Source organism: Oncorhynchus keta, chromosome 22 (genome assembly GCF_023373465.1).
Source record: "Oncorhynchus keta strain PuntledgeMale-10-30-2019 chromosome 22, Oket_V2, whole genome shotgun sequence".
Lineage (NCBI taxonomy): Eukaryota > Metazoa > Chordata > Actinopteri > Salmoniformes > Salmonidae > Oncorhynchus > Oncorhynchus keta.
This window is the reverse complement of record NC_068442.1, coordinates 18,771,783-18,832,730: the sequence shown is the minus strand read 5'-3', so window position 1 is coordinate 18,832,730 and position 60,948 is coordinate 18,771,783. Positions and strand designations below refer to the sequence as shown.

At 42.9% G+C, this 60,948-nt stretch overlaps 3 protein-coding genes across 4 annotated transcripts; 2 read left to right on the top strand and 1 right to left on the bottom strand.

Annotated features, from left to right (window-relative positions):
- The first annotated feature begins 2,388 nt into the window (after positions 1-2,388).
- Positions 2,389-22,809, top strand: LOC118370931 (PHD and RING finger domain-containing protein 1-like). 2 transcript variants are annotated; one of them, XM_035756161.2, is made up of 19 exons: positions 2,389-2,549; positions 3,529-3,701; positions 3,823-3,927; positions 4,067-4,263; positions 4,548-4,631; positions 4,902-5,035; positions 5,242-5,333; positions 5,482-5,639; positions 6,141-6,276; positions 6,362-6,477; positions 6,590-6,783; positions 7,010-7,138; positions 7,238-7,383; positions 11,785-13,495; positions 13,631-14,931; positions 15,224-15,300; positions 17,775-17,963; positions 18,368-18,496; positions 20,417-22,809. In XM_035756161.2, the coding sequence occupies exons 2-19, from the start codon at positions 3,614-3,616 to the stop codon at positions 20,564-20,566; spliced, it is 5,136 nt and encodes a 1,711-aa protein (XP_035612054.1). In that variant the 5' UTR covers positions 2,389-2,549; positions 3,529-3,613; the 3' UTR covers positions 20,567-22,809. The 2 variants fall into 2 exon arrangements, with proteins under 2 accessions (XP_035612054.1, XP_035612053.1); XM_035756160.2 differs by having other exon boundaries at positions 5,482-5,654.
- Positions 22,810-24,188: 1,379 nt separating this feature from the next.
- Positions 24,189-34,481, bottom strand: LOC118370930 (interferon regulatory factor 7-like). Its single transcript, XM_035756158.2, has 10 exons — positions 34,170-34,481; positions 33,677-33,827; positions 33,346-33,514; positions 33,088-33,185; positions 32,887-32,947; positions 32,690-32,758; positions 32,324-32,529; positions 26,914-27,115; positions 25,432-25,547; positions 24,189-25,086 (listed from the first exon to the last, which is right to left on the bottom strand). Exons 1-10 carry the CDS (start codon positions 34,175-34,177, stop codon positions 24,916-24,918), a joined length of 1,251 nt encoding a protein of 416 aa, XP_035612051.1. The 5' UTR covers positions 34,178-34,481; the 3' UTR covers positions 24,189-24,915.
- Positions 34,482-42,901: 8,420 nt separating this feature from the next.
- On the top strand, positions 42,902-45,213 carry LOC118370929 (achaete-scute homolog 1b-like). The gene has a single exon (XM_035756157.2). It carries the CDS (start codon positions 43,642-43,644, stop codon positions 44,251-44,253), a length of 612 nt encoding a protein of 203 aa, XP_035612050.1. The 5' UTR covers positions 42,902-43,641; the 3' UTR covers positions 44,254-45,213.
- The last annotated feature ends 15,735 nt before the right edge of the window (positions 45,214-60,948 follow it).

Here is a 60,948-nt window from a genome sequence, read left to right as displayed (position 1 = left end):
ACAATATAGCCTACTCACCAATCTCCCAAGTTTTATTTTTGAACAGGTCATTTGTAACAGAAAATAACTCCAATAGCTCTGATGAGTGCTACACTTTAATGCATGCAAACACTGTAACTGTTTTCTGAAAAAGAAGGTAGAATATTTCATTAAAGTGAAGTGCATTTAAAGAATAGCAGTGTGGCCTAGACAAACGCAGAAGTTCAGTCCACTTGCGCCACCCCAACCATGCCATCTCCCCTGCATCTGCAACCTGAACTGCATATGCAAATCAAACAGATACTGGCGTCTCGTAAAGCCAGTGGGCAGTCATATTCCCACTGTACAGGCCGTCCAATAGACAACCATCGAATTACAGCTCCAAGGGGTGTGCTTAACACCACCAATGGGTTTGGTGGATTTCCTGAGTTATAGTTGGGTTGCGGCGCGTTCATTTCTGCACGTCTTACATTAGGAATGAACCATTTCCACGACATACATGTCCTGCAATCGGCAACATTAATCAGAAAGGCTTTCACGACTAGATTCCCCCAGTGAAAAAAATCGGGCGAACTGTGATGCAACATTGGTCACTTGAGTCAAGGGAGGTGTATTTAACCAGTTTTGAGAAAGAGAGCTCTACCCGTTCTACTACTGAAAGTGGTTGAACTCTGTTCGCTTGTGATCGGTGTTGCCATGAGGAGAGTGTGGTTGTGCACGTACCAAGGATGCTGCTGCATTACAGTAGTGGAGGCCAGAACGAGAGAGCGCGAATGGCACAGACTGTATGATATATTCTAGACTAATGTGGTAATGCAATCATGAAGTATTCAAGGCGCGTTACGGAGCATCTTAAATTATTTAGATGCCCTGCAAGACGCAAAGTGCCATGTCAGATACAATTGCCCGACACTCAATACACGTTTTAAACAGATTGATACTCACATTTTTCTGATATATTATATTACCGTTTTCTTAGTACTTCCCTCCCCTGTTGACAATTCTCTTCATAATCGCAATAATTGTACACATATTTCTAGCTTGAATATTCCCACATTTCCTCTAACTACTGTACTGTCTGGTCCGACCAGATCACAGTGGTCTGGTCAGTGGGGTAGTGAGAGGCAACTCAGGCGGGTTAATCAGAATACATTTCATTCACACAATTTTCTCTTAATCGTGACACTATTTGCATTATTCATTCAACCATATAATTCGGTGTATATAAAAACATATTTAAATAGTGCTGTGTGTGTCTGAAGCTTTATTGATACTGGCGCGCGGGTTCAATAACATTACCAAGTGACCTGTTTGAAGTCGAAGCCAAAGCTATCAACATCAAAGGAACATAATATTGTCTGGTCGAAAATGCCAGACCGTACCATTTACTTGATTGGATACAATCGGATACAGGGACAAATTATTACACGATACAAAGCAACAATTAAGCAGGAATGTCTTACGCTTTTAGCCTATTATGTAACAGGCCCGTCCAGGTAATACGTCATTTTTACTTCAACCAGCAGAGAGCGGCAGAGCCACACAGTACGTAGGGAACCGGAATGCCCATTATTAGTCTTATTATCAGTCCGGCTACACACAGCCTACAGTACAGTTGTACGATTGGATGACTTTGCATGGGTAACCGAAAACTAGCTAGCCTAATAGGCAGCATAATGGTTAGCATAGGTAGTGGCATAGCGCAGTTTCTCAGGGCCCCGGAAGGTACGAGCAAGACGCCCCCCCCAACTATTTTTTTTTTTATAAAGCATTTTTTCTATGCGGCAGAGATAATAAAAAAAAAATGGCAGTTTTAGAGCTAATCTCCTGCTATTCTACACATTTTGCCATGAGGTTGTGAGAAAAAAATCAGTTTAAAGCGAATTTCCTGTCATTAAAAAAAATGGTTAATGACATTAAGAGTTCTGTGAGGAGAGAGGGGGTAGATATTCAGGTCCACCTGGTACGCAGGGAACTCAAGTCCTTGAGCTGGGCAAAAGGGCTCGATCTTTGGCAAAGGGAGTGGGATGCAAGTAGTCAAAGGAGGCAATTGTATTGCATGCACCGGCCAATAAAGGAAGAAGTGGGGAGAATGTGATGTAGCAGTGAGGACGTTGTGTGGAATAGACTAGGGTTTGGCCACACAGGTTTGAATGCCACGTTTTGGATGGTAGGGAGACATGAAACAAGTCTGTGTGATGGGTGTTTATCAGAGGAAAAGGTGGAGCATGTGTTGACATTTTGTGAACTGTGTGATAGGGAGAGATTATGTGAAAGGGTTAGGGGTTTGGGTGGTGTAGTGAGGGGAGGAAAGGGGAGGGAAGTGTTGTCTAGGGCTCTATTTCACTTCCTTAGAGGAACAGAAATAATGAAGATAATTTAATGTAGGTAGGCTGTGATTGGCCTCACACTCCAGTACAGTAGGTGGTGGGGTATGCGATCCACCAGCTCAATCCCAAAGACGAAGAAGAGTGCGTTCGGCCATTTCCGTCTCTCCAGCCAGCGATGTCACTCAAGAAAAATCGTGGACTGAGAAATTACGCCAAACATGTCAATCACAACTGTTTAGGGTAGGTGTAAACACACTTTGCATGTTCGAAGTATTTTTTATTTTTTTATTTAACTAGGCAAGTCCGTTAAGAACTAAAACTTATTTACAATGACGGCCTAGGAACAGTGGGTTAACTGACTTGTTCAGCTATAGAACAACACATGTTTATCTTGTCAGTTAGGGGATTCGATCAAAGCAACCTTCATGTTACTGGCCCACGCTCTAACCACTAGGCTACCTGCCGCCCCAGTATACCTAAATAATGAGAAATTGTTAATGTACCAACATTATAATATAAGAATGTCACATGCACCGAAGATAACGAGCTTGCAAGTTATATTTAGACTCAAGCTAATAATGGTAACGTTAGCTAGCTAGCAGGCTAACGTTAGCAGGTTATTCTCCAAAACAATGCAGATATCTAGCTAACATGCATTGCTAGCTAGTGTTGCATAGCTAGCTAAGAATATTCCATAAATTGCACGTTTTATTTGCAAGAAGGTAAGTAGTTAGGTAACGAAGCGTATTTAAGTTTACCTATTAACAACAGGCAACTCTTTTAGCCAGCATGTATGCACAGCAGCGCACCACCACAGTCGCGCAGCGTGTTTGTTGTTGAGGAAACTGAAGCAGCAACAGTTGTTAGCTAGTTAAGCTAAACAGTTACTATAATCTTGAAAACGAGAACTTGGTATACATTTTTACCTCGTTTGTCAGTCTGCTTGTTATTTATGTCTGGCAGACTTTAACCTTTGTGTTAAATCTCTTATCAATGGACTAACTAGCTGTCCACTTCAAGTAGCACTTGACTTGTGACATGCTAGCTGATTTTCATATACCTCCTTCACATACCGCTATTTAAATGAAGTGCTAGTCTGATATTTCTACAAGCGTCCTTGTTTGTAGCAGGTGTCAATACTGAGTACACAGGAAAGCTTTGTTTGCGGTGGACCAGGTGAAGAGCTGTGGCACTCATTTAAATGTCATGTATTTTCCAGCTACTGACAATTCATAAGTCTCACTTAAGCAGAGCCTTTGGGATTTAGCAAGATATTGGTGCTGGAGGCTCTCTGATGTTCAGCCATGGACGAAGAGGACAGCCAGGATGAGCTGATCAACCGGAATGCTACCCACGGAAAAGGGAAAAGGCCAGCATTGTGGGCAATCTCAGGTATGGGCTCGTTTCCCCACATTTTATGAATAGCCTAATGAGTGAATCTTAGTACTATTGGAAATAATATGAGAGCTAACTTTGTAAGGCTGTACATCCACTTTTCTTTATCAACATCCAGATGAAGACTCAGATGATGATGGGGAGGAATCTGAGGAGGTAGCTTCTGACAGTGGTGAGGAAGAACACCTCGATGGAGAAGAAGATGAGGAGGATGATAGTGATGGTGAGAGGTTATGGAGATGTAGGCCATTGTATTCATAGGAAAAAATCGGTAATGGTTCATGATACACTTTTAGTATCTTTTTATAAACGTACCACTTCAGTTTCATAACCTCTGATCATACAACATACTTGTTTCTCAGATGATGAAGAGGAGGATGCTGTGAAGGAGGTGGAGGGTGCAGTGGGGGGAGTGTCTGCTGACTTGGCAGGCCTGAGCTCAGACGAGGACACAGAGAAATGTCCCATCTGCCTCAATTCTTTCCACAGCCAGCCTGTGGCCACACCAGAGAGCTGCAAACACTACTTCTGCCTCGACTGCATCCTTGAGTGGTCCAAGGTAGGTGGGTGACATCAGAGGGGGCAAGAAGACGGGTCAAGGGGTCAAAGCCTTTTACCCACTTCAGTCTTCGTACAGACTCAAAATTATGATATTGTTGTAAGAACTAAAAGACATTAACCTGTCAAATTGATGATCATCACTGAAACTATGGACAAGAGTCACCACACCTCAGCTTTCACTTTCAAACCTATAAACTGAGGTTTTGTTAAGTCAGACAATCATGATATGTTAAAGTGTGTCCAAATGTTGTGCTTCCAAGCGTGTTTTTGTTCTTCCCTCAGAATGCAAACTCCTGTCCTGTGGATAGAATAGTTTTCAATAACATCTACCTGAGAAAATGTTATGGTGGGAAAGTGCAGAAAATGGTGAGTTATAAAAGTTCAGACTTTCTGTAGTTTAATATAAGTCTTATATTTGCCTTTGATCATGATTTCATGTTGGGGTGGGGATGTTTTTGAGCTACTACAGATGGCATGTGCATTTCTCATGAAGGGTATTTGATTTATTTTGTGGCAAAGAACATTATGGTCCAAACATTGTGTATCCAAATATGGATCCTGCATGGGAGCTGCAGACAGTCACTTTCCTCTCATTGCTCTATGTGTGTGTGTGTGTGTGGTGATGGTTGAGTGCAGATCACAGTGCAGAAGCCAGTGAAGGAGGGCCAGGAGGAGGTGATAGACCTGGAGCTGGAACAGACCAGCTGTGAGGTGTGTGGGGGGAGCGACCGTGAAGACCGACTGCTGCTCTGTGACGGCTGTGATGCAGGGTGAGACACAAGCTACACACACCACCTGATCTTTCTTGGATTTTTCATGATGAATTCCTGATTGTACGACATCGGCAAATCAGAATACATCCTTCTGGTCATTAAAATGAACCCTTTTGCCTTTTTCCCCTGTTTTTTTATGATGATCTGATCATGTCCATGTTAACCCCTAATCTCTAACCCATCATGTCTGTGCTCCATGGAAGGTACCACATGGAGTGCCTGACCCCCCCGCTAGACGCTGTCCCTGTGGAGGAATGGTTCTGCCCAGAGTGTCAAGCCAACAACCGCCATCCAAGTAATCAGTACTATTGAGTCATTACGTCTTCCTCTGAGGAAAAAAAGTTGACAATACTCTTTGTATAAAGCCTGAGAACAGGTATTGTGCAGTACAGGTCAGTCCTTTTACCAAGATCACAGAGCTCATCAATGTTCCTGCTCCTCAGGGGGTTCAGAGGAGCAGAGCGACGTGGAGAGTCTGAGCAGCGCCCGTCCCACAACCAGTCGCTCCCGCCCCCGCACAACGGGCCCCACCCGGGCCATCGCCCGCACCCAGCAAAGCGAGAGGGTCCGCGCCAGTGTCAACCGCCACCGCATCACCCAGGCACGCACTGCACAGGTTTGGCATGAGGCGTGTTGCTTCCTACTGGCTTCTTTGTTCTCCCTCACTCTGCTACTCACCACTAGTGTCAGCATCCCGTACTCTGTAGTACTGATATGCAGTATTGATATGAACGCTGTAAGCAAAGATTGTTTATTGAGCAGCATGATAATGTACATACAGAATGAAAAATGATGTTTTCCCTCATGGGTTGAAACGTGTATGGTGGGTATTTCTATGTAGTATTGTATTACATAACATTTGATGAATGACAACTGTTATTTTGTCTCGTTTGAATGCGCTACTTGCACCAAGTAACATTTGACATGCAGGAATAGAATAGAGAGTCAGAGAGAGAGAGAGAGAGAGAGGTGGCTCTTCATAGTGACGCTGCAGGCTGCCTCTCATCAGACTGCTGTGAAGTTCATGTCAAGTAAAGCCTGTCTATAGACAAAATAGACAACCGAGAATCAGTAGAGTGATGCAGTGTACCTCTGGTCTCAGATTGCCCCCAGTTTTCTGATGCCACAGTCCACCTGGCTGGATGACACAATCAACGCAGTAGTGGCAGGACTCAACACAGCCGTGTACATACGGGACCTCACACCCCGTGCTCCATCCAGCCGACGACGCAGGACAGGTGAACACACGCACTCTCACACACACCCACACATACACAGCCTATCTGGGTTGTTAAAATAGATGCATTTGCTCTGTGCCCACAGTGAAGCGCAGGAAAGGCAGTAGTAAGAGGTCATCGGGTGAGAAGGGCAAAGCTGCAGGCACTGGGGGGAAGAGGAGGAAACGGAGAGTGAGGAGGTCCAAGTCCAGAAGGAAAATGGTGAGACTTTACATTTTTAACACGTATAGCAGGAAACGTATAGTACCTAAAACAGATTGATAGGAGTGCTCATGTTCAATCTGGCTGTGTGTATTTGCGTGTGTGTTTCTAGGTGGTGAAGAAGGAGCCTACGTCTCGTGGTCGTATAGCCCATAACCTGGGGATAGGGAAGCCCAAATGGGGCTCATCCCTTCCCTCTGTGTATCGGCCTACAGAAACCACTCTGGGCAGTATGAGAGCTGACATAGGAGCTGCTTCGCTCTCTGTCTATGGAGACCCCTTTGACTTGGACCCCTTCACTGACAGGTCTGTCTCAGGCACAACTCACAACCATAAGATAACATAGTACTTTATTCAACCAGGAAGTGGAAATCCCCAGCTAATGTCAGAACAACACTGAACATATATACAACAATCATTTTTAACAAAACCATGAATTAAAAAAGAAAAAGAAACTCGGAAAATAACAAGCAATTGTGGAATGCACTCCAACCCTGTTCTGAATGTTGATTGGTTGTTGATCCCACCCCAGGAATGAAGAGGAGGAAGAGCATGCCTCGGCCATGACATCACTGCTGGAGGCTAAGAGGCATGGCTTATCTCGCTCTGCCCTCCGCTCGCACCAGCCTGTGGCCCGACCAATCACTGCTGGCCTCTCTAGGTACCCCTTCTCATCTCCTCCCACGTTATGTTGTCACATTATGTTGTTACGTCCTTCAATATGGTATATGTGTGACCTGTGGTTGCCATGGTATTGTAGGCGGGGCCCGAGCCTGCCCCAGGTGGCGGCGTTGGCCCCAGTGCCTGACCTTCTGGGCAGCATCCTATCAGGACAGAGCATGCTGCTGATGGACAGCTCAGACGTGGTCATCAACAGAGACGGATCCCTCAAGGCTACCAAACCAGGTGGGCTGCTAGGGTTTCTTCCTTTCTTCAGTTCAATCCCTTGTCCTTTCTCTTTTTTCAGCTATTTTTTTTGTTGTTTTCCGTATCTAATACCTGGCTATTCAAGAACTAGTGAACATCTTATTTAGGTCTGACCTCATTTAGTTGACTGGTCGATGGTTTGGTCGATAGGCTGTTGGTCGACCAAGATTTCTTTAGTCGAGCAGTCGCACTCAGATTCGTGCCTGTCTCAATGGACTAATCCATTGCGGAGGCCACGTGGATGGTATAGTCCATCACTCTAAGACATGACACTGAAATTCAATATTATGTAATATAACCATTATTTTATGGATATGGTCACTGTCCACAGTACTGAAACATCATCTTCAGGGTGCCGTAGAACTGGCACCTTTCCCTATGTTGCTCTGTGCATTACAGCAAAATGAACCAGCATATTGGGATTGAGAACAATGCGGGGGAGGCAGCAGCAGCAGAGACGAGGAAACCGCCCTTGTCTTAAACCCTATTCAGACAGGATTAGTTTTACTTGGGCTGGTCGGGTAATGTAATTATGTGCACAAGCACAACACCACATCTGTCATTTTAGTCCTGTCTGAATCTGCCATGTCAGTAATTTGTATATGGCAGGAGAGTAACAATTCCAGACAGAATAATCGACATCTAGTTTGACAGGTGTTGCTCACGGTTTGAGCAAGAAAACAATAACTGATTCGATAAATTGAACGAAGTGCTGCGCATAGCATGTGTGTATATATATATATATATGCATCAACTTTCACAGTGATTGCTTTTGTTCATATGTTTTGTGCATATGAATAACATATTGCCAAATGCACCAGTAAAAAATATTACACCTATTCAATGTAACCCTTGCTGTTAATAGATCTCAAAGCAGCGTACAACTGACCTAAACGTGACCTAAAAGTTAACTTTCGCATCCATAGCCTTAAAATGCATCTCAAGTGCAAGTGCACTGTTTAGCTCACGTCTGAAGGCTGTGGGGCATTTAGGACGTCTACTGCAGATCGCTAAAATATCCTACGATCACACTTCCTCAATTAAAATATTATGGAAACACTATACCAAAGATGGTTTGGTATGGTTTAGCAACTTAGGAGCCAAGCTGGAGTTATCAGTGTAACCTGTTATCGTCTCGACTTGTTGAAATATCTTCACGTTTAGAAAAACACGTCCAGGCTTCCGTCATAACTGTCATTTTATTGGAAAAAATAATTACATGGGGCAGTTTAGAAAGAACAAATCCCATCTGAATCGTCCTCTGGAATAATGGATATTCTGGGGTAATAATTTCATAACCAACGTTCTCTATTAATACTAGTCCCATTGCGAATAGGGCTTAGCCTGATTGTATAAGCAAATTGAGGAGAGGGAAAACCAACTTAATTAGGTCTATAATCAATAATCTAACAGTTAAATGTGCCTGGCTTTATAAATCATCCATATATACACTACATGACCAAAGGTATGTTGACACCTGCTCATTCCAAAATCATGGGCATGAATATGGAGTTGGTCCCCCTTTGCTGCTATAACAGCCTCCACTCTTCTGGGAGGGCTTTCCACTAGATGGTGGAACATTGCTGCAGGGACTTGCTTCCATTCAGCCACGAGCATTAGTGAGGTCGGCACTGATGTTCGGCAATTAGCAGTAGGCATTCCAATTCATCCCAAAGGTGTTCGATGGGGTTTAGGTCAGGGCTCTGTGCAGGCCACTCAACTTCTTCCACACCGATCTCACAAACCCTTTCTGTATGAGCCTTACTTTGTGCACGGTAACATTGTCATGCTGAAACAGAAAAAGGGCCTTCCCTTCACTGGAACTAAGGGGCCTAACCCGAACCATGGAAAAACAGCCCCAGACCATTATTCTTCCTCTACCAAACTCTACAGTTATGACTATGCATTGGGGCAGGTAGCGTTCTCTTAACATCTGCCAAACCCAGATTAGTCCTTTGGACTGCCAGATGGTGAAGCATTCATCACTCCAAAGAACGCGTTTCCACTGCTCCAGATCTTAGGCTGATGTGCGGCTGATCGGCCATGGAAACCCATTTCATGAACCTCCCGACCAACAGTTCTTGTGATGACGTTGCTTCCAGAGGCATTTTGGAACTCTGTAGTGAGTGTTGCAACCGAGGACAGACGATTTTTAGATGCTTCAGCACTCGTGGTCCCGTTCTGCGAGATTGTGTGGCCTACCACTTCGTTGCTGAGGTTTTTTTAATACATTTTTTTAGTGTGTGGATCAAATTTAATGTTGCGGATAGATTGTTGCTTCCATCAATGTAATTGTCTGCATCATTTTCAATCCCCCATATATGTTTTTGTATGTATACAGTTGAAGACGGAAGTTTACATACACCTTAGCCAAATACATTTAAACTCATATTCACAATTCCTGACATTTAATCCATTAAGAATTCCCTGTTTTAGGTCAGTTAGGATCACCACTTTATTTAGAAAATGTGAAATGTCAGAATAATAGAAGAGAGAATGATTTATTTCATCTTTTATTTCTTTCATCACATTCCCAGTGGGTCAGAAGTTTACATACACTCAATTAGTATTTGGTAGCATTGCCTTTAAATTGTTTAACTTGGGTCAAATGTTTTGGGTAGCCTTCCACAAGCTTCCCACAATAAGTTTTGGCCCATTCCTCCTGACAGAGCTGGTGTAACTGAGTCAGGCTTGTAGCCTCCTTGCTCACACACGCTTTTTCAGTTCTGCCCACAAGTTTTCTATAGGATTGAGGTCAGGGCTTTGTGATGGCCACTCTAATACCTTGACTTTATTGTGCTTAAGCCATTTTGCCACAACTTTGGAATTATGCTTGGGGTCATTGTCCATTTGGAAGACCCGTTTGCGACCAAGCTTTAACTTACTGACTGACGTCATGTAGATATATTGAAGCAACATCTCATCATTTTTCTGCCTCATGATGCCATCTATTTTGTGAAGTGCACAAGTCCCTCCCGCAGCAAAGCACCCCCACAACATGATGCTGCCACCCCGATGCTTCACGGTTGGGATGGTGTTCTTTGGCTTGCAAGCCTCACCTTTTTTCCTCCTAACATAACAATGGTCATTATGGCCAAACAGTTCTATTTTTGTTTCATCAGACCAGAGGACATTTCTCCTAAAAGTACAATCTTTGTCCCCATGTGCAGTTGCAAACCGTAGTCTGTTTTTTTATGGTGGATTTGGAGCAGTGGCTTCTTCCTTGTTGAGCGGCCTTTCAGGTTATGTCGATATATATATGACTCGTTTTACTGTGGATATAGATACTTTTGTACCTGTTTCCTCCAGCATCTTCACAACGTCCTTTGCTGCTGTTCTGGGATTGATTTGCACTTTTCGCACCAAAATATGTTCATCTTTAGGAAACAGAACGCGTCTCCTTCCTGAGCAGTATGACGGCTGCGTGGTCCCGTGGTGTTTAAACTTGCATACTATTGTTTGTACAGATGAACGTGGTACCTTCAGGCATTTGGAAATTGCTCCCAAGGATGAACCAGACTTGTGGAGGTCTACAATTATTTTCTGAGGTCTTGGCTGATTTCTTTTGATTTTCACATGATGTCAAGCAAAGAGGCACTGAGTTTGAAGGTAGGCCTTGAAATACATCCGCAGGTACACCTTCAATTGGTTCAAATGATGTCAATTAGCCTATCAGAAGCTTCTAAAGCCATGACATAATTTTCTGGAATTTTCAAGCTGTTTAAAGGCACAGTCAACTTAAGTGTATGTGAACTTCTGACCCACTGGAATTGTGATTAAGTGAAATAATCTGTCTGTAAACAATTGATGGAAAAATTACTTGTCATGCACAAAGTAGATGTCCTAACCGACTTGCCAAAACTATAGTTTGTCAACAAGAAATTTGTCGAGTGATTAAAACTCATTTTTCAACGACTCCAACCTAAGCGTATGTAAACCTCCGACTTCAACTGTAGTTAACAGAACTTTTCAGTTAGAAACTAAAATGCTTTTTCGCTGCAGTAGGGAGGAGATGGAGACAACGTGCGCCAGTCACACAGGCACACTGTCACTTTTGTTTTAACCATGTGACCATTGGGCTCTTTCTTGAGTAATTTGTGTCTTAATTATTTAATCAAACAGTGTGCTTAAAGCATCAGACAAGCTCAGTGCATATATAGTTGGTTTTATTCAAACACATGGGGGGGGTCTGTCTATATATGGAAAAATAAGTTTAAACATTTCGACAGGGACAGGACAAAACTCGTCGACAAATATTTTTTTATAGTTGGACAGCCCTAGTTTTATTGCTTGTCTATCATTCATTTTGAAGTCTGTTGGATTCTGTGTTAAACAGCATAATAAGGGTTAGTAAATGGATGTCTTGTGTTTGTATTGTAGTGGGTGTGTCATCTTCGTCCAGGCTGGGCAGCAGTAGGAGCAGCAGCTCTGGTGAATCAGTAGCCCAGAACCACTCAGGGATGTCCCCTAACCCAGAAGCGGTCAGCTCCCTCTCTCTCCCCACTAACGGAGACCTGGTGGTGGGAACCTCCTGTAGCCCCCTGAACAGGCCCTCCCTCAGCTCCCCAGGGCCCTGCTCGTCCCCTCTCACCCCCTCATCCCCTTGCCCGGCCAGCCACAGCCAGACTTCCCTGCCTCCCAGACCCAGCCCTATTCTTGGACAGAGCCACTGGGGGGCCACTGGTGTACAACTTCCCCATAGGACCCAGAGGGAAGCCACCTCTACCTCCACTCCTACCCCAGACTCTCGGTCAAGAGGGAGGGAGATCGTGCCACCACAGCCCCAGGCTAAGAAGGGTGCACCTAAACCAGTATGGGAAGCACCAGTATCGGTGCTTCCCAGGATACCAAAGATAAAACGGGAGAGTGGTGGGCTAACGAATGGCATTGTCAGTAGGGGGGATAGTAGTAGCCGTGCTAATGGTAATGGCTTCCCTGAGGCCTGTGTGAACAGCCTGGGTGGGAACAGGGGTAGGCAGCCACGGGTGGAGCAGCAGGGCAGGACAGAGGGCCAGAGACAGAGACCAGAGCAAGCAGGCTCTTCGTCTGCTTTCTCCAGCTCCTTTTCCTCTTCCTCTGATTCCCCAGCCAACCCGGCATTGGCATCCACAGTGTGCTTCCGGATCAATGCCAGTGGGAATGCGTGGCACGCCCGACAGCTTAACAACGCTTCAGCAATGTTTGCCACCGGCAACAGTCAAGAACCACTGTCCACGGAAGAAGAGGCGGCGAAGAGGAGAAGAGAGGAGCGCAGCAGCAAACAGAGGCCCCTGGCCACCTCACACACACAGGTCAAAGAGGAGGAGGGGGATATATATGACCCCTTCCACCCAACAGGCTCAGACTCCAACGCCTCAGAAAGTGAAGGAGAGAGCCATGCTGGGGGGAAACCATCCATGGCGCACAAGGAATGTACCATCTACCAGGTGAAAGCTGAGGCACTGGAAAATAGGGTGTCACTGGAGAGGGATGAGGGCTCAGGAGAAGTTCTGGATGTGAAGAGCGAGGCAGACACGGCAAAGCCTGGTCAAGGCCCACACAACGCACTCAGGTCTGGGATGACTGGCACCAGCACACCCCTGTCCCAGAGCCATGTCCCTGGGAAGAAGGAGAGGAAAGAACAAGGGGGCAAGAATCGAGAGCCCCAGAGCCAGAAGACTGATCATTTGTCATCCAGCTCAGCTTCCAGCCACCACAACAACAAGATGGTGAAGACCGAGATCAAGTCAGAGCCCCAGGACAGCCCCCCCAAGTCCCTGTCCATGTCTAAATCAAACTCCAGGCCCTCAGGCCATGGGAGGAAAACATCCAAAGGTGGGGAGTCTTCCACGGAACGGGGGTCCACCTCAAACAGCCCAGAGGCAGGCAGGAGAAGAGGAGACAAGGCCCCGGAGCAGCAAGGGAGGAAGAGGGGAGACAAGGAGGGTAAGAGAGGAGAAGAGGGGGGTGAGAGAAGGTCCAGGCGTTCAGAATCAAGGGAGAGGAGACTGCTTTGTTCTCCATCAGACAGCTCCACTTCTGAGACCTCTGAGAGGTCTCGCAAGAAGAAGAGACGGTCATGCTCGCTCTCCAAAGACAGGAGGCGCTCCAGGTACTAATGTAAATCTGTGATAATGTAAATTCTGTGTGCAGTGATTTTGTGGGCTTTTAATAATAATATAATAAATTATGAAATGTATTCTAGTATATACTGTTATTATAATAACTCATTATTATTTTGATTTAGGTCGAGGTCAGGGTCCGGCTCCAGCAGCAGAGAGCGGTCCCAGAGTAGGAAGCAGAAGCTGGGGAGCAGGGAGAGGAACGACAGCAGAGGAAGTGAGAGAGAGAAGGGTCGGCCATCAAATGCCAAGAAGCGAGGTCACTCGCAGTCTCGCTCGCGGTCCAGGTCCAGGGAGAGGAGGAAAGACCACTCACGATCACAACCATCATCCTCTGGGTCAAAAAACAGGTTTGAGGTGCGGTCAAAAGACAAGAAGAGGCCGAGGTCCAGGTCGCGGTCCAGAGAGAGGAGAAAAGAAGAGGGGTCGTCACAGGGCACACACAGACCAGGGTCTTTCTCAACCACCTCCTCCAAAGAGCTAGAAGAACAGAAAGAGAAGATAAAAGAGAAAGGGCGTACTCTGAAAGAGGAGAGAGAGGCTGAAGAAGACAGAAAAGAGCGAGAGATCAAACAAGAGATGCCTTCTTCTTCTTCAGGACTCAAACCTCACTCTGTCCTCTCTGTCTGCCAGGTGAAAAAGGAGAGTGACGGCAATGAATTTAGAACAGAGAAGCACGCCTCTCTCTCAGCAAAACTGCTCAAGGAGTCGAAGCTGCTCAAAGAAATCAAAAAAGAGATACTGCCTGCCTTTGATATGTTTGAAGAATCACTGGATAGTAAACCAATCAAGGAAGAAAAACCTCTGTCAATGTTCAGCGAGTTCAAGGACTTGCAAGAGCACAAGGAGATCAAAACGGAAAAACCTCTCCCCCCCATAAATGAGGCGTGCGCCCTCCCCACCTCAGACATAACCGAACAAAAATACCTGCTTTTAAAGGAAACTAAGACTGAGCACATCTGGCCTGAGCTGCCTCAACAACTGATCTCCATCATCACTGTTCCCCCCACAGGCCAACCCAGCCCCAGCTTCTCAACACTCCGCACCAACCCTGTCCCTGCTCCTTCTCAGGCTGCAGTGACTACAGCCGGCCAGCAGGTGGCCCCATCCCTGCCTCTAGTACCAAAGGCCCTCACAGAGACCCCTCCATCTGTCCAAACCATCCCAGTGAAGGAAGAGGTAGAGGAGCATTCCGACTATGAACTTGATGACATGGACGTGGACATGATGCTGGACAGTCTGGACTATGTGAAGAGTGAGAAAGCAGAGCCAGGAGAAGAGAAAGGGGAGGCTTGGGTTAAAGAGGCGAAGGAGGGCGAAGAGGTGAAGACAGTCACGCCAGGTGTTAAAGCCAAACCCTCGGTGAAGAGAGTCACCTGGAACCTACAGGAACCAGATGGACCACAGCCAGAGAAGACTGGCAGTAGTGAGTATTATTGTACATTTTCAAATATTCTACCTTTTCTATTATTGTTGCATTGTTGAGAGGTGAACCTCCATGTAAGCATGTCATTGTACTGTGTACACCAAGTGTTCCTGTGCATATGACAAAGAAACATAATTCACTTTGTATACAATTTTAGCCTACCCCAATCTGGATTGGCCCAATCAGAGCCCTTTAATGTTTTTCTAGTCAGCTGTTTATCTCCGGTTCAGAAACTACCTCTAATTCACATAACACAGAGAGGGTCATAAGGTGTGTGTTTTCTCTGACTCAGAGCTGGCCCTCTACAAACTGAAGCTCAAACAGGAGGGAGCTCGCAGACCTGCCTCCTCCGCCCAGGCTTCCAATCAGGTATGGCTCAGCCACCTCGTCACCTACACACCTCTTCCTTACTTCTCAGAAACATATATGCATTCGTGCCTACTCACCTAGATAACTATTTTGTGCTTCAGGCCTCTACTGCTGTATGCTGCCTTTCTTTCCTGCTAATATGTGCACTGAACAAAAATATAAACGCAACATGTAAAGTGTTGGTTTCATGAGCTGAACTAAAAATCCCAGAAATGTCATACTCACAAAAAGTTTATTCCTCTCAAATGTTGTGCACAAATTTGTTTACATCCCTGTTAGTGAGCATTTATCTTTTGCCAAGATAATCCATCCAAGGTGTGGCATATCAAGAAGCTGATTAAACAGCATGATCATTACACAGGTGCACCTTGTGCTGGGGACAATAAAAGGCCACTTTAAATGTGCTATTTTGTCACACAGTTTTGCCACAGATGTCTCGAAATTCTGATTGGCTGGGCCTGGCTGCCAAGTGGGTGGGCCCATGGCTGCACCCCAGCTCAGTCATGTGAAATCTATAGATTAGGCCCTAATGTATTTATTTGAATTGACTGATTTCCTTATTTGAACTGTAACTCAGTAAACTCTTTGAAATTGTTGCACGTTGCGTTTATATTTTTGTTCAGTGTAGATATGATCAATGTTTTCCCTCATTTTTTTTTGACACTGAGCAAATTTCAGGTCTGTTGAGTTCAAATTCTGTGCAACTTCCAGAGCGTGTTTACTGTGAACACTGAGGCTGTACCCGCTTTAAGTTTGTTTTTATACTGGTCAAGTAGGCTACTGTGGCTATTTGATGATAATGTATGTCTACCAGAGTGGCCTACCATCAAAAACAATGGACAAAATGCATCCCATTTTAACATGGAAATAACTGTTCTATCATTCAGCCTACAGTAGCAGCCAATGTGTGGTGTTCAATGTAGGCCTACATTCCATGAGACTTTAGAAAAAAACATGCATGGCTGGACACTAACCTGTTTATCCACTTGTCCTTCAGACAAGGATGTGACTGAAAATGTTGTTTGATGCAGAAAACAACTTTACAAAATAAAATGTATTATTATTTCCATACCATTATTACAGAGAATCAGACACATTATGCTACCCTCTGCCTATTGGCTACTTGGCTGTCTCTAAATACAACACTGCCCCTTTAAGACCAAAAAAAAGCTCTTTACTTAACTCGCTTTTCAAAGAAGTCTAGAAATGTACACGTTTTGTGTTCTTGTAGTCAGCAATATATAACTGGGCTAATAACTCACTAACTGACAGGATATGAACAAAATGTGCATACGTGGCTACATGCAGCTCTTGCTTTGATCTCAAAACGAACGCATCTACTCAAGACGACAGCTGTAAAAACAGTCCAGTACAATGTAAATGGCACAGCTCCATATGTGGCAATGGCCTAGTTGCATATAGGCCTACTGCAGCTCTGATTGGTAATGCCGCCGCACTGGTCTGTGTAGACTGTAGAGAATAGGCTGCGCAATATAAACCTACTCCGAAGCGTTCTGCGAACAGCAACATCTCTTGCATAGATTGTTTTGTTTTGATATGTTGCATGGAAAGTGGCTAATATTACGTTGAGTTGATCACAATTTCAACAGTAAAGGGAAACTCTATAAAGTTGAGTGAAGTTCAATATCGTGCTTCTCTCCGTGTGTGTTAGTCTGGGGGAGCTGCATAACAGTCTCGGGTCTAGTTTAGAGGGAACTTTGGTTATGATCAATCAGTATGGAATTCACTATGAAATGGCACCTAGTCACAGCATCATACTGCCGGCTGGTCATATCAATAATATAAAGTAGACGTACTGTTGATCTTTACAGATATCTGTGATTTAGTGCTCCAAAACATTCAGCACAAAATGTTTCTGTAATTAACATGCATCTCTCCTGACAGGCCACAGGGTGGCAGTCTGTCTTTTCTTTTACTCGGAGAGCAGTTGTTGTGGCTGTCAGCGTAAAGCCATTGCCGATCACATGGGTCTTTTGAGAGCCCATGTGACTGAAACTGAAACTGATAAAGCAGCGTTTCACAGTGAAATGAAAGTAGAAGCATTACTTGGGAAATAGAAACTTTAGAACGGAGGAATGTTACACGTCAGAGGCTTTTATGTGCTGGGAATAACAGCACAATAACATATTTCCTGTTAGGTCTCGATGAGACAATAGATGTTTGAGATTTATGCCCATGTTTATTTTATTATCAAATCAAATGTTATTTGTCACATACACATGGTTAGCAGATGTTAATGCGAGTGTAGCGAAATGCTTGTAATTTAGTTTAGTTAGGTAATATTGCTGTTGTGACTTAAGAACATGAAATACAATAGTTAAAATAAAAAATGTTAATATTGTACTGTAATTTACCAACACCTAAAATCTTTGTAATTCTTATGTGAACATTTAACTTGCGCACACATCTCAAATTGGGATTCACCCATAGTCAGTTAACCTTCCCACCCATAGGAGGCCGCCTTGGGTGCTACATCACTCACTGACCCCAAGGTTCAGAGCACCAAGAGGGCCAGTGTGTCTCTAGTGCTCCCCAGTGCGCTTTCCAGCTCCAACAGCCTACCACAAGTAGGGCTCTCTAAACCTGTGCAGGGGGAACCCAATGAAGCCCTAGGAGAGGATGATGCTTCCAGAAATGATAATGTGAGTCTGAGAGAAAGACCATGATGGTCTTCAAATGTATCAATGCACACTTGGGTGATATCTATGTGTATACAGTGCATTCAGAAAGTATTCACACCCATTTACCTTTTCCACATTTTGTTATGTTACAGCCTTATTCTAAAATTGATTGAAATGTCCATTGTTTTTTGCTTTGTCATTATGGGGTATTGTGTGTAGATTGATGAAGAAAAAAAACAATTTAATCAATTCTAGAATAAGGCTGTAACGTAACAAAATTTGTAAAAAGTCAAGGGGTCTGAATACTTTCTGAATGCACTATATATATATATATATATGTCCTTATATACTTCTTGACAACAAATGACCAGTCCCCTTCATAGTGTAGTAGTGTATGTTGACTAATCACCGGTGTCTATCCTTAGTACATAAAGAAGCTTCACATGCAGGAGAGAGCCATAAAGGAGGTAAAACTGGCAATCAAACCCTTCTACCAGAAGAAAGACATCACGAAGGACGAGTACAAGGAAATCGTACGCAAGGCTGTCCAGAAGGTAGACATGATAGTTGGATCAAATTGTGTCATGTGGTATGCAATTCCGAATTAAAATTAATTTTTACGGGAACTGGAGAACATGCACATAATAATGAAACCAAAGATGTTTATCATGGGAGTAAATCTTTAGATCAGGTGTCTTTCATTGGTTGATGTAGGGGCTTGTCTCAACCTGTGCAAATGAGTTTAGATTTACAAGAATCAACTGAGTCTTCCACTAATTCTTGCAGTACATGACAAAAGACAGCCTGTGACTGTGTTTCAAACTCATGACACACTGTCATCCACTTACCCTCGCCTTATGCCCTTGGGAAGATTGGAATGTAAGCCCCTCAGCCCTCGTTTTTGATCGAGTTTGTGAGTGTACAATTTTTTTTAATTTATTTCACCTTTATTTAACCAGGTAGGCTAGTTGAGAACAAGTTCTCATTTGCAACTGCGACCTGGCCAAGATAAAGCATAGCAGTGTGAACAGACAACACAGAGTTACACATGGAGTAAACAATTAGCAAGTCAATAACACAGTAGAAAAAAATGGGCAGTCTATATACAATGTGTGCAAAAGGCATGAGGAGGTAGGCGAATAATACAATTTTGCAGATTAACACTGGAGTGATAAATGATCAGATGGGCATGTACAGGTAGAGATATTGGTGTGCAAAAGAGCAGAAAAGTAAATAAATAAAAACAGTATAAAAACAGTATGGGAATGAGGTAGGTGAAAAAGGGTGAGCTATTTACCTATAGACTATGTACAGCTGCAGCGATCGGTTAGCTGCTCGGATAGCTGATGTTTGAAGTTGGAGAGGGAGATAAAAGTCTCCAACTTCAGCGATTTTTGCAATTCGTTCCAGTCACAGGCAGCAGAGTACTGGAACGAAAGGCGGCCAAATGAGGTGTTGGCTTTAGGGATGATCAGTGAGATACACCTGCTGGAGCGCGTGCTACGGATGGGTGTTGCCATCGTGACCAGTGAACTGAGATAAGGCGGAGCTTTACCTAGCATGGACTTGTAGATGACCTGGAGCCAGTGGGTCTGGCGACGAATATGTAGTGAGGGCCAGCCGACTAGAGCATACAAGTCGCAGTGGTGGGTGGTATAAGGTGCTTTAGTGACAAAACGGATGGCACTGTGGTAGACTGCATCCAGTTTGCTGAGTAGAGTGTTGGAAGCCATTTTGTAGATGACATCGCCGAAGTCGAGGATCGGTAGGATAGTCAGTTTTACTAGGGTAATGTTCACTCCGGGGCCTGAAACACCCCATAATTCAGTTTGCGATGATTGTACATCCGCTAAAGTCAGCCAAAACTTAAAACCTCAATGTCAATACGGAGAAGTCAACATACAAGTGTAAGTAAAAACGGATGTAAAAAGGTTATAAATTGTGCTACTAATGCACATGACGGCACAAACACGTCTAGTAAAAAAAAATTTGTTTTGGAAATTGTAGAAATAAAACATTTTTCTTCAGCAGTTCCAGCTAGGCAGGCTAACATTAGTTAGCTAATTCATATGCTAGCTATCATACAGTAGGCATATATTAATAATTCTATAGTTAATATGAGTAAACATGCAATCATAATTGACTGTAGTGCATATAAAGCACCCACAAGCTACCGGTGGCTGAAAACACAATCATCAAGGGATGAACAAGTGACGAATTTCCGGGCAAGGGTGGTCCTTTTAAAAATCATTCCTTCCTCCCTCGCCCCTTGTTCTGCAGGTGTAAACACGTCAGATGTCATGATATGTCATCAGAAGTGTCCACTTAATTTGAGGGCTGAGAGGATAGGGGGTATCTTTTAAGTGTTTGGAATGCAGCCCTTGTTTCACAGTGGATTAAAAATAAAATAATTTGACTGTTTGTAAATTGCTTCTCTAACTTGTATATAATTTGTTTTCCCATTGTGATTCCAGGTCTGCCACAGTAAGAGTGGAGAGATCAACCCAGTGAAAGTGGCCAACCTGGTCAAAGCCTATGTGGACAAATACAAACATGACAGGAAACACAGGAAAGGAGAGGAGGAGGCAGAAACTGATAGAACAAACGATCCAGAGACCCCATGAAATCATCCACAAGCACTCAGCCATATTCACTCATTTAATCATTTCTGTTATCTTATGTCACAGGATTGTAGGGGACTCAAGCAAGGACTTAGTGAAAGAGTGGCTCCAAATTTGATTTGTCTTTCATAGATTTTAGGTGCGATAAAGTTATGTTCTGTCCATAGTAATTCACAGTTTCACAAAATCATGGTAGAGGCGTTTCGTTGAAAGAAGATGTGCAAGTAACTTTTACTGCACCCAATGTTGTCTGGCACTTTCATTACCACTGACTGCCAAACATCTGTTTTGAATTGAATTTGTTTCCAGGTTCACCCGGGGCCAGACCATGTAGATGTACTTTGTTGGTCTACTCTGTATGAGGCAAACAGAGATTCTGTCTTAAAGAGACAGCTCTCAGTCAGATCGCCTTTCAGTCAAGAGAGGCTAAGGGATAATGTGAAGCAGCTATTTCTACTGGCAAAATGTCTGAATAGAAGCAGTGGTGGCTTTTATTTTGTATCTTTTGGGCAGTAGAGGGGTATTTTTAAAAGAACGCCACAATGCAGAAAAATACCAGTAGGCAATTTTTTTTGAAAAGGAGAAACAATTATTTTAGATTTGGTGTAAATATTGATTTTGAATGATCATTATGTACGCCCTTCCAGTTGTTAGCTGCCTACCGGGAATTCACAGATGTATATTGTTCATGGTTCTGGATGAAGTTTGTTGTTTTCGTGAATGTCTCTGTGCTATGGAACTGTGGATCCGATGGAGTGCTGGTTGACCATACAGTATGTGGCTCTGCACATAGTGGCTGTCCTCTTCAGTGGTGCTCAGATTGTCAACGCTCCTCTGGTCTCTATTGGCAGAATACTAACTTGAGATGAGGGCACACAACTCAGACTTCCTCAAATCTCCCATTGATAATCAATGCATGTTTGTTGAGAAAGTTTGAGTTGTGAATTTTCTTAAGTTTGGACTCGGCCCAAAGTGTCTACTGGTTTTAATCCTACCTTTTCATCAGGTTTTGATTAAGACAGGAAACCAGGTGAGGTGACTGCAATCATCAGCTTTAAATGATCAATTGACCAGTCATTTGCCTATGATAAGTGAAAACCAGCAGACACTGGAGTTTATATAAGTTTTGTGAATACTGCACCTTCACCTGTATTCTCTTCATTTAACGTTTCATCTAGAATCAATTGGCTAGTTCTGTTGTATATTTGTAGCAGGCTAACAAGTCATAAGACAAAGCATATCATGCCTGTCTTGCAACCTAATCAATGTTTTTCCCATTTCTTCACACATTCACACTTGGTTATGAACTCAACTAGTTGCTCACGTTTCTTCTGAAAGACTAATTCCAAAATCTTATTTTCCAGTTTGAATAATGTGCAATAACCCTTATTCTTGACACTGGTCGGCCAGAGTTTGTTCTTTGTCACAAACAAACTAGATTTGTTTTAGTCCTTGCAAATATTGCCGTAGTTACGAACTTAGAAATTGTTAATCAAGTAATAGTCCATAATCTTAGTCAAGGCCAGGATGTTTTTGGTAACGACATGACAAACACTCTTAACAAGGGGCCAAAGGATTTCCTAGTCAGGTGTCATAGGTGGGAGAAACCCCTGGCCCTAGTCATACGGTGTTCAATTCATGCCATCCGTAATCACTGTTTCTCATTGGTTGGAAGTGGTTCACTTCCTTCCTGCTAATGAATACTTACAACTGTACCTGAAAACGGTTGGCCTTCTCTACTTATTTTCAAAGACTCCTCTAGATCTCCTCTAAAAGTTTATTTGTAGAAAAGTGCGTTAAAGAATATCCCCCTATCTTTTCAATTTTGGCGTTGGCATGTTCCCATTCTGTGTGTGTAGTAGAATGGATGTGTGTGGACCTGCCTTGGACTGGGCACCTGTCTTGTCCTGCACCTATATTCACATTTCAAATCGATCCCTAGATTATATCTGCTTGGCACTTCTGTAGACCTAAAAGGATTGGATTGGTGTATCAGAGGGCCAGATGGAGTTGCTACCAAATTGTGTATACTGTACCTGCAGTATCTGATCCTTTCAGATCTACTTGAAGTGTCTAGGGGTTGATTGGAATTGAGCTTACGTACTTTGTTTTTGAGAGGAGTGGGGAAAGGAGGTGCTTGAGTTAAATGTATTTGGTTTTTTCTCCTTCATTACTTGATCTCCTTGGGCAAGTGCTTCAGAGGGAACACAAAATGATGAAATAAAATACATTTTTGTCCCAATTTACTTTTTTTTGTGGTGTTCATGTTTTACTAACATGCAAAATGTAAGGGTGGGCTGAAGATATATTTTGTGACTGAATGGGCAACATTTTGGAAAAGGAACCCACTAACATAATACCATATTTAACAGGATATTACCATTCTTTACAGAAGTAGCTAATCTCAAACTGTGATGAAATGATAAGGCTGGGGGTTATATTAATTTAAGTTAAAGTCCTGTCAAATGTTAAAGCTAGAATCTTCAGTTGCTACATTTGTTTTTGGACTTAAATTTATATGTACCCGTTGATTCTTGAATATAACTTAAATGCCTCATGAGCTTAGTCCAACTGTTGTACCCCATCAGAACCCAATATAAGCAAACACTGTATAGCCTCATGGTTAAAACTAATTTTGATATGGTCAGTCCAAGCAGCCAACTGTACATTCTAGCTTTAAAGCAGCCATTACTTCTCCATAGGAATTCATTTTAAGACTGGAATTTTCACCTACTCTGCTGTAAGTTTGAGTAATGGTTTGCTCTGAGCCAGTGGAGAGGGTTCTCTCCCCCTCTGGCTGCTCTGTGCTATACTTACTGCCTTGACTGTCTTACTGGGCCTGGAGGTCCAACTCGACTGTACATATCTGGGACAATCTGTAATAAAATCATTTTATTGGTATTCATTTTATTTCTCACCATTGAAATCCCAGGGTATTATGCATCTCAAATTGTTTATTCAAGGCTAAAGTCAACCCGAAGCATGACAACTTTATAAAACTGACATACTACTAGCAGTGAAAATCATTCCTAGATGAAAGCAATTGGTTTTCTGCATGTTTGTTTTTTTAGCCAAAAGGAACCCACTTGACTTGCATCGTGTTAGACAAAGTAACCACTCGGAGCCTCAGGACTACCTGGCTGTCCCCAAGCCGTTCTGCCTGCTACTATGGAACCCTCACTGGTGTCACTGACATGTTACTTTGTCCAGGACTTGCTGTTGACCTGCTCTCGACCTCAACACTTGAATGGATTTCTGTTTAATACAAATACTTCCTGAGGTGTTAAACAGCTGCACCCTATATAACCGCTGGTTATTAGTTCTTTGAACATTGAGAAGTCTTGATGATCTGGCCGTGTAGCCTCAATCTCCTGATGGCAGAGGCAGAAGAGGTTTGGCCACCACTCAGCCTCGTTCCTCTTAAGTTTGCCTTTCTAGGGAGTTTTTCCTAGCCACTGTGCTTCTGCATTGCTTGCCCTTGGGGTTTTAGGCTGGGTAGCACTTTGACAACTGCTAAAGTAAGAATTAATTACTTAAATATATTTGATTGATAGCTAGGAGGGATGACTTACAGTACTAAAGTAATTATTTCATAATTCACTGGGTAAAATCATGTAAACCAAAGTAAGGAAACAAGGCAAAGTTTATTGATCTTGTTTTGCAATACTATACAAAGTGCTTTTCAATGCCAGGGTGAAGTTTGCTCACATTCAGTACAATAAAACAGATTTTTCAATACAAAAGAGAACAGACTGAAGGGTTGAGCGACCTAGACAGGTTTAAAGTGTGGCCCATAGGGACACAGGGGAATTCAGTAGAAGAGAAAATACCACAATGATACATGAACACATTACAAACACGCAGCGATTTGATGTATATTTAAAAAAAAATATATATATATACATACACACACACACACCTCGTCAAGAGAAGGACAGCCTATACTACTGCATGACACAAATGATACAGATCAGAATAATCTAACACAGGGCTCTCCAACCCTGTTCCTGGACAGCTACCATCCTGTAGATTTTCGCTCCAACCCCAGTTGTAAATAACCTGAGTCGGCTTATCAACCAGCTAATTATTCAAGTCTGGTGCGCTAGATTAGGGTTGAGTGAAAACCTATAGGACTGTAGCTCTCCAGGAACAATGTTGGAGAGCCCTGATCTAACACCAACATTTGATTGACTTTCAAAGATCTACAAGTTTGAGTCGTACACAATTGCATTACATATCCACTTGCTAAGCATTTCTTTCCTGTTGGAAGATTCAATTAAGTCATACAGTAGTGAGGTACCGGTTCTAGATAAGGGCTGGTGATGGGCTGGTGATGTGGTACAATTGGTGGTCTAGAAGTACTGCCCCATGGTGTGCTGTGGGCCGTCGGGCCAGGTGGCATTGATGAGCTCCATCAGGCTGTTGTGGTGGGAGATCTGCAGGCTGATGTTGTCATTCTGGAGGGACGACGCCCCCTCCTCCTGGGCCACCTCGTGGAAGTAACGACAGATCAGGGGAACCACCTGGAAGAGAAGGGGAATAGGGGAGAGAGAATGAGAAACAAGAGGTGGAGAGAAGCCATTTCAAAAATAGGATATGCAGCACACTATATAGATTTGTTCTAGGACAGGACTCTCCAACCCGGTTCCTGGAGAGCGACCCTTCTGGGGTTTGTGTGAACCTACAGTTGTAACTAAGCAGATTCAGCTTTTCAACCAGCTAATTATTCAAATCAGGTGTGCAAGATCAGGGTTGGAGCAAAAACCTACAGGATGGTAGCTCTCCAGGAACAGAGTTGGAGAGCCATGTCTGGTTATGTTAGTATTCTGCCTGTTGTCTTACTGATTTAAAGCTCATGAAAGGGTTACCTTGACAACAATGAGTTTCTTCTCCAGGGGTTTTCCGTCAGGGAACTTCTCACCAAAGCACATGTGGATGGTATAGTCAGGAGAACCTCGCCTGTTCTCCTTAAATGCTATCAGCTCTGAAAAATGTTGATGGTTGTCAAAGCGCTGACAGACAGTCTTAGAGAAATGTGTACATAAACTGCAAAAAGTCCCTTTTCAGGACCCGGTCTTTCAAAGAATTCGAAAAAAATCCAAATAACTTCAGATCTTCATTGTAAAGGGTTTAAACACCATTTCCCATGCTTGTTCAATGAACCATAAACAATGAACATGCACCTGTGGAACGGTCGTTAAGACACTAACAGCTTACAGATAGTAGCCAATTAGGTCAGTTATGAAAATTTAGGACACTGAAAAGGCCTTCCTACAGACTGAAAAACACTGGCCATGAGATTCGGGCTCTTCACTGGCCATGGCAGAACACTGCCATTCCCGTCTTGCAGGAAATCACATAGAACAATCAGTATGGCTGGTGTCATTGTCATATCATTTCAGGAAGGGTACCACACGAAGGAAGAGGATGTCTTCCCTGTAACACACAGCATTGAGATTGCCTGCAATGACAAGCTCAGTCCGATGCTGTGACACCACCCCAGACCCTGACGGACCCTCAGGCCTCGGTGTTATGCTCATTCCTTTGAGGATAAACGTGAATCCGACCATCACCCCTGGTGAGAAAAACGTGACTCATCATTGAAGAGCACTTTTTGCCAGTCCGGTCTGGTCCAGTGACAGTGGGTTTGTGCCAGTAGGGGACGTTGCCGGTGGACCTGCCTTACAACAGGCCTACAAGCCCTCAGTCCAGTCTCTCTCAGCCTATTGCGGACAGTCTGAGCACTGATGGAGGGATTGTGCATTCCTGGTGTAACTCAGGCAGTTGTTGGCATCCTGTACTTGTCCCGCATGTGTGATGGTCCAATGTACCAATCCTGTGCAGGTCTTGTTACACATAGTTTGCCACTGAGAATGATCAGCTGTCCGTCCTGTCTCTCTGTAGCGCTGTCTTAGGCATCTCACAGTACGGACATTGCAATTTATTGCCCTGGCCACATCTACAGTCCTCATTCCTCTTTGCAGCATGCCTCAGGCATGTTCACACAGATGAGCAGGGACCCTGGGCATCTTTCTTTTGGTATAGTTCAGAGTCAGTAGAAAGGCCTCTTTAGTGTCCTAAGTTTCCATAACTGTGACCTTAATTGCCTACCGTCTGTAAGCCGTTAGTGTCTTAACAACCATTCCACAGGTACATGTTCATTAATTGTTTATGGTTCATTGAACAAGCATGGGAAACAGTTTTTTAAACCTTTTACAAAGAAGATCTGTGAATTTGGATTTTTTTTAAATGATCTTTGAAAGACAGGGTCCTGAAAAAGGGACGCTTCTTTTTTTGCTGAGTATGCATGTATGTATGTATGTATGTGTCGGACAGTGAGCCATATTTACCATTTTCGTACTGCTGGAAGCTCAACAGTTGTACCATTTCATTTTGAGGCATCTTCCTGGGTTCAGGGTGTGCCTCTCTGGGGTCGCTAGTACTGGAGAACACGTGGCACTTGTCCTGCCGGTAACCATAGATACCAGTGTTTTGTACCTCGAGGAGAAGACCCCTTTGGACGCTTCCTAGGATGCAGTTGGTGTATTCAATCTGGTATAATTGAGGCACAAAGAAGTTAGTCTTGGAATAAAATTAAGTTTTGCTCGTCTCCAGTGCGTCTTGTTGCTATGTATATTGCTAGGGAATGAACCAGTCAGTTTCATATAAAGACTAGTGATGCACAGATTACATTTTTTGGCAGATAGCGATATTTTCCCTTGCCAAAAAACATGATAGCAATATTTAAAATTTTAGCAGCCTTTTAAGCATTCGGAACAACTTCCGGTGAAACTGGAGTGCAGGTAATTCAAATAAATCACACAAATTATGGATATTAAACATTTAGGTACACAAGTGACGTATACCAGCTGAAAGCTTAAATTCTTGTTAATCTAACTACTATGTCCGATTTACAGTAGCTATCACAGTGAAAACATGGCATGCGATGGTTTGAGGATGGCGCCCCACATCAAAATATTTTTCCACCGGCACAGGTTGTCATCCAAAGGGTCCCAGCTATAACATGTAGTGTCGTTTTGTTATTAAAAAAATGATTTTCTATCCCAAAAAGTCTTTAGTTGGCACCATCGATTTGAGTAATCCACTCGTTCAATTTGCAGAGAAAGGAATCTGAAAATCTACCCCTAAACTTTGTTTCAACAAGTCAACAAAACAAAAAATACATTTCTATTTACTCCTCAGATACCCTAAAATGTAAATCAAACTTGTTGACCAATCAGGACTGCACGTCACAATTTAAACGAGTTAATGTTTTTTTAAACGTAGTTATTACACCATCAAGCGTATTTCATATGTCACAACGGTTCATATGCTACGCTGCTAGTAAAGTTGTCTCGTGCCATTTTTATATTTGAGAATTAACCAATGATATTAGGCCACTCTTGGCCATGTTTAGACACCTGCGTCTTGACACTATATAAAACGAGTCATCCCGCAGTGTGTGTGTGATTATACCCTGATGAAGACCGCTTGGCTGCCGAAATGTTGGATATTAAAGTGCGGCTCTCCTTTATTTTCAAGTTTCCTACTCGCCTAAATAGGTGTGCGTTTCTTTTTCTTCTAGAAAGTTGTCTTGTGCACCTACAGTGCTGGTCATTAAAAAAAAAAAAAAACGAGCTTGCTCATGGATGCAAACAATGTTCTTCCCCAAAAACATACCAAAATAACAATCTGTTTCAGTAGGTAGCTAGCTAACTATATAGCTAAGTGTCATCTAAAATAACCCTAATTTATAGTTCTTATTTGATTAATGGTGGCCGGACGCATCTACGTGAAGCTAGCCACAATAAATGAGCCATCTTTAAAAATAAAAATGGAAAGGGGCATGCTTATTTAACTAAGAACAGATATAGCCCTTGGTTCACTCCAGACCGGACTGCCCTTGACCAGCACAAAAACACCCTGTGGCGTACTGCACTAGCTTCGAATAGTCCCCGCGATATGCAACTTTTCAGGGAAGGCAGGAACCAATACAGTCAGTTTGAAAAAGATAGCCTTTGCTTTGCTAAACAGAAATTGGCATCCTGCAGCACTAATTCCAAAAAGTTTTGGGACACTAAAGTCCATGGAGAATAAGAGTACCTCCTCCCAGCTGCCCACTGCACTGAGACTAGGAAACTCACCACTGAAATCCATGATAATTTCAATAAGCATGTCTCTACGGCCGGCCATGCTTTCCACCTGGCTACTCCAACCCCGGCCAACAGCTCTGCACACCCCACAGCAATTTTCCCTGGATCCATACAAATCAGCTGGGCTAGACAATCTGGACCCTCTTCCTAAAATTATCCACCGCCATTGTTGCAACCCCTATTACTAGTCTGTTCAACCTCATCCCCCCCTCTTCAAAGGGGGAAGACACTCGACCCAAACTGTTACAGACCAATAGCCATCCTGCCGTGCCTTTCTAAAATCTTCGAAAGACAAGTTATCAAACAGCTCACCGACTATTTCAAATCCCACAGTACCTTCTCCCCTATGCAATCTGGTTTTCAAGCCATCTTCATCGACCTGGCCAAGGCTTTAGACTGTCAATCACCGCATTCTTATCGGCAGACTCAACAGCCTTGGTTTCTCTAATGACTGTCTCGCCTGGTTCACCAACTACTTCTCAGACAGAGTTCAGTGTGTCAAATCGGAGGACATGTTGTCCAGACCTCTGGCAGTCTATGAGGGTGCCACAAGTCTCTCAAAACGAAATGGACGCGCTTCAACCGATCGCATCACTACTCTGGACGGTTCTGAATATGTTGACAACTATAAATACCTAGGTGTCTGGCGAGACTATAAACTCTCCTTAGACTCATTAAGAATCTCCAATCCAAAATTAAATCTAGAGTCAGCTTATTATTTCACAACAAAGCCTCCTTCACTCATTCTGCCTAACATACCATTGTAAAACTGACTATCCTACCGATCCTTGACATTGGCGACGTCATTTATAAAATAGCAGTCTATCACAGTGCCATCCGTTGTCACCAAAGCCCAATATACATATACCACTGCGACCTGTATGCTCTCGTTGGCTGGCCCTCACTACATATTTGTTGCCAAACCCACTGGCTACAGGTCATCTAAAAGTCTTTGCTCGGTAAAGCTCCACCTTCTCACTGGTCACCATAGCAACACCCACCCGTAGCATACACTCCGGCAGGTATATTTCACTGGTCATCCCCAAAGCAAACACCTCCTTTCCTTCCAGTTCTCTGCTGCCAATGACTGGAACGAATAGCAAAGAACTGAAGTTGGAGACATCTCCCTCACTGAAGTTTAAGCGTCAACTGTCAGAGCAGCTTACCAATCGCTGCAGCTGTACACAGCCCAGCAAACCACCTACCTCATATTTGTTTTTCTGCACACCAGTATTTCTACTTGCACATATCACTCCAGTTTATATTGCGCAATTGTAATTACTTCACCACTATTGGCCTATTTATTGCCTTACCTCATTTGCACACACTGTATACAGATTTTTCTATTGTGTTCGACTGTACATTTGTAACTGTTTGTTTTTGTCACACTGCATTGCTTGATCTTGGCCAGGTCGCAGTTGTAAATGTGAACTTATTCTCAACTGGCCTACCTGGTTAAATAAAAAAAAGTGGACTTTTCCATTACATTTATTTTGAAGGCTAGGTCATTGACAGTGATGCAAATGAATACAAATGGTAGAATTATGCCATAGTTAAAAAGATCATGCTAAACGAAGTTGGTATGTTGTTAATTTGACAAATCTGTTGAAATCACACTGGATGTATTATACTTTAGAATTGCATTGGGGGCATACTTTTTTCACTGTACAGCCTTACCTATGGATTGTGGACCAATGACATGGGGTATCAGTCTACTCAGTGATACCCAGAGAATATTAGCATCGTAGCTCTTATTGCGGGACATTTGTCAACCTGTGTGTATTGAACAATATTCCAGAGGAAAAACAATACTGAATCAAATCAAAGTTTGTCACGTGCGCCAAATACAACAGGTGTAGACCTTAGTGAAATCCTTACTTACAGGCTCTAACCAAAAGTGCGAAAAAGGTATGCGTGTGTGGGTAAGTAAAGAAATAAAACAGTATAACAACATTTGAAAATAAGAGTAGCAAGGCTATATACAGACGCCGGTTAGTCAGGCTTAGAGGTAGTATGTACATGTAGTTAGGGTTAAAGTGACGATGCATATATGATGAACAGAGAGTAGCAGTAGGGTAAAGAGGGGTTGGCGGGTGGTGGGACAATGCAGATGGTTAGACAATGTGCGGGAGCACTGGTTGGTCGGGCTAATTGAGGTAGTATGTACTGCGCGGATGTTTTGGTGTCTGATTACTCAATTCCCAACGTTGTCCTCAGAGTTCACGGTTACCCCATTTCATTGATCCCCAATCCTTAGGTAAAGCTGCACAGTGGAATATGAATGTCAATGCACACCATAGGCTGACTGGGGAGGTGATTTCACAGTCATGTGATATGAGCTACAATGCTAATATTTGCATTAACGCTTCAAAGTTGTGTTCTGTGGGTGTCACAGAATAGACGGATGCCCCATTTTATTGCTTCACATTCCCACCTTGTTAAATGTAACATTATCTAGTCAAAATATGGCATGATTCCACCAATTGTAACCTTTTGAATCGCTTTCAACTAGGTACTTTTATTTTGAAGGCATACTGCAAATTCCACTATTGTGCCTAATCCCTATTGTGGCGAGCTTCACAACACGGTCAGGTCGAGCGTCACTAGCCAGATGAAGCTAGCTGGCTGCTTATAACGTTAGCTTTGCGCAAAGGGGTTAAGTAGCTGGCTAGCCATTTATGTTCATGAACTGAAATTTCAATAGGTAAATAGTTACTCACAAGGATTCCTAAATCATTTCTAAGAATAGTGAATATGACTGCAGTTTCTACTGGTCATATTGGTGTTAGCGAGGTACCAAGCTAAAGCTTTCTAGCCCAGAAGTTGCAGTCAAACAAATGATGCGGTATTGTAAATACAGTTAGTGGCCGGTGTTTGCAGACTTTTGTACAGCTTTGACAGGGCTACTGATACTTGGCTTACACGTGCAAAGTCAACACACACACACACAACATTCTATAATAGAATAATGTTATTCGACGTGTCAAATGAAAAGCTCATTCAACGCGTCAAATAGTGTTATTTGACGTGCATCTTTTTGTACACACAAAGACTCAAACTGTGTTCCATAGCATGTTGTGAAGCCATTACTGTGGAACTCTGGTAGGGCAACATCTGAACATTAACACACTTGGTAACATTAGTGTGTAACAGTTCTCAGCCAGTCACGAAAGCCAACATCATCCACGACAGAGCGGGTGATTTTTCAAGGGCAATGAAGCCATTATGTTGGCGTTAATGGATTTTGCCTTTGAGTTGTCTCACTGAAATGTTCTTACTCTTTTAAATGACTGCCTGACTTGTTAACTACTCGAACCACACAGCAGACATTGTGGGCTAGGTTAGGAATGCAGTGTTGCATGTTTAGCGCAAAATTGTACGTGGAGTCATAGGTATGCACGTCGGTTTTTCACGTCGCCGTTGAACTAGATATCGGGTCCATACCGATGTTGGCATTTTTAGCTAATAGCGTCCGATTCCGATATGTTCACCGATATATCGTACAGCCCTAATAAAGACATATTGGAAAACCACAGGCATGTACACAGAACCACAGATAGTAGTGCAGGTGAATGGTAGGAGCACCAGGTGGGCTTCTGTACTGCACCTGTTTGTGGTCTGGCAACCCGTCAGTGCTGGGGAAGCAGAGGGGCTGGGTGTTGGGCTCGAGAGCATTACACTGGTAGTGGAGCTGAACCCTGGGGCCTGACACCTGGGTCTTTCGCATCTCGCTCCCCCTATAGGAGATGGTGATCTCCAAATCCCAGAGGGATGAGTGGGCGGCAGGCAGGTTGAGCAGGGCATCCGGATTTACTGTTGGGAGATCGGAAAGGTCATCAAATAAGTTACATTGTACTGCATGAGTGAAATGCACTTTATTTTCTAGTACAGAAAATACATGGTAAAATTATATTTACACAACAAGTTGGATGTATGGATTTCCTTGACTTGTGGCTGTATGGCCCTGGCATACCTTGGTAGTATGGCTGCTGTACTAGGACTGGTGGCACTGGGTGGTATGTGTGTACCGGTATCACATTTTCTTGAGAAGAAAGGAAGAGTTATGTCTTATGTCATTAGAAAGCTTTTTCCAGAATTTTGTATTTAAAATATTTGTCATTAACAACCAATTGTAAGGAGTTACTTTCTACAGGTGGGGAGGTGCTGTACCTGTATGTTGGTTCAGGTCTAGGGGGTTCAAGGTTAGGTTTCTAAAGTTCAGTATATCATGCTGTTGTGGAGGATAAAAATACATTCACAGATTTAACATAAGTTTGTCTTTGAAAAAAAAGAAGACTAGAATCATGGTTTCTATCAGGGCTGGGTTAAATAACCAGCTCCTGGTTCAATATAGATGTACTGTTACTATACCTCCATGCCTGGGGGTGTGTTTTCTGTAGGGATGAGAGCACAGTCAAGGCCATAGTTCTCCAGAGTGATTTCTTCTATGTGCGGGCTCTCATAGTTATCTGTTTAAAATAAATAAATAAATAAATAAAATATATATATATATATATATATAAAAAGAGCAAGAGACTCAAGTTGGCTACCTGAGCTAATGCATAGGCTTTAGTTCAGCAGGCTAACAGTCTTGTGGCATTTAAGTTACACAAGCCATAGTGATCTTACACTCATTGATGACCAGGTAGACTTTATGGGGGTCGTTTGAGTCATTGGAGTGGTCTTCCACCATCTTGAAACGCCTGCACAGGCTGTTCAGTGCAGAGCGGAAGTTGGTCTTCCACTTTGCCTTGTCAGTGGGATGCTCATTGATTTTCCCACTGACCACTGCCCATGCCTGTAACCAGATAATTGAACTGTCATCATAACAAGTTACTTATTAGATTATTATACATACCAAATGTAATGATTCATGCGCTGCAGTTCACAATCAAACCACAGCCTCGATTGCCTTGACTTTCTGCATAGCTCTGGCCACCTTCCACAATATATTCCTTACCCTGAATATTTTACGGTCGTCCTCGGAGCAATCCTTCCTAGAATTGTGTTTCCACGGGACTCTGAACTTATTGTTGTCAATAAAGAACAAACCAGTGTATTGCTCGGTCCGCACCTGTTCTATCAGCCAGTCAGCGAACTGAGGTTTGCAGCTGAAACATGCAGGAAAAATCAAATAGCCTACATACTTATAAAAAGAGGGGTAGTATATCGGCAACATTGGTGAGTGAAGTGTCATTGAAAGAGCACGTCTTTATTCCAGAGAGAGACTACCATTGCACTACCTCGCAACAATAAATGCAATATGTATTTTTAATTTTATTTGTATTTTTACAGTAGTCTAAAAGCACAGTACATTCACTAAGCATAGCCGAGCTGTTGGAAATATCAATCGAACTCTATTCTACATGTATCAATTTAACTACTATAGTCCGCAGATTACCAGAAAATTATCTCTGTTTACCTGACGTACAGATATGAAAAATGTTACTTACCTTTGCATCTTTAATGCTTAGACGCGTCGGCTGTTTGACTGTGGACGTGTACTACTGTGGCCGTGTACTACTATGTCAGTGTTCTAATTGTTTTCAGTTCAATGCCGGGCAGAAACGTTTTATAGGCGTCGTGATGTCATATTGTTGGACTTCCTCATTGAACAGAGATGACGAGATGAATGTATTATGTATTCTCACAGTTGGTTGTGTACCTTAACCCATTGCCCCTATGTGTATCTAACTCATTGATTAAGTGTAACACATTGTGTTGAGCATTGAGAAACTTCGGTCTGAAAGTGAAAATTATGCTGCGACGACAGATCGCACATTATTGATTGCATCATCTTCTTGTTCAGTTAACAAATTGTAACGAAACAAGCAAAATTGGGAATTTTTCTGCAATCAAACTGTGTCAGGGTCATTAATATACAACACATAATAAATAGTCTGTATCATAACCAGTGGCGACCCGTCATTCAGGGCAGATGGGGCTCTAAGACCCACATTTTTTGCACAAAAAAATAAATATATATTTTTTTTTTTGTGGGGCTTGCATGTTATTTTGGCATTAATACGTGTCTCATATTAGTTTGCAAACAATGTAATATATATATATATATAATTGAGTTAATAAAGCTGCATACAACCAGGGTCTCATTTTTGTTTTCTTGGGTAAGGCAGCTCAAAAATGTCGGTGTTTCAGCCTAGCTCAGTGCTTTCTGTGGTGGTGGGGCGGGCCAGCAGAAAATAGGAGCATTGCACCGTGATTGGCTCAGAAATCTGACACTCATGGGGACCTTGCGCAATCGCCTAGCTTCAGTCCTTTAGTAATGGTTGACATCCAAAGTTTCAGCTCTTTGGGTCCTACCATAGAGTTATATTACAAGTGCCCTTTCAAGAAGGCTCAAGGTCATTGGTCACAGAAATTACGTCAAATCACATTATATGTACAGTAGTTTGATTGGACTGATCATGTCAACATCTTACTTTCACAATCTTAGCTAGCAGTCATCATCGTGAATTACGTCTAATGGCATTTTTAAAAAATCCTTGTCATATGAAGAGAAGAGAAAATATAGATGAAACGTATCGGCGCTCATCTGCCTTTGGACATAAACATTACACAACAAGTTGGAAATCGCAAATTCAACAATGAGTTGTTTGGAAGGAATTGTTGACAGTGGCTAACTGCAAGCTTTGCAACTGGAATGTCAGACTAGGAAAATACATTTTGAACTATCACCCAACTCGGAATTGTAAATATATTTCCGCCGCGCACAACAAGGTGAGTCCAAAAATGTCTTATATGCTGCTGCATAAATGATGTAATATGCCATGGAGATATGGTCAGCCATATCAGCTATGCTTTTTAAAAAGGCAGTAAATGAGGCTGAATTAATTGTTTCGCTGCCAGACAAGGCTCCGCTGATAGCCAGGTGTAGTAGTGGTAAGGATTCACTCCATTGTGCTGGAAAGAAGCTCTGCTGTTAGGACAGCTATATGTAGGCCCTAAATGTTATAGTGCAATTAATGTACTGTTTAGTGTTGTGTTGTGTAGTGGCTTCATTGGCATGCATCAAAACACATTTGAGGGGGGAGTTTGCCCCACCAAGATTTTATTGCTAAAATCACCATTGATCATAACAAACATTTAGGATGTCAATCTGACTCTTATACAGAGAGATCAGCATTTATTTATATTTTGACAGCAGTCTGATAGCCTGTAGAGCACCGCGCAGAAGTTCAAATGTCATACAGCACCTTGTTTTTGAGTTTTTGTTTTAGGTATTAGATAGATATTAATTTATTTGGGATTGGGTCTTGGAAAGCAGGTAATGGTAATGCATCATAATCATCAGTATGACTGGATTAACACAGGACTGAATGACCCATCATGCATTTTACTCCCATCCTTCTGTATCAATCAAAAGTATTTATAAGGCCCTTTTTACATCAGCAGATGTCACAAAGTGCTATACAGAAACCCAGCCTAAAACCCCAAACAGCATGCAATGCAGATGTAACATGAAACATGGTGGCTAGGAAAAACTCCCTAGAAAGGTAGGAACCTAGGAAGAAACCTAGAGAGGAACCAGGCTCTGAGGGGTGGCCAGTCCTCTTCTGGCTGTGCCAGGTGGAAATTATAGGAGTACATGGCCATTTAATGCCAGATTGTTCTTCAAGATGTTCAAACATTCATAGATGACCAGTTGGGTCAAATAATAATCAGTGGTTGTAGAGGTTGCAACAGATCAGTTCCTCAGGAGCAAATGTCAGTTGGCTTTTCATAGCTGAAAATCAAGAGGTCAGAATCAAGAGGTCAAGAGCAGGTGCGGTAGAGAGAGAGAGTCAAAACAGCATGTTCGGGACAAAGTAGTACGTTCGGTGAACAGGTCAGGGTTCCCTAGCCGCAGGCAGAACGGTTGAAACTGTAGCAGCAGCATGACCAGGTAGACTGGAGACACAGAGGAGTCATCAGGCCAGGTAGTCCTGAGGCATGATCCTAGGGCTCAGGTCCTCTGGGAGGGGAGGTAGACCTGTATGTGACAACTGCAACATTCCATTGACTAGTTCTAAAGGGATTTTATGCAAATAGAAATTCAGTGACATGCTAGTTTTGTTTCGACACCCCTATCCCGCTAGTGGATGGATGCTAGGCTATTAGGGAGCGAGAATGCACTGAAAGCATGTGTCACTGCTTAAAGAATTCTAATTGCAGGAAGTGTGTCTCATGTTATCGCCAGCAGTGGAAATTCACAAACATTTTTTTTTTTAAATCTCTATGCCAACTGTGGTCCATATGGTAAATTCTGAAGGTCCTTTCATTGCATTCACATTGAACAATACCTCCTGGGATATCATTGGGATTTCAAGCATACAGAGGAAGACAAAGGCCCCTAGAACCCTGCAACTAGAAAAGTTTTAATCAGAAACTGAGTGCTTGCATCAGCAATCCACATATGTTGTAGGCCTAATGACTTTAAATCATATAATCGTTCTAATTTTATATCAAAGTTGATACAATGCAGATATATTTACTTATAAGTAAACACACATTTCACTACAGCCCTTTGAGTTCGATTCAAACATGACCTAATACATTCATTCATTCTACAAGGCACCCTTCTACTTCAGAAATGTTGCCACTTGCCTGGACAGTAGTAGTGGATTGGGTTGCAGTCCAGGGTTTGTGGGCTAACTATAACCCACAACATCTGCTATGAGTGATGTGCTCTTGGTTTGAAATAGGATCCGGGGTGGCTCACCACAGATTGTTACTTATGAAACTTCACTGTAAATACAAGATTACGCATTGTTCCTATTTATAACCCCACATTTGTGACAGTGAGCTGAGTGAGAGGGGGTGGATACGCCCTCTTGACGGGAGAACCTCTAATATTGTCTCTCAGCTGGGCCTAGAATAACAGTTCCCTTTTCCAACCATTCTCTTTTAATACAACCACACTGACATATAATAGGGGGAACACCAGGATGTATAATAATCATATTTCCTCCTTATCCTAGATCAGTGTCCTCCCACCCACACATCATGAGTAGGAAGCAGTGGTAGGCTGCCACACAGTGGGGAAAAAAAAAAAAAAAAACCTAAAGTCACTGTCTATTACTATTTCAGTCTCTATCACTACAACCACTGTGGCAGTCTAGTACTCTCTCTATTGGTCTCAAGCAAGCCTCTATTTCGCATAGGTCAGACTATCTTCACTGCCTCAGTGAGCCTAATCAAGGCATCACACTCTGGTTTACCTGTGGTAAATGGACTAAATGTAGTCTCATTATACCTATACAATACATGCTCCACCATGTCTGTCTCAAGAACGAGGAAGCGAAATTCACTCTACCTGAACACTTCCCTTTTGCCTCTCATTGAAATTGTTGTTGTGCCCTAATCAGTGGTTTGTCTTTTTGTAGGAGCAGGCCCCTGTGGCCAGGTGTAGGCCCCTGGACCGGCACCAGGGAAGGATGAAGCTCCCTCATTCAGATGCTGAAGTGCAGTTTTCACATCCCTATTCACACACACATGCACGCATGTGGCCACACACACACACACACACACACACACACACACACACACACACACACACACACACACACACACACTGTTGGTGTGTTGCACAGGCCTTTGGTGGAGAATGGAGAAGTGTGGGTAGAGATTTACTCAAGTGTGTGTCGAGGTCTAAGGATTAATTCAGAAATGTTTAGGAAAATCTCTTGAAAAAAAATCTAGTTGAAATCCTCTTCTTACTTTAATTTGTGATGAGCACTTGTCATACTAGGAAGTGCATGAAAATGCTTCATACCATTAAGACAGTTTAGACACTGAATTGTGGCCAAACTTTCTTACCAGTTTCTTACCAGTATACCTAAATTATTCAGCATTTTGCAGCACCGAGAGGAGAGCATGTATTGTTGAGCAGACAATTAAGAGAGAGTTCTGTATCAAAGATCCCCGAGAAACCTGTATTTTAGGGAGTTTTGAGGGGGAAATCCAAACTGCTTCTCTTTGGAGATTGAGACCATCAGAAACAACCATTTCTCTCTATTTTTCTCTCTGTGTCTCCCTCCACACCATTCTGTCAATCTGTATACCTTCCTCTCTCTATATCAGTCTGTCTCTGATTTTCTGTCTGTCTGTCTCTCCCTGTCTCCATCCTCTCTCAATTGTCTGCAATTATCAACACTATCTAAATAGACTGGTATGTTTAATATCTACTGTAACTCTGTACCCCAGAGTATAGTCAGGTCTGATACTGTATACTGTACGTATAGGCTGGTTTCTTCACTATGAGTGCTTGTCAAAGGATCATAAAGAGATGTACTGTACACACCCACGTGTCCCTGTATTGGCATAATACTGATTGTTTTGGACTTCCTGTGGGTGTGTCACGCGGGACTAGGTGTGTGTGCAGGAATCAGACGCAGAGAGAGAGTACCGGAGTAAAGTGCTTTACTATTGCAAACCAAACTGATACGCCCAATACAATACAGCACGCAGGACACTATACCAGACAACCCAAAACCACAGGGTGTCCAGTATAGAAAACAAAATACACCACAACCTAATATGTACACACGTAACAAAAGACAATCCCGCACAAAACAAGGGCGGGTCAAACTACTACATATAGGGAAGCTAATTAAACCAAAATACACAGGTGAAACTAATAAGACAAAACCAACAGACAAACAAAAAAGGGATTGGTAGCGGCTAGTAGGACGGTGATGACGACCACCGAGCACCACCCGAACAGGCAGGGGAGCCAACTTCTAGTAGGACAGTGACGACGACCGCTAAGCACCACCCGAACAGGCAGGGGAGCCAACTTCTAGTAGGACAGTGATGACGACCGCCGAGCACCACCCGAACAGGCAGGGGAGCCAACTTCGGCGGAAGTCGTGACAGGGTGTTTATTTTCTCATCTGTGTGAAGGTGGGTATTGCATCACCAGTTTAAACTAGTTTTATCCCCAGGTCCAGGTTTGACCAGCTCCTGACCTGCCAATGATAATAGACCAACACAACTAACTGTCAGGTATATTTGATATTGTTTATATACAGTACCAGTCAATAGTTTTAGCACACCTACTCATTCAAGGGTTTTTCTTTATTTGTACTATTTTCTACATTGTAGAATAATAGTGAATACATCAAAACTACGAATTAACACATATGGAATCATATAGTAACCCCAAAAATATGTTATATTTGAGATGCTTCAAAGCAGCCACCCTTTGCCTTGATGACAGCTTTGCACATTCTCTCAACCAGCTTCACGAGCCAGTCACCTGGAATGCATTTCAATTAATAGGTGTGCCTTTATGGAATTTATTTCCTTCTTAATGCATTTGAGCCAATCATTTGTGTTGTGACAAGTTAGGGTTGTTATACAGAAGATAGCCCTATTTGGTAAAAGACCAAGTCCATATTATGACAAGAACAGCTCAAATAAGCCAATAGAAATGACAGTCCATAATTACTTTAAGACATGAAGGTCAGTCAATGCAAAACATTTAAAGCACTTTGAAAGTTTCTTAAAGTGCAGTCGCAAAAAACACCAAGAGTTATGATGAAAACAGGCTCTCAGGATGACCACCACAGGAAAGAAAGACCCAGAGTTACCTCTGCTGCAGAGGATAAGTTCATTACAGTTAACTGCACCTCAGATTGCAGCCCAAATAAATGCTTCTTAGAGTTCAAGTAACAGACACATCAACTGTTCAGAGGAGACTGCGTGAATCAGGCCTTCATGGTTTAATTTTTGCAATGAAACCACTACTAAAGGACACCAATAATAAGAAGAGACTTGCTTGGGCCAAGAAACACGAGTAATGGAAATTAGACCGTGGAAATCTGTGCTTTGGTCTGATGAGTCCAAGTTTTAGATTTTTGGTTCCAACCGCCAAGTCTTTGTGAGACGCAGAGTAGGTGAATGGATTATCTCTGCATTTGTGGTTCCTCCCCGTGAAGTATGGAGGAGGAGGTGTGATGGTGTGGGGGTGCTTTGCTGGTGACACTGTCTGTAATTTATTTAGAATTCAATGCACACTTAACCAGTATGGCTACCACAGAATTCAGCAGTAATGCGCCATCCCATCTGGTTTGTGCTAAGTGGGACTATCATTTGTTTTTCAATAGGACAATGACCTAAAACACACCTCCAGACTGTGTAAGGGCTATTTGACCAAGAAGGAGAGTGGTGGAGTGTTGCATCAGATAACCTGGCCTCCACAATCACCTGACCTCAACCCAATTGAGATGGTTTGGGATGAGTTGGACCGCAGAGTGAAGGAAAAGCAGTGAACTCCTTCAAGACTGTTGGAAAAGTATTCCTCATGAAGCTGGTTGAGAGAATGCCAAGGGTGTGCAAAGATGTCATTAAGGCAAAGGGTGCCTACTTTGAATAACCTTTTTTGGTTACTACTTGCTTCCATAAGTGTTATTTCATAGTTTTGATGTCTTCACTATTATTCTACAATGTAGAACATAGTTCAGATAAAGAAAAACCCTGGAATGAGTAGGTGTTCCAAACTTTTGACTGGTGCTGTATACACTGAGTTTACAAAATATTAAGAACATTTGTTCTTTCCATGACAGACTGACCAGGTGAATCAAGGTGAAATCTATGATCCCTTATTGATGTCACTTGTTAAATCCTCTTCAATCCATGTAGATGAAGTGGAGGAGACAGGTTAAATAATACCCCTTGAAACAATTGAGACATGGATTGTGTGTGTGCCATTAAGAGTGTAAATGGGCAAGATTTTGTCTTTATTTAAGTGCCTTTGAATGGGGTATGGTATTAGGTGCCAGGCGCACCTGTTTGTATCAAGAACTGCAACGCTGCTGAGTTTTTCATGCTCAACAGTTTCCCGTATGTATCAAGAATGGCCCACCACGCAAAGGACATCCTGCCAACTTGACACAACTGTGAATTTAGGCTGTTCTCAATATTAGGAAGGTGTTCTTAATGTTTTGTAAACTCAGTATAACCAGTGAAGGCTGCTGACGGGAGAACGGCTCATAATAATGTCCTGAACGGAGCAAATGGAATGGCATCAAACACCTGGAAACCATGTGTTTGATGTATTTGAAACCATTCCACTAATTCCGCTCCAGTCATTACCACGAGCCCATCCTCCCCAATTAAGGTGCTGCCAACCTTCTGTGGTGTAAACCTTCTGCACATTAAGAAACAAATAGGCCTACTTCATGAAGCACAGCTGATGAAAACACCGCATCACTATTCCCTATTGCCACATTTAAATCAACCCTTTAGTAGTCTATTGTGTTCTTGTTGGTGCATAATTTGAACTCGGAGATAAAATAATAATCAACAGCATAATAGTAATGTGGCCTATTGAAATACGGTTCCTTTGAAAAGCCATAGCACCAATCTTGAAGCTTATGCACTGCTGCTCTCTACTGGCCGATAGCGATATGGGAATATACGATTGTACGGCTGGATGTGTTATTTTCATCGCCAGAGGTCACTACGTGTTTATTTTTAACGCGACTTGACAAGATATTCGAGATGTCTCGTTGAATGTAATATTCTTTTACAATACACGACGAGAGCCGGAGAAGAGCATTGATTTCAATTTGAGACCATTTGTTGAAAATCGCTCAGTTCACTAACGTGTTTGTAAGAGCGGAAAGAATGTTACGAGTTATCATACGAAATGTTGAAATTCTATAAACAATGGAATGAGGAATAATCAAAAAGCCTATTGTCCTTTTTACACATTATGTGGAGGATTAGGTTTGTGCAGCCATTTGACCATAAATAACGTAAGGACTGTTGTTGCAACGTGCTGTCCAGTCGAATGTGGTGCTGAAAACGACAATCCAACATTGACCAAGGGGAAAATCGCCTCAAACGAAAACAAAGTTCAGGGTGGTACCTAAAGTTGTATATTTATTAATACGTCCAATGTGCGTAATAACTGCCTCGTTGAATAGGCCTAGTTATAACATATTTGTAGCCTAAATAGCCAAATCCATATTGGCGAATATACGTTTTACGAATGACAATTGAGGCTTGCATTTGAGTGTTGGAATGGCACAGAATCCAAACGATCGTCAGCTGCCAATATTGTCAGGCAGTAGATGCTTGAATCTCTATGCAGACAATGTGCACCTGTAGCGCACTCGTTGTGCGGTCATTGGGCACGGCAGACATACCCACAACTCATATTAACTTAAATGAATCGTGTTTCTATGCAAGGTCTATAATTCTACACAGAGACACGCTTGCCTTTTTATTTTCCTCTTAATGGCTGTAGCCTGGATACCGGAGAGAGCGTCCTTGGTATTTGGGATTTTAAAGAGCGAGAGGAGAAGGATGGAAGGGGAGAGACTGATAATTTGAAGACGTGCCAGGGGTACATTGTCAAATTCAAAAGGCATTTAAAGCACCAAACCATTCACTTTTTTCATTCTCTCCTATTTTTTTTCTTTCTCTCTGTCTTGCTTTCCTTTTGCCCGGTTGCAGGCCGTTTGAATCCACCACTGGGCTTTCAAGTTGGAGACATTGGAATGTAAATGAGCCCAGCGCGTGCTCCTGGCGCAGTGAAAGCTCGGGATTGTTTATTGAGCTCCTGGAGCCACGCGCCTGGCTCGCGGAGTAGGCTAGCAGAAGAATCACACAGCGGGGCGGGGCCTCGCGGGGAAGCGTGCATCTCCAAAGGGGTGGGGTGTGGGGCGCGTGTTGAAAAGAGGAGTGCTGCCAAAGTTTGGGTCAGATCGGCTCGTGGAGTAAGCAAGCGCGGTCAAGAAAGACTTGGACACCAAAAAGCCACAGCGCTTCAGCTATAGCCACACGGTCCCCACGCGAAGGACACGAGAGCAGTGCACTGTCAACCTCTGTCTATATTTTCTTCTCTTCTTCTCTGTCAGTGAAGGTGCGCTGTTGCAAATCCCATCTGTCAGTAGGTCTGTCTCACCACCGACCAAGATGGAGACTACCACCATCACCACCACGCAACTGGCGCAGAACGCATGCCCATTTGTACTGACGGAGAGACGCACCACCATCACCCTGCACGCTCCAGCCCAGGAGTGCGCACTCCCCAATGACACCACTGCAGCCGGCTACCAAAGCAAGACCACCGTGCTGAAAAGACAGCGCTCCAGCTCCCCGGAGCTCCTGCGCTGCAAGCGGCGGCTCAGCTTTAACGGACTCGGGTACTCCATCCCTCAGCAACTCCCTGTTGCCGTAGCTCGGCGAAACGAGCGCGAGAGGAACCGAGTCAAGCAGGTCAACATGGGCTTTCAGACGCTGCGTCAGCACGTGCCCAACGGGGCAGCCAACAAGAAGATGAGCAAAGTGGAGACGCTGCGGTCCGCCGTGGAGTATATTCGAGCTCTGCAGCAGCTACTAGACGAGCATGATGCTGTGTCAGCCGCCTTCCAGTGCGGGGTGCCTTCCCCTACCATCTCCAACAGCTACTCCGCCGAGCCAGAGTCACCCCACTCCACCTGTTCCTCCGACGAGGGGAGCTATGAGCCCCTGAGCTCCGAGGAGCAGGAGCTGCTGGACTTTACCACCTGGTTCGACAGATACTGAGACACCGGTAGCCTAATTGTCGTTACCATCCCACAGCACCTGTGTATAGGCAGGGCACCTGTGTATAGGCAGGGGTTTCTTCTAACAGAAGTGACTCGAAGTTGAAAATAATGTCAAGTTATTCGATTCACTCTGCAAGGCGAGGCACCCGTGAACACTCTCTTGGCACCAACTTGCTCTCTCTCTCCCCTCACCAGGCAGCGTTTGCAGGTGGAAAGCAATAAGAAAGAGGAAAGTAAAGCAGAGTTACCGTTGCTATGCTACAAGAGAGGAGGGAGTACAACGAACTGCCCTTTGGTTCCCCTCGGAACAACAGGGGGAGATACTGTGTGCGCCCACGCATGGACAAAGCGTCGAATGACTGCAGGGTGACGCTTGGAATTATTTATTTATTGATGACTTTGAATAAGTGCATTAATAAATGAAACAGCAGCGGTGCAGTCCGCACAGTAGCCAAGAAGAGGTACACGGTTGTGGCTCAAGGACTTTGCTGTTGACACCAGTTTCAGATAAGGGCAAGACTCCTTCAACTGACTGCATCTGATGAGGAGATTGTATCGAAAATGACCCGCGACCTGAAATGAACTTTGTGGGTGTACATTGTCTGAAATTGACATTCTTATTTTTTAAATATAAAGACGTATTTTTGTTAATTGAGATAAATGCAAATGTTCTGCAACCACGAACACTGCCACTTTGCTGACAGTGAGAGCTCACGAGATGTGATGACTGGACAACTGGACATTTGAATTGGCACATATGTCTGTGTCATGCGATTGGTCACAATATATTTGACATCCTCCGTGAAAGATTGAAGGGTTTTACGTGGGATGGAGACCTTTATCAATGTATGCACTTGCTCTCCGTTTTTCCTAGCCTCCTAAAGTGTACATATGCGATTTTAAACATATATATTTTGTGTAATCAGTTTTTTTTATGAATAAAGATATCTCTATTTATATTAAATTATATGATGTTGTTGCATTATTATGTGGACACAGTTTTGAATTTATTTTCTTAGCCTTGTCAAATAGTAGGTATAGACCTGACAGGCATACTCACAAATAATAGGGTATATGATTTGATTATTATGTAGACACACTTGAATCATATTTACAAATATATCTGATGGTCTGCACTGAGCAAACAGAGACTTCTTCTAAGGTTCTATTCAAAGGCCAAGTCTGACCATTTACCAAGCTGTTTTGGCACACAAGGGAGAACTGCGCAGCTGTGTGAAAACTCAATAACCATTTAAAGACGTGCACCATGCCTTGCGCGTGGTCTGTATAAAGAACGGGGAGATTAATATTAGGTTTCATGCACTGCATTGTTTCCTTTTTATTCGCGGGCTGGCGGGCAATAGAGAGAGAGAGAGAGATGGAGGGAGGGAGGGAGAGGTGTATATACTATTCACTTTCTTCAAAGGGCTAGGCCCTATAGTTACTTTGAAATATGGCTCAGCGAAAGTCAGGAAGACAATGCAACGGGTCAAAAAGTCTTATTGTCCGATTGAGAACAGTCTAAATAAAATCTTGGTTTGTAGACTACTTTTATCCCCGACTGTGTTTTTCAGGGCGCACACAACCCAATCAAAAAGCCCATCTCCTGCGAAATGGAGAGCACAACACCCCATTGTGAGCACCATTGTGTCTGCCTTTGCGACTCATTATGCGTAATATGAGGGAGCCTCCATTGTAAATAAACATCGATGCCAGAATCTACGAGACAGAAAAATAAATAACTCGTTTAATTTCACCGGGTATAGGCTACTTTATCTCTCGTTGGAATCATAATAAAACCCAACTGTAAGAGCTGGGATCGAGGCTGATATAATACGCAAGGCCAATATGTTTTGCGTCATTTGGGTTGAATTCTAAAACATGCTGACTCAGGATTTACAAAACGGATACCAACATTTTGATAAGCAATGGAATGAGTCTACACTCTTAGAATAATAGCATCTGGATGCTTCATACATGGCACCCCTTAAGGCTCTATATAGAACTGAACCCCATATAGAACCCTATATGGAACCCAAGGGTTCTTTCTATATGGAAACAATTTTGAAGAAAAAACCCTGGGCCTCTGTTCAAAGAACCCTACAAAGGGGTTCTACACTGAACGAAAATATAAATGCAACATAAATGCAACAATCTTAAAGGTTTTACTGAGTTACAGTTCAGTCAAATGTTTCAGGTTGCCTTCCACAAGCTTCCCACAATAAGTTGGGTGAATTTTGGCCCATTCCTCCTGACAGAGCTGGTGTAACTGAATCAGATTTGTAGGCCTCCTTGCTCACACACGCCTTTTCAGTTCTGCCCACAAATTGTCTATGGGATTGAGGTCAGGGCTTTGTGATGGCCACTCCAATACTTTAACTTTGTTGTCCTTAAGCCATATTGCCAAAACTTTGGAAGTATGCTTGGGATCATTGTCCATTTGGAACTCATTTGCGACCAAGCTTTAACTTATGTCTTGAGATGTTGCTTCACTATATCCACATAATTTTCCGTCCTCATGATGCCATCTATTTTGTGAAGTGCACCAGTCCCTCCTGCAACAAAGCACCCCCACAACATGATGCTGACACCCCCTATTTTTGTTTCATCAGACCCAAAAAGTATGATCTTTGTCCCAATGTGCAGGTGCAAACCATAGTCTGCCATTTTATGGCGGTTTTGGAGCAGTAGCTTCTTCCTTGCTGAGTGGCCTTTCAGGTTGTGTTGATATAGGACTCGTTTCGGCTTGTCACCAAAAACACTCAAACTTTTACAGATGCACAATCGAGAGCATCCTGTCTGGCTGTATCACCGCCTGGTACGTAAATTGCTCCGCCCATAACTGTAAGGCTCTCCAGAGGGTAGTGAGGTCTGCACAACGTATCACCGGGGGCAAACTACATGCCCTCCAGGACACCTACACCACCCGATGTCACAGGAAGGCCAAAAAGATCATCAAGGACAACAACCACCCGAGCCACTGCCTGTTCACCCCGCTATCATCCAGAAGGCGAGGTCAGTACAGGTGCATCAAAGCGGGGACCGAGAGACTGAAAAACAGCTTCTATCTCAAGGCCATCAAACTGTTAAACAGCCATCACTAACATTGAGTGGCTGCTGCCAACATACTGACTCAACTCTAGCCACTTTAATAATGGAACAATTGATGTAATAAATGTATCACTAGCCACTTTAAACAATGCCACTTTATATAATGTTTACATACCCTACATTACTCATCTCATATGTATATACTGTACTCTATACCATCTACTGCATCTTGCCATCTTGATGTAATAAATGTATCACTAGCCACTTTAAACAATGCCACTTTATATAATGTTTACATACCCTACATTACTCATCTCATATGTATATACTGTACTCTATACCATCTACTGCATCTTGCCTATGCCGTTCGGCCATCGTTCATCCATAAATTTACATGTACATATTCTTATTCATTCCTTTACACTTGTGTGTAAAAGGTAGTTATTGTGAAATTGTTAGATTACTTGTTAGATATTACTGCATGGTCTGAACTAGAAGCACAAGCATTTCGCTACACTCGCATTGACATCTGCTAACCATGTGTATGTGACAAATAACATTTGATTTGATTTGTTTTACTGTGAAAATAGATACTTTTGTACCTGTTTCCTCCAGCATCATCACAAGGTCCTTTGCTGTTGTTCTGGGATTGATTTGCACTTGTCGCACCAAAGTACATTCATCTCTAGGAGACAGAATGTGTCTCCTTCCTGAGTGGTATGACGGCTGCGTGGTCCCATGGTGTTTATACTTGCGTACCATTGTTTGTACAGCTGAACGTGGTACCTTCAGGCATTTGGAATTTGCTCCCAAGGGTGAACTAGTCTTGTGGAGGTCTACAATTTTCTTCTGAGGTCTTGGCTGATTTATTTGGATTTTCCCATGATGTCAAGCAAAGAAGCACCGAGTTTGAAGGTGGGCCTTGAAATACATTCACAGGTACACCTCCAATTGACTCAAGTGTTTAGCCTATCAGAAAATTCTAAAGCCATGACATCCTTTTCTGTAATTTTCCAAGCTGTTTAAAGGAACAGTCAACTTAGTGTATGTAAACTTCTGAACCACTGGAATTGTGATACAGTGAATTATAAGTGAAATAATCGGTCTGCAAATAATTGTTGGAAAAAGTACTTGTGTCATGCATAAAGTAGATGTCCTAACTGACTTGCCAAAACTATAGTTTGTTAACAACAAATGTGTGGAGTGGTTGAAAATGAGTTTTAATGACTCCAACCTAAGTGTATGTAAACTTCCAACTTCAACTGTATATCTCAAATACTCCAGTATCCCTGCACATTGTACATTTTACCCTGTATACTCCTCTCTTTTTTCTTATTTCTTGTGTTTTCTTTATTATACAGTATACAGACTCCTTGACTTTTCCCACATTTTGTTACATTACAGCCTTTTTCTAAATTGGATTAAATAAATCAATTTCCTCATCAATCTACACGCAAAACCCCATAGTGACAAAGCGCAAAAACAGATTATTTTGAAATATTTGCAAATGTAAAAAAACAACAACAACATAGAAATGATCATTATTTACATATATATTCAGTAGGTATTCAGACCCGTTGCTATGAGATTCAAAATTGAGTTCAGATGCATCCTGTTTCCATTGATCATCCTTTAGATGTTTCTACAACATGATTGGATTCCACCTGTTGTAAATTCAATTGATTGGACATCATTTGGAAAGGCACACCTGTCTGTATAAGGTCCCACAGTTGACAGTGCATGTCAGAGCAAAAACCAAGCCATGAGGTCGAAGGAACTGTTCGTAGAGCTTCGAGGCAGGATTGTGTCGAGGAACAGATCTGGGGAGTTGTCCAAGAACCTGATGGTCACTCTGACAGAGGTCCATTTCCTCTGTGGAGACGGGAGAACATTCCAGAAGGACAATCATCTCTGCAGCACTCCACCAATCAGGCCGTTATGGTAGAGTGGCCAGACGGAAGCCACTCCGCAGTGAAACGCACATGACAGCCTGCTTGGAATTTGCCAAAGGGCACCTAAAAGACTTTCACACTATGAGAAACAAGATTCTCTGGTCTGATGATACCAAGATTGAACTCTTTGTCATGAATGCCAAGCATCACGTCTGGAGGAAACCGGGCACCATCCCTACGGGGATGGCAACATCATACTGTGAGGATGTTTTTCAGCGGCAGGGACTGGCAAACTAGTTAGGATAGAGGGAAAGATGAACGGAGCAAAGTATAGAGAGATACTTGATGAAAACCTGCTCCAGAGCACTCAGGAATTTCAGACTGGGTGAAGGTTCACCTTCCAACAGGACATCAACCCTAAGCACACAGCCAAGACAACACAGGAGTGGATTCGGGACAAGTCTCTGAATGTCTTTGAGTGGCCCAACCAGAGTCTGGACTTGAACCCAATCGAACAACTCTGGAGAGACCTGAAAATAGCTGTCCGGCTGAATCTGTAGTTAGAGAGTTCTTCCTTAAGCCACTTCAGATCCCACGCGACGCTGTCGACAAAATGAGAACCCAATCGTTGCCAAATTTGCTTTCTTTAAAGATAAAACAATGATTAAAACCCTGGGTAAAAGACTTGTTGACACGAACGTAGGCATGAATGATCAGTTCCTGAAGGAAATTGCAGAACGGTGCAAAGTTCTGTACCCAATCTTCAAGGAGAATAGATTAAAGGGAAGTGTGTTGCTCTCGTAGTTGATAAAGGCAATATTGATAACCAAAAGTTCAGAGACACAAAGACTACTCCATGGCTATTCTAAATATTACAAAGTTCTGTACCCAATCTTCAAGGAGAATAGATTAAAGGGAAGTGTGTAGCTCTTGTAGTCGATAAAGGGAATATTGATAACCAAAAGTTCCGAGACACAAAGACTACTCCATGGCTATTCTAAATATTACAAAGTTCTGTACCCAATCTTCAAGGAGAATAGATTAAAGGGAAGTGTGTAGCTCTTGTAGTCGATAAAGGGAATATTGATAACCAAAAGTTCCGAGACACAAAGACTACTCCATGGCTATTCTAAATATTACAAAGTTCTGTACCCAATCTTCAAGGAGAATAGATTAAAGGGAAGTGTGTAGCTCTCGTAGTCGATAAAGGGAATATTGATAACCAAAAGTTCCGAGACACAAAGACAACTCCATGGCTATTCTAAATATTACAAAGTTCCAATAGAGGAGTCCAATAATGGAACACCCAATGCTAGCCACGGTAGGGATTGTAATAAAAAACTATATAGAAAAGCAATAAAATACAACAATTGTTAAATAAATATACTACTACTACACTATACCACAGGGAATGTTGGAAAATCACTTGTATTAGATGATCCATTTATAGTATTTCATAATCTGATAAAACAGCATTTAGAAGAAAGGATAATTAGCGAAATAATACATCTTCAAATATAACAAACTGGAACACAGAAGTACTCAATCAACATGGTAGAGATACAACCAACCAAACAGAGGACATAGAAGACACTGTGGTTATGTGCAGATGTATTGTGATGGAAAGTGGGGTGTGTGTTTTTGTGTTCGGAAAAGTGTGTAGTTAAGTGAGTGAAAAAGCTTAGGGGTTGCAAATCCCAGAGCCTGTGTGTTTGTGAGCAGGGGTTGTGAGAGAGAGCTCCAATTTTGTGCAGATATGGGATATGCATTTTAAAATGAATTATGAATATAGTTTATTTATTTACTGTTCTATCATGATGGAACGGTCCCCAATCCTATACCTTAGACACCTACCTACCTGAGTTTCCCATACACTAAGGTGGTGTCCTTATCTGTTTTATGGGCTTACTGTAAGTTGCCTATATGCAGCCAAATCAGAAAGATGAATGCGGTCAGAGACCTACTAAAGCAGCACCGCCCCCTCAAGATTCTGAGCCTGCCTGGCAGGGTTGGTCCTACAAAGCCAAAGCCCCCTGATGGGAGAGCATAATATACAAGGAAATTCTCAAAGCTGCTAATGAGAACCTTGACAACCTTTTACCTAGCCAGTGGGGTGCCCCCACCCAGGCAGTAGCAGTGCTGGCAAAACTAGCTGCAGTAACCAATGGGGAGGGGGTCACACTCAGACATTCAGAGAGGGGGCATATTATTGTGACCCTGGTGGCACAAAATCATCAATGGTCTGACTGCACAGACATGCTTGGGAATATGGTCACAACGGGGGACCAGAGTGTGTGTGTTTCAGGGGAAGGGTGGTGTTTCTGATCTTCATCACCTAGGATTTGACATTGGTTCATCAAATCTCCCCATTTTTGTCAATAGTTGCTCAATTTTGCATGCCTTCTCATACAGCTGCAACTGTATATTCATTTTGTAAATAAAGTCCTTTTTTGAGTTGGGCTCTGAAATGGAACAACTGTTGAGCATCTGTGTATATGGTTGTTTGTGGGAGAAAGGGGTTGAGTGTGTATGAATGTTTATGTGTGTGTGTATGTATCCCACAAGTGTTGCTAGGGAGTGAAGATAGTTGGAGACAATATGGGATGAATCACAATTGTTTGCTAAAATAATAATTGCTTGCCAAAATGTCATTTTTGTAATGGCAATCCTGGTAAGAGGTAACAATCCTTTGCATGACCTTCCTATATTATTACAAATATGAATAGTTAATTATGGATATTAAGAAAAACAGAAATGGTTATTTATATATACATAATGCAAATCGAGGTGAGAGTGAGGGAAATGCTGTTCTGTGGGTGGCACAATCTCTCGGGGGTCCTGGAATCTGGGGGGACAGTGATGGTCTGCCGGTCACTGGGATGACAAGCCAACTTGGGTTGGGGAGGGGTTTTAGGGGGTGGAATAGTTGGGATCAATTGGAGGTTTACTTAGGAGCAATGCAAATATCATGGTATAGCCACAGTTGAAGTCGGAAGTTTACATACACTTAGGTTGGAGTCGTTAAAACTCGTTTTTCAACCACTCCACACATTTCTTGTTAACAAACTATAGTTTTGGCAAGTCGGTTAGGACATCTACTTTGTGCATGACACAAGTTATTTTTCCAACAATTGTTTACAGACAGATTATTTCGCTTATAATTCATTGTATCACAATTCCAGTGGGTCAGAAGTTTACATACACTAAGATGACTGTGCCTTTAAACAGCTTGGAAATTCCAGAAAATTATGTCATGGATTTAGAAGCTTCTGATAGGCTAATTGACATATTTTAAGTGAATTGAAGTTGTACCTGTGGGTATGTTGTTTCAAGGCCGACCTTCAAACTCTCTCTGCTTGACATCATGGGAAAATCAAAAGAAATCATCCAAGGCCTCAGACAAAACATTGTAGACCTCCTCAAGTCTGGTTCATTCTTAGGAGCAATTTCCAAATGCCTGAAGGTACCACGTTCATCTGTACAAACAATAGTACACAACTATAAACACCATGGGACCACGCAGCCGTCATACCGCTCAGGAAGGAGACGCGTTCTATCTCCTAGAGATTAACGTATTGTGGTGTGAAAAGTGAAAATCAATCCCAGAACAACAGCAAAGGACCTTGTGAAGATGCTGGAGGAAATAGGTACAAAAGTATCTATATCCACAGTAAAACGAGTCCTATATTGACATAACCTGAAAGGCTGCTCAGCAAGGAAGAAGCCACTGCTGCAAAACCGCCATAAAAAAAGCCAGACTATGATTTGCAACTGCACATGGGAACAAAGATCGTACTTTTTGGAGAAATGTCCTCTGGTCTGATGAAACAAAAATAGAACTGTTTGGCCATAATGACCATCGTTATGTTAGGAAAAGGCGTGAGGCTTGCAAGCCGAAGAACACCATCCCAACCGTGAAGCACAGGGGTGGCAGCATCCTGTTGTGGGGGTGCTTTGCTGAAGGAGGGACTGGTGCACTTCACAAAATAGATGGCACCGTGATGCGGGAAAATTATGTGGATATATTGAAGCAACATCTCAAGACATCAGTCAGGAAGTTAAAACTTGGTCGCAAATGGGTCTTCCAAATGAACAATGACCTCAAGTATACTTCCAATGTTGTCGAAAAATGGCCAAAGGACAACAAAGTCAAGGTATTGGAGTTGTCACGATCGTCGTAATGAGCGGACCAAGGCGCAGCGTGACTGAAGTTCCACATCTTTATTACGGTGAAACTTTAAACAAAAACAATAAACCAATAACGAAACGTGAAACGAGTGGTGCACATGCACAAACACAAAACAATATCCCACAAACACAGGTGGGACAAATGGCTTCCTAAATATGATCTCCAATTTGAGGCAACGATTACCAGCTGCCTCTAATTGGGAACCATACAAAACACCAACATATAAATATTTAGCTTGAACACCCCCCTAGTCACACCCTGACCTACTACACCATAGAGAACCAAGGGCTCTCTATGGTCAGGGCGTGACAGTACCCCCCAAAGGTGCAGACTTTGGCCGCAAAACCTGAAACCAAATGGGGGGGTAGGGTGGGTGACTAGTGTCAGTGGCGGCTCCGGTGCGGGTCATAGCCCTCCCCCAGACCCCGGACTGGGCATCGGCGCAGAGGAAGGCTCTGGCCATGGAGCTGGGCTGGCCTCCGTGCATGGACTGGGCACCGGCGCAGAGGAAGACTCCGGTCTTGGAGCGGGACTGGACGGCGTGCCTGGACTGGGCACCGGCGCAGAGGAAGACTCCTGCCCTGGATCGGGACTGGACACCGTACCTGGACTGGGCTCCGGCGCAGAGGAAGGCTCTGGCCTTGGAGCTGGCACCGGAACGTACCGGACTGGGGAGATGCACTGGAGGCCTGGTTTGTGGAGCCGGCACAGGTGGCACCGGACTGGTGACACACACTTCAGGAAGGGTGCGGAGAGCTGGCACAGGACTCACCAGACTGCTGACAGTCTCTTCAGGTCGGATGACGTGCAGAACATACCTACATAACATTTCTCTCATCTCTCTCTCCCAACTTCCCCATCGCCTCTCTGATGGTCTATGGCTCTTCATGGTGAGTACGGGGAGCTGGCACAGATGGCACCGGACTGATGACCCGCTCTTCCACTCTCCGCTGCTCCGTCAACCACCCCTCGTGCCTCCCCCCTGTGACCGCGGTCCCCGGCGTCGTCGCTGTCCTTCCACCTTCCTTGGTGCCTCCTTCCAAGGAAGGGTCTCACAACCTCCCATAATTTCTTCCCAGGTCCAAAACTCCTTTCCCTCCGTCACACGCTGCTTGGTCCTTGCTTGGTGGGATATTCTGTAACGATCGTCGTAATGAGCGGACCAAGGCGCAGCGTGATTAAAGTTCCACATCTTCATTACGGTGAAACTTGAAACTAAAAAACAATAACGAAACGTGAAAGTAGTGGTGCACATGCACAAACACAAAACAATATCCCACGAACACAAGTGCAACAATTACCAGCTACCTTTAATTGGGAACCATACAAAACACCAACATAGAAATATTGAGCTAGAACACCCCCTAGTCAGACCCTGACCTACTACACTATAGAGAACAAAGGGCTCTCTATGGTCGTGACAGGAGTGGCCATCACAAAGCCCTGACCTCACACCTATAGAAAATATGTGGGCAGAACTGAAAAAGCTTGTGCGAACAAGGAGGCCTACAAACCTGACTCAGTTACACCAGCTCTGTCAGGAGGAATGGGCCAAAATCCACCCAACTTATTGTGGGAAGCTTGTGGAAGGCTACCCAAAACATTTGACACAAGTTAAACAATTTAAAGGCAATGCAACCAAATACTAATTGAGTGTACGTAAACTTCTGACCCACTGGGAATGTAATGAAAAACATAAAAGCTGAAATAAATAATTTTCTCTCCTATTATTCTGACATTTCACATTCTTAAAATAAAGTGGTCATCCTAACTGACCTAAGACAGGGAATTGTTACTAGGATTAAATGTCAGGAAATGTGAAAAACGGAGTTTAAATGTATTTGGCTAAGGTGTATGTAAACCTCCGACTTCAACTGTATATGGACACTCAATCACCATGGTACTTTTTAATGGTGGGTTTACAAACATATATTATGATAAATAGATTTGGAACTTGCATTTCATTATGGTAAATGGTGAAATAAGTATAGCCAGTTATAATTTTAATAGCTTAGAAAATAAGAAGGAAAGACGATCAGTATTTACCTGGCTAAAAGATAAGGAATATAATACTGTATCTATTGTTTACAGGAAATTCATTCAAGAATTTTAGATAAAGTTGTGTGGAAAAAGGACTGGGGAGGCTAAATATATTTCTCCCGTGGCCAAAGAAATTCAAAAGGGGTGATGATATTAATTAACAGAAATTTTTATACGAATTTGCAAATTGCCAAACAGATCCTCAAGGTAGAGGGATGATTTTAAATATGTTATTGTACCAGAAACAGATATGGATCATTCATCTATACGGTCCAAATAATGATGATCACGCTTCTTTGAAGATATATATAGTAATTTATCAACCAAACAAGCAATATAAGACCATTTTATTATGGTGGGAGATTTTAATATGGTTTTAAATACCTCTATGACCATAAAGGAAATCACTCTACAAACTATCATCCTCATGCACTTAAAGAAATCATAATTTTCATGGATATATTGTAATTAGTGGATATATGGAGGCTCAATCAAACTTGTTGTCTTGATTACTTTCTTATATCATTCTCTCTGGCACCAAAAGTTTTAAAAAGTGTTGATAGGGGACAGAATGTGGTCGGACCATCACATAATTGGCATATATATATATATTACTCTTACAGAATTTCCACGTGGGCGAGGATATTGGAAACGTTAAAGTCTATTGGATGATAACTTGTTTTTAACCAGGGCAGAATAATTTATAACTGACTTTTTCCTACATTACACAGGAACAGCATATCCCCTAATTGTATGGGACACTTTTAAATGTGCCATGCAATTCAGTACTCATCTATAAAACAAAAGCAATTTAGGTCAAAAGAGTCCATATTAACAAAGGAAATTGAAGGACTAACAATACGCATAGACATCAATAAAAACGGTACCATAGAGCCTCAGAATAAATTAGAGGAAAAACCAAAAGAAATGGAGGAACTTATTAAAGAACGATCCAGTGTAATATATTATAAAAATAGAGTTAGCTGGATGGAATATGGCGAAAAATGCACCACATTTTATTTTAATCTTCAATTTTTAAACTGTCAAGAGGAGTAAAACAAGGTTGTCCACTATCGGCATATCTATTTATTATTGTCATTGAAATGTTAGCTGATGAAATCAGATCCAACATTAAATAGAAATCCAGGGTTTAAAAACAAAGGTGTCATTGTACACTGATGATTCATGTTTTCTTTTAAATACACAATTAGAATCCCTTCACAGCCTCATAGAGGATCTAGATATTTTTTCTAACCTCTCTGGATTAAAACCAAGTTATGATAAGTGTTATTACGGATTGGTTCACTAAAAAAATACAGCTTAAAATGGTCTGGCGGGGATGTGGACATATTGGGTATACATATCCCGAAAGAAAGAAATGATCTCACTCCAATACATTTTAATATAATAGAATATGAAGAAAATAGATAAAATCTTGCTGCCATGGATAGGAAAATACATGTCTATTTGTGGAAAAAATCACCCTGATTAACTCTTTAGTCATATCATAGTTTACCTATGTGCTTATGTATTTGCTTACACCTAGCGACCTGTTTTTAAATTACAGCTTAAGTCGGAAGTTTAAATACACCATAGCCAAATACATTTAAACTCAGTTTTTCACAATTCCTGACATTTAATCCTAGTAAAAATCTCCTGTCTTAGGTCAGTTAGGATCACCACTTTATTTTAAGAATGTGAAATGTCAGAATAATAGTAGAGAGAATGATTTATTTCAGCTTTTATTTCTTTCATCACATTCCCAGTGGGTCAGAAGTTCACATACACTCAATTAGTATTTTGCAGCATTGCCTTTAAATTGTTTAACTTGGGTCAAACATTTTGGGTAGCCTTCCACAAGCTTCCCACAATAAGTTGGGTGAATTTTCTGCCCATTCCTCCTGACAGAGCTGGTGTAACTGAGTCAGGTTTGTAGGCCTCCTTGCTCGCACACGCTTTTTCAGTTCTGCCCACACATTTTCTATGGGATTGAGGTCAGGGGGTTGTGATGGCCACTCCAATACCTTGACTTTGTTGTCCTTAAGCCATTTTACCACAACTTTGGATGTATGCTTGGGGTCATTGTCCATTTGGAAGACCCATTTGCGACCAAGCTTTAACTTCCTGACTGATGTCTTGAGATGTTGCTTCAATATATCCACATCATTTTCCTGCCTCATGATACCATCTATTTTGTGAATTGCATCAGTCCCTCCTGCAGCAAATCACACCCACAACAGGATGCTGCCTCCCCCGTTCTTCACGGTTGGGATGGTGTTCTTCGGCTTGCAAGCTTCTCCCTTTTCCCCCCCAAACTGTTCTATTTTTGTTTCATCAGACCAGAGGACATTTCTCCAAAAAGTATGATCTTTGTGCAGTTGCAGTTGCAAACCGTAGTGTGGCTTTTTTTATAGCGGTTTTGGAGTAGTGGTTTCTTCCTTCCTGAGTGGCCTTTCAGGTTATGTTGATATAGGACTCGTTTTACTGTGGAAAATTATTTTGTACCTGTTTCCTCCAGCATCTTCACAAGGTCCTTTGCTGTTGTTCTGGGATTGATTTGCACTTTTCACACAACAGTACATTCATCTCTAGGAGACAGAACGCGTCTCCTTCCTGAGCGGTATGACGGCTGCGTGGTCCCATGGTATTTATAGTCGCGATCTATTGTTTGTACAGATGAACGTGGTACCTTCAGGCTTTTGGAAATTGCTCCCAAAGATGAACCAGACTTGTGCAGGTCTACAATTTTCTTTCTGAGGTCTTGGATGATTTATTTTGGTTTTCCCATGATGTCAAGCAAAGAGGCACTGAGTTTGAAGGTAGGAATTGAAATACATCCACAGGTACACCTCCAATTAACTCAAATGATGTCAATTAGCCTATCAGAAGCTTCTAAAGCCATGACATCATTTTATGGAATTTTCCAAATTGTTTAAAGGCACAGTCAACTTGGTGTATGTGAACTTCTGACCCACTGGAATTGTAATACAGTGAATTATAAGTGAAATAATCTGTCTGTAAACAATTGTTGGATACATTGCTTGTGTCATGCACAAAGTAGATGCACTAACCGACTTGCCAAAACCATAGTTTGTTGAAACCTCTTGAGTGTAGGGGGCAGTATTTTGATGTTTGGATGAAACACGTACCCAAATGAAACTGCCTATTTCTCAGTCCCAGAATCTAGAATATGCATATAATTGTCAGACTAGGATAGAAAACACTCTAAAGTTTCCAAAAATATTGTCTGTGAGGATAACAGAACTGATATTGCAGGCGAAAACCTGAGGAAAATCCAGCCAGGAAGTGCCTAAGAGAAACAAATCTCCCTGTTGAGGTGTTGGCTTTAGGGATGATCAGTGAGATACACCTGCTGGAGCGCGTGCTACGGATGGGTGTTGCCATCGTGACCAGTGAACTGAGATAAGGCGGAGCTTTACCTAGCATGGACTTGTAGATGACCTGGAGCCAGTGGGTCTGGCGACGAATATGTAGCGAGGGCCAGCCGACGAGAGCATACACGTCGCAGTGGTGGGTGGTATAAGGTTCTTTAGTGACAAAACGGATGGCACTGTGATAAACTGCATCCAGTTTGCTGAGTAGAGTGTTGGAAGCCATTTTGTAGATGACATCGCCGAAGTCGAGGATCGGTAGGATAGTCAGTTTTACTAGGGTAAGCTTGGCGGCGTGAGTGAAGGAGGCTTTGTTGCGGAATAGAAAGCCGACTCTTGATTTGATTTTCGATTGGAGATGTTTGATATGAGTCTGGAAGGAGAGTTTGCAGTCTAGCCAGACACCTAGGTACTTATAGATGTCCACATATTCAAGGTCGGAACCATCCAGGGTGGTGATGCTAGTCGGGCATGCGGGTGCAGGCAGCGATCGGTTGAAAAGCATGCATTTGGTTTTACTAGCGTTTAAGAGCAGTTGGAGGCCACGGAAGGAGTGTTGTATGGCATTGAAGCTCGTTTGGAGGTTAGATAGCACAGTGTCCAATGACGGGCCAAAAGTATATAGAATGGTGTCGTCTGCGTAGAGGTGGATCAGGGAATCGCCCGCAGCAAGAGCAACATCATTGATATATACAGAGAAAAGAGTCGGCCTGAGAATTGAACCCTGTGGCACCCCCATAGAGACTGCCAGAGGACCGGACAGCATGCCCTCCGATTTGACACACTGAACTCTGTCTGCAAAGTAATTGGTGAACCAGGGAAGGCAGTCATCCGAAAAACCGAGGCTACTGAGTCTGCCGATAAGAATATGGTGATTGACAGAGTCGAAAGCCTTGGCAAGGTCGATGAAGACGGCTGCACAGTACTGTCTTTTATCGATGGCGGTTATGATATCATTTAGTACCTTGAGTGTGGCTGAGGTGCACCCGTGACCGGCTCTGAAACCAGATTGCACAGCGGAGAAGGTACGGTGGGATTCGAGATGGTCAGTGACCTGTTTGTTGACTTGGCTTTCGAAGACCTTAGATAGGCAGGGCAGGATGGATATAGGTCTGTAACAGTTTGGATCCAGGGTGTCTCCCCCTTTGAAGAGGGGGATGACTGCGGCAGCTTTCCAGTCCTTGGGGATCTCAGACGATATGAAAGAGAGGTTGAACAGGCTGGTAATAGGGGTTGCGACAATGGCGGCGGATAGTTTCAGAAATAGAGGGTCCAGATTGTCAAGCCCAGCTGATTTGTACGGGTCCAGGTTTTGCAGCTCTTTCAGAACATCTGCTATCTGGATTTGGGTAAAGGAGAACCTGGAGAGGCTTGGGCGAGGAGCTGCGTGGGGGGCGGAGCTGTTGGCCGAGGTTGGAGTAGCCAGGCGGAAGGCATGGCCAGCCGTTGAGAAATGCTTATTGAAGTTTTCGATAATCATGGATTTATCGGTGGTGACCATGTTACCTAGCCTCAGTGCAGTGGGCAGCTGGGAGGAGGTGCTCTTGTTCTCCATGGACTTCACAGGATGCAAACTTCTGCCTGAAGAAGCTGGCCTTAGCTTTCCTGACTGACTGCGTGTATTGGTTCCTGACTTCCCTGAACAGTTGCATATCGCGGGGACTATTTGTTGCTATTGCAGTCCGCCACAGGATGTTTTTGTGCTGGTCGAGGGCAGTCAGGTCTGGAGTGAACCAAAGGCTGTATCTGTTCTTAGTTCTGCATTTTTTGAACGGAGCACGCTTATCTAAAATGGTGAGGAAGTTACTTTTAAAGAATGACCAGGCATCCTCAACTGACGGGATGAGGTCAATGTCCTTCCAGGATACCCGGGCCAGGTCGATTAGAAAGGCCTGCTCACAGAAGTGTTTTAGGGAGCGATTGACAGTGATGAGGGGTGGTCGTTTGACTGCGGCTCCATAGCGGATACAGGCAATGAGGCAGTGATCGCTGAGATCCTGGTTGAAGACAGCGGAGGTGTATTTGGAGGGCCAGTTGGTCAGGATGACGTCTATGAGGGTGCCCTTGTTTACAGAGTTAGGGTTGTACCTGGTGGGTTCCTTGATGATTTGTGTGAGATTGAGGGCATC

Excerpts from the sequence above, each read along its gene's own strand:
- LOC118370931 (XM_035756160.2), top strand. The coding sequence starts at position 3,614 with ATGGACGAAGAGGACAGCCAGGATGAGCTGATCAACCGGAATGCTACC. Across the intron at positions 13,496-13,630 it reads AAAGACAGGAGGCGCTCCAG|GTCGAGGTCAGGGTCCGGCT; the intron begins GTACTAATGTAA and ends ATTTTGATTTAG. Across the intron at positions 15,301-17,774 it reads CCGCCCAGGCTTCCAATCAG|GAGGCCGCCTTGGGTGCTAC; the intron begins GTATGGCTCAGC and ends TCCCACCCATAG.
- LOC118370930 (XM_035756158.2), bottom strand. Across the intron at positions 32,759-32,886 it reads AGACCTGAACCAACATACAG|AAAATGTGATACCGGTACAC; the intron begins GTACAGCACCTC and ends TTTCTTCTCAAG. Across the intron at positions 32,530-32,689 it reads ACAGCAGCCATACTACCAAG|TAAATCCGGATGCCCTGCTC; the intron begins GTATGCCAGGGC and ends ATCTCCCAACAG.
- LOC118370929 (XM_035756157.2), top strand. The coding sequence starts at position 43,642 with ATGGAGACTACCACCATCACCACCACGCAACTGGCGCAGAACGCATGC.